The sequence below is a fragment of the Sarcophilus harrisii genome, chromosome 3 (assembly GCF_902635505.1).
Source record: "Sarcophilus harrisii chromosome 3, mSarHar1.11, whole genome shotgun sequence".
Taxonomy (NCBI): domain Eukaryota; kingdom Metazoa; phylum Chordata; class Mammalia; order Dasyuromorphia; family Dasyuridae; genus Sarcophilus; species Sarcophilus harrisii.
In genome coordinates, this window is record NC_045428.1 from 586,362,229 (window position 1) to 586,434,317 (window position 72,089).

Below are 72,089 nucleotides of genomic sequence, written 5' to 3' on the forward strand. Positions count from 1 at the left end.
TTGGGCTCTCTGCAGCCCCTCCCTGGGCGCCCTCTCTCACAATTGCCCATGGCTGGCTCGCTCTCTCTGTGCACATAACAGCAAATCCACAGAACAGCCTTCTGCTGTCTCCTCCATCTCCCACTCCCTTCACTTACTCGGGACATTTCAACCCTATAGGAACTGCGAGCTCTTGTAGTGGCAAGAGTGCCAGATTGGGGCCCGAGAGCCTGGGTTCAGGTCCTGACTGCCACCTCCCTTCTTATTTTGCTTACAAATCACCACCTTCTCTGGTCCTCTCTCCCAACCCCCCCAACTCCCCCTCCCCCCCACTTTCCATTCTGCTACCTCTTCGATCTGCCCTGAATGTGGGTCCCATATGCCTTGACTCAGTCTCCTGGCTTCCTTCAAGGCTCAGCTCAAACCATATCTGCAGGAGGACTTTGCTGGTCCCCCCAGCTTCCCTTCCCCAGCCCAGCCCCTGGAACCTTGTATCTAGTAAGTGACCATTTGTATCCAGGTCTCCCAAGCTAGAACATAAGCTCCTTGAGGACAGAAATTAGTTTTCTTTTTCCTGGTATATTGTTACTGCTTAGTAAATTGTTATTGATTGACGACATGAGTCTTGATAGTTAATTTCTCTGGATCAGTTTTCCTTTTTTTCTTCCTTTCTCCTTCCCTCCCTCCCTCTTTTCCTTCCTTCCTCCCTTCTTTTCTTTTCCTTCCTTTTTTGCTTTCTTTTTTTCTTCCTTCCCTTCCCTGTTTTCTTCATTTTTTCCTTCTTTCTTCCTTCTCTTTCCTTCCTCTCTTCCTCCCTTCTTCCTTTCCTTCCTTTCTTGCTTCCTTCCTTCCTTCTTTCTCTCTCCTTTCCTTTCCTGTCCTTTCCTCTCTCCCTTTCTACCTTCTTTCTCTCTCTCTTCTTTCCTTCCTTTGTTTTCTTTCCTTCCTTCCTTCCTTCCTCTTCTTTCCTTCTTTCCTCCTTCTCTCCCTCCCTCTTTCCCTCCTTTGCTCCCTCCTCTCTCTCTGTCTCTCTGTGTCTGTCTCCCTGTGTCTGTCTCTCTCTCTCTGTCTCCTTCTCTCTCTCTCTCTCTTTCTCAATTACAGTTAAGGGATCACACAACTAGTACGCTTTAACAAGTGTCTGAGGCTGAGTTTGAACTCAGGTCCTCCTGATTCCAGGGCTGGCCCTCCTGATTCCAGGGCTGGCCCTCCATCCACTGCAAAATATAGCTGTCTTTGGATTTCAGTTTCCTTATCTAAAAAGTCCCCTCTAGCTCTGTACCAGATCATAAGACCTGTCCACATTATTTTCCTTCAGCAGAATATAAACTCTTTAACTCACATCAGATTATTTGCTGTCTTGGGGAAGGGGGAAGTAAGAGAGGAAGGAAGAAAAATTTGGAACTCAAGAGTTTGCAAAAGTGAATGTTGAAAACTGTCTTGCCATGTGGTTGGGAAAATAATATTAAATTTTTAAAAAAAGAATATAAGCTCTTTGAGGTCAGGGACTTTCCCCTTGTTTTTCTTTGTAACCCTGTGTCACAACAACAGTTCTTTAATAAATGTTCATTGAGTTTAATTTTAATTTCCATATGATTCATCTAAACCGGATCAGTCCTTCCCTTCTCTCGTCCATCCTGGGCACAGCTACCAGAATGATTTTTTTAAAAAATCTTTTGTTAGGCAATTAGGGTTGTTTGACTTGCCCTGGGTCACACAGCTAAGAAGTATTAAGTAACTGAGGTCAGATTTGAATTTAGGTTCCCCTGACTCCAGGCCCAATGCTCTATCTACTCTGCCATCTAGCTGTCCTAACAGAATGATCTTTCCAAAGCACAACTTTAACTCTAGGACTCTTGGTGCTATGGCTCCCTATTGCTCCACGTTAAAGTGCAATCTCTTTAATCTGGCTACATCCCATCCTTATAGACTTCTTTGACATCACCCCTTGTCCCAGTGATATTCTTTAAACCTGGCCTTCCCCCTCTTTCTTTTCCAAGGTTGTTCCCTCATTCCCAGAAGACCCCTTCCTTATCTTCACCTCTCAGCATCCTTCCTTCCAAATAAGCTCATGTGCCATCTCCTAGAACAAACTTTTCCTGATTTCTCCCCAGTTATTAGTACTCACTCTTCTTCCCCCTCAAATCAGCATACATGTCACATACACATCTGTAACCTGTGCACTTTGGATCTTTGCAAAATTGAGGTTGCTTTTTTCTTTTGTCTTCAATACCCCTGGTACTAGCATAAACCCTTGCATGTAGTAGGTGCTTAATCAGTGCTGTAGGTCTGTATAATCTCCCCCAGTGGAGAGAATAGGGCTCGATACACAGGAGTCCTAATAAATGTTTGTTATGTTTAAGGGCCTCTGAAGTTATAGAATGTCTTGGGGGGAGGGAGAAGACTCTCATGGTCATTTGAACCAGTGTCTATTTGAAGCCTGAACTCCCATTCCATTCTCTGGAAAAGTATTCTGCTTAAATACCTCAAGAGACCTGTGGTCTGTGGCAGAGTGCCCTGGAAAGGGGCAGCTTTTAGCAAGGTTTATGTCCACTGTGTGCTACCAGCAACACACAGTAGGACCTTCATTTATGCATGCTGGTTGATGGCTTGTCAGAGGTCATACACTGGGCTCAGTTCCAAGCCAAGGGTCCCGGCTTCTGGTGCAGTCGGGAACCTAGAGACCCAGAGAGTTCTGGGGGGCGGGAGGGAAGGGAAGTGGGGGGGGGAGGGAAGAGACCAGCACAAGTCTGGGATTTCCAGGCTTCTCTGGGTCTTTACCGCTTTTCCAGCCAGCGCTGCCTTATCCTTTCTAGGCCGCGTCCCTGGCACTGAGGCGAGACAGGAAAGGAAACCCCCCAGAAGGGACAGAGTTGTTCCCTGCTGTTCCCAGGCAGGGGAAAGGAGGGGGGCACTTGGAACTTGCTGCAGAGTGCAGGGCCTTGAGCTAAAGGTGTACGGGGGAGGGGGAGGAGAAGCCGTCTCAGAAGCGCGCTCTCTGGCCGCCCTTCCTCCTGCCTACAGAAGGGGAGAGGAGGCGGAAGGCCTGGGGCTCCTGGCTTGGCAGGAGCAGGTCTGGGAACCGGATGTCCTTTTTGCCGGGTGAAAAAGGAAACAGACCAACTGGGGCTCTGGGGAGTTGCAGCAGACCTCCATAGGGGGTGGGGGTGGGGGCAGGGACTCTGACTGGCCAGAGTGGCTGCAGGGGAGGGGGGGGCGGTACTGTTCTCCTCCCTCCCCTTCCCTTTGACAAAGCCAAGCTGGGCTTACATTTGGAACTTTTTCCAGAGCTTTGGAATAAATCCATCTGTCTTTCTCCTGGGCAGAGACCTGAATCACTGATAATCTGGCTGACCCCTGGAGAGGATAAACAAGATCCCTCCTTTCTGAGGACCTCAAAGAGAGAGGGGGGGAGGGGAGGCCGCTTCCTTCCTTCTGGCGGGAGGGGATGGAGAGACAGAGACCTTGCTGACCCCTCCCGGAAGCAGGCGATCGCCCCTCCCGGCCCCCAGCTGCTTCTTTAACAATTGATTGGCGAGAGAAGGGAGTCTGAATCTAGGGCAGCTGCCTTCCAGGAGGGAACTCTGGGCCGGCCAGACATCTAGTGTATACAAAGAGCACTGGATTGGGGATGAGAGGACCTGGGTTCAAATCCCACCCCATAGGGACTTATCAGGTAACCATGGGCAAGTCCTTAATATCTCTGGGCCTCAGTTTCCACATATGTAAAATCATAGAGTTAGAATAAACGGCCTCAAAGGGCCCTCCCTCTTCTGAATCTGAGATCCTATGAATAGGAGGCAAGAAGAGACAGGTTTGGATGAAGTCTTGATTCTGCCACCAGCTTGTCATTTGACTCGGAAGAGGTCATTTTCCTTGGCTGTTTGTGCAATTAAACAAGCATTTATTAAGCTACAACTAAGGTCAAGGCATGGGGCCAGGCACTGGGGAGACAAAAGGTAAACCGCTCCCTGCCTTTGGGGAGGAGGCAACATTTAAACAAACAAATATAGTGGATGTTGCTCTTCCAACATGATTCATAAAACAATATGTATTAAAAATTAAAAAAAATATGATGTAAAAACAAAGAGATGAGGTTTATGTTTGAGGAAGAAACCAGAAGCCCATTAGCAGCATCTGTACAGATATATACGTTATGTGCCTGTATGTGATTCTGATGGATCAGCTCTAAAGGTTGTCCGTATGACTGCATTTGAGGGAACTGGGCCTCCCAAATGCCCTTTCAGCTTGAAATCCCTGAGCCTATTGAATTTGTTAAGGGAGATGACAAACCACAGGACTTGGAGGCAAGAAGACCTGAGTTTAAATCGGACTTCAGACACTGGGCAAGTCACATCATCGCTGTCTGCCTCAGTTTTCTTATCTGTAAAATGGGAATAAAAGCACTTACTTCCCAGGGTTGTCGTGAGGATCAAATGAGATAAATATTAAAATGCTACCTAAAAGTTAGCAATTATTGTTATCTTCTCCTCCCCCTCCTTCATCTTCATCATCAAAGAACCCTAAGTACTCAGAGGTATTCGAAAAGGCTTCGTCTAGGAGGTGGCAGCTGAGCATTGAAGAAAATGATAGGCTAGGACCTCGGACAAGACTTTGAGATCGCTTTCTCCCTCCCCCCCCCCCCTTCTGGCAAGTTCCTTGGGGTCCCTTCCAGCTCCAAAGTCAACGACAAAGTCACTTTCATAGATCGTGGACAGAACGTTGGGACAGATACAGGACTAAGTATGTCATTGAACGGTGCAGCCCAGCGTTCACGTAACTCAGGCCAAATGTCTCCCTCCCGGGGCGGAATTCGGAGGGCTCTTTCCGAGGCCCCTCTGGGACCTGTTGCTCGTTTTCGGACAAAATGGAAGGAACCTGTCTCTCCCTCGAGGGATGAAAACCATGAACAGCTTCTTGTTGGATTCTGAGACCCAGGAGATCTCCAGGGGGCAGAGAGCCCGTTCCTAGCCCCGGGAGAGCCAGACCCGGAGCCCGCGGAGCTTCTCGCGCGCCCACGTCGGAAATCTGGGGCTCCGGGAAAGGGGACTTACTGAGCACCCTGAGCCAGGCCAGTCCGGGAGCCGGACCTCGGAAGGGGCCCCTCCACACCCACTCAAGGAGCGCAAGTTGGACGGCCGGGAGCACCAGCGCAGGGTGCCGGGGAAGAGGGGTGGGAGAGGGGCGGCGGCCCCAGCCCCGGGCCAGACCCCTCGGGGCGCAGCTTCTCGCAGGCTCCTCCTAGGACCCTCCGCTAACTCCGCCCCGTCGGTCCCTCCCGCCCAGCCCAGGGCGGGGCCGGTCCCCGGTGCATTGGTCCGCCGCCTTGTCAGTTTCCCGCAGGGGGCGGCTCTGCCGGCCGGGAGGGGGCGGGACCCCCGAGGGACCGGACCCCGGAGTCCGGCGGGGCGAGGCCGGGCCGGGACTGCGAGCGGCGCCTGCGGCTGCCGAAGTTTGGCCGGAGCGGGGCAGGGGGCTCCCCATCCCCTAGGGCGGCGCCGGGGCCGGAGCTGCGCGGCATGCCGCGCGGGGGGCACTGAGAGCCGGCCCGGTGGGCCGGAGGCGGGGGCCCGGGGGACCATGGGCTCGGGCGGCTGCTCGCGGCGCCACAAAGGGCTGGTGCAGACGGGCTTCCTGCTGACCGCGGCGCTCGGCCTGCTCGGCGGGCTGCTGCTCTACGGCCACCTGGAGCAGAAGGCGCGGGCGGCCCAGGCGCTGGCCGCCACCTACCGCGGCCAGCAGGAGGCACTGTCGGCGCAGCTGCAGGGTGAGCGAAGGTGGAGGGAACTGGCAGGGGGCTGGAGGACCCCGGGACTGGAAGGGGAGCTGGGGGATCTGGAGGCTGGGAGGGGGCTGGGGCCCCGGGGACTGGGAGCGGACTAGGGGCTGCTGCGGGACCCGGGGACTGAGAGAGAGCTATGAGGCTCAGGGATTGGGAGGAGGCTGTGGGCTGTTGGGGAACCTGGGGACTGGGAGCGGACTAGGGGCTGCTGCGGGACCCGGGGACTGGGAGCGGACTAGGGGCTGCTGCGGGACCCGGGGACTGGGAGGAGGGCTGAGGGACCTGAAGACGGGGAGAGCACTGGGGCCCCGGGGACTGGGAGAGGGCTGGAGGTACCTGGGGACTGAGAGGGAGCTATGAGGCTCAGGGATGGAAGGAGGCTGTGGGCTGTTGGGGAACCTGGCCACTGGGGCGGTGGAATTAGGGCTAAGATTGAGATGACTGTGGGGTTCTGGGAAAGACATTGGACATCGCAGAGGGAAGAAGCTAAGAGATCGGAAGGGAGATCGCGGAAGCAAAAGGCTTAAGAGATAGGGGCCATAAAGTTAAAGCCCCAGAGTTGCTGAGGTCAGCTAGAGAACCAGAGCAAGGGCTGGAGGGGGGGAAGGGGAGGGGCACCGGGGCTGGGGGTTATAGGGCGCCGTGCAGAAGATTGGGGGCTTGGGGGCAGCGAAGAGGCAGGTGACAAATGGAGGTCCAGGAAGATGGGGTTATAGGGAGAAATCGAGGGACTTCGCGGTTACAGCTGTGTGTGTGTGCGCGGAAACCAAGGCGGAGTTGTTTGGGTGGATAGTGAGGGCAGGAGGCTGCCTTCCTGTGCCCCTTTCACCAGCTAAGTTCGCAGAGGGGTCCGGGCTGCCCAGCATTTTGTCAGGCAGGAACTAGAAAGAGGTCTGGCCTCAGGTCCCGTGGCTGAATTCAGAGAGGGACAAAACCCAGAATGGTTGCCCCAAGAACTTTTCCTGTCTGGCTCAATGGGCTGAGGGAGGGATTTGCTAATCTCTGACTCAGCTGTGGCAACCACAATGCCAACACCCCCCCCACTCCCCCCATGTCTCTTCTTCCTGTCTCCTCCAGGGCCTTAGGCAGGCTTGTCTAAGAGTTGGGGGGGGGGGGAGGGAGGGGATGTTGGGAGGAGCTAGTTCTTAGCATCCCTGTCTCTCCCTTCTTTGGTCCTTGAGTTTGTAACCGATTCTATAGAAACAGAAATGCTGAGGTTGTTTGGGAGAGTTTAGACCAGAGGGACTGGACAAGCAGGGCCACGGGGAGGGAGGGCCCTGATGTCTGGGGTCCTTGCCAACTCCATTGGTGTCTGTACTTGGGCCCAGGGAGATCCCGTCATCCCTGGGGACGGAGAGAACCAGGAAGGGGTGAAGAGGGGAAGGGCCATGGGAGGGGCTCCCTGCCAACTGGCATTATTGTTCCCACCCCCCTGGGACTGTTGGGATTTATAAACACTTTTCCCACTCATTTTCACTTTGAAAGATTCATCACACAAAGGTCTTTTGGGTAAAGAACCACAAGGAATTTGCTCAAGAAGGGATTTGGTTAGGGAAACTAAGGCTGGAAGAAAAGGAGATTCTTGTGCACTTCTACTTTCCCCAACCAATTCTTTTATTATTATTATTATTATTGATGAGGTGTTGAATGACTCGCTCAGAATCACACAAATAGTAAGTTTTAAATAAGTGTCTGAGGCCAGATTTGAACTCCAGCCCTCCTGCATTCATGGCTAGTACTCTATCCATTGCCCCTTTCCTAGCCAATTCTACATGGACCAATTTATTAGTTTTGTCCCAGAGTCTCTCCACTGATCCGATCCCCAGAACAGTTTACCTGATGGAGACTCCGGCAGCCCTCCTCTGGCCCCAAAGAGATCCCAGAACAGAGAGCCAGGTGCATAAGAACTAAGGACACTCCTGCTTCTGTTCAGCCTTCTGCTCTTTCTGGAATTGTTGCTTTAGGATCTCCCACCTCCATATCAGTCAACCCCATGTGCCCGGGTCTGTGCCGGGCACTGAATGAACAATCCCAAGACATATTCTCTGCCCCTTGATGGAGCTTCTCGTCTCCCTATTGGGAGAGCTGCACATGCAATGAGAAGAGAGGGACAGCTCTTGATTCTTGGACAAAGCAGCAAAGCTCAGGTGTCCAACGAGTGCTGCCCTTCGAATAGAACCCGAAACGTCTGTGCCGTTATTCCCGCCAGGCTGCCTGGCTCAAGCTTCCTCTGTGAAGAGCCAGCTTTGGAATAGCAGCTGGCACAGAGCACACTGGAATGTTTTCCACCATAGCGGCCTTGTTGCAATAAGTGGGGACTCCTTTGAAGGGCAGCATCATCTGAGATGTGGCTTATTTGGTAAGCAATCGATCTCTGTGGTAGGTGATCTGTAAACTGGTAGTCAGGAGGAGGATGAGTAGAGGGTGGTAAGATCATCCCACTGCCACCCCTGAGGACTGGGCTTTCAGCTGGGCCCAGAATGCCTCACTATCCCTGTCGCTGCACTAGGCACTTGAGATAGGAGGATCTTGGCCAATCCTCTCTCTTCTCAGAGCCTCAGTTTCCTTACCTGTTAGAAAGATTGTAGACAGCATGTCAAAATGAAGAAACTTAGAATAGGAATCAGAGCATATGGTTTGGATGGACCCCTGCTCTGCCTCCTCAGCTGGGTGACCTTGGAACTGGACCCTGTCTGAGCTTGCAAATGAGAGATTTGGGCCAGATTATCTTCCCAATCCCATCATCCCTCCTATGGGAGCCCCCTTCTCTTCTCATTCTTGCTCTACCTCTAAAATCAGTCCAAGTCCTGAATATCTGTGTGCGTATGATGACGGAGGAGGAAGTCCTTGATCTTTTACCACCATCAGTTCTTTGATCACTGGACATAAAATTTCAGGGTTTCTTTTTTATCTGAAGCAATTTTTCTTAAAGTGACTTGGTGGAGATCACATAGCCAGTCAGTGTTGAGATTTAAATTCAGATTCTTGACTCCAGGGTAAGTGCTCTATCCACTGGGCCATCTCGATGCCCCCAAGTTGAGTTTTTCTGAAGGACTTCTCTTAGGTCTCAGAGAGGGAGGTAAAAGTCTGACCTCATAATATCTCTCTCACGAGTTAGTAGAGCCCCCTTACCCACCCCCACTCAGGACTTCCAACGGAGTTGTTTGGGGTCGCTGAGTCCCAGTCTGATCCTGTCCATGTTTTCTTTGGAACTTTCCTCCCTCTTTTCCTTGGCAGGGTTAGTGATCTGGAAGGACAGGAAGGGTGAAGGGCACTGCCTCCAGGTTGTCTGAGAAAGAAAGGGGATTACATGTGCTTGTGTTCTTTCACGAGCATGAAAGTCACTGACATTTTCATGATGCATAAGTTTTCCAAAATGCTCCCCATTTTACAGATAAGGAAATTGAGGTTCCAAGGGATAGGGACCTGTCCAGATCACACCGCTAGAAAGGCAAGATTCTTTATGTGGGAATCAAGAACCGAGTTACCTCAGAAACTCACTAGTTATGTGATCCTCAGCAAACTACTCTGGACCTTAGTCTCCTCCTCCACAAAATGGGAATAATTATAGCGCTTTAACTCCCCATTTAGATGTATGGATCAAGTGAAAAGATATTTGGCAAATGTGTTGCAAAACTTAAAGCAAGCTCGAAATACAAGTTATATTCCTCTTATTGTTATCATCGTCATGATTCCTCATTCCCAAATCCAGTACTGTATCTACACAGTATCATGTGTGTGCTTTATATGAACATATGTATGTTTTCACATGTATTACCATACATAATATCTGTCTATCTATCTATATGTATGTTTTAGTAGGACACAGGATGGAGTGGCAGAGAAACAGGCTGGTTGCCTGATAGACTTGCTTCTTTCTGGGTCTCTGTGCAAAGAATATAGGGAGGATGGAGCCTGGGACAGGAGCCTCTCCTCAAATTCTCTCTTCTTCTCCCTCTTCCCTTCTCTCTTTCTTTCTCCCTCCTTCCTTCCCTCCTTTTCTGTCTCTTTGTCTCTCCATTTCCCCCTTTCCCTTTCCCTTTCTCTCTTTTCTGTCATCTGTCCTGTCTCTCCCTCTCTTTCTCCCTCCTTCCTTCCATCCTTCCTTCTCTCTCCCTCTCTCTTTCAATCTTTTTCCCTTCCTTTTCCCTTCTCTGTTTCTATTTCTCTCTCTCTCTCTCTCTCTCTCTCTCTCTCTCTCACACACACACACACACACACACACACTTCTCTCTCTGTCTCTTTGTGTTGTGTGTGTGTGGCAGAATTATCAGGTTTAAAGCTAGAAAGTACTTTGGGGATCATAGAGAGTCCAACAGCCTCATTTTATAAAGGAGTAAGCTGGGGCCCTGAGATGTAAGGAATTCCTCCAAGGTCCCGTGGCCATCAGTAACATAGCCGAAACTCGGATCCAAATTGCCTCATCGCAAAGCCGGTGTTCCTTTCTCCTCCCCAGGCCTTGCAAATGAGAATGTTTTTCTGCTCATGCCCTTGGGAGTCTGGGAAAGAACAGGTGACCAGAGCAGGCTGCCCAAGCCATCTGGGGTTCTTGGCTGGGGCCCACAGCCCTTGTAAAGAGAGGCCTGGGCTCCCACAGACAGCTCTGTGTGAGGGGGTACATCCTCCTTGTCCTAGATTCTCTGAAGCCACTTATTTATGACGGATGCTGTGTCCTCCTTCTGAAAAGGAGGCTGTTTGGGAGGCCAGCTGCCCCATCTGTCCTTCCTGGATGGCCCCTAGCCTTACATCCACTCCTTCCCAGCACCAGCTGTGGGAACTTCCCTTAGGAAAGGGGGTTTAACTATCTCTGGGGTAGCCTTCCCTGTTGGTCCCTCCCTTTGCCCCAGGTTAGGGACAAGACCTCACTCTCCGAACCTCCGGAGAAGGGAGGGAGCCCACGCCAGGGTTCCAGCCAGAACTAAGAGCTGGAAGGAGCCCCAGAGCTTTATCTAGTCCAGCCCCCTCATTTTCCAGATGAAGAAACTGAGTGATTTCGCCAAAACAACCCATGCAGGAAGGAATTCAAACCAGCGTCCTCTGCCTCCACACACAGAGCTCTTTCTTCCAGCTCACTGAGGCTGCCTCGGTGGCCAGAGCTGTCTGTCTGGTCTGTTTTGGGAAGAAAATCCATGTCAGCCTTTCTGCTTCATCTCCCGACTCCACTGAGGCTGCAGAGTTCTTCCTCAGATTCCCGGCCCTTGTGTCCTCCCCCTTTTTAAAGGCTCAGAGTCATAACGTGGGATTCCCCCCCGGGGTCCAGGACTGGATCCTAGCCCCAGAAGGCAGGCGGTGGCGGCAGAGCAAGGGGCCAGGGCCATGGCTATCCTATCCAGCCTTTTCCTCCTTCAGCTGAAGGTCAGGAAGCTCTGGCCAGGGGCCACTCAGTGAGGCTGGAGTAGGCTGGGGCCTGGGGTTTTTTTTCCCAGTGGAAGTTTAGGGAGTATTCTATGTCTGCCTCCTCTGTGGGCCCTAGGGATTCCCTTGGCTGGGGATGGGGTAGGTAGAGGGCCAGCCATGATGAGAAACAAGCTGCGCTCTGTCTCTGCTGGAAGTCAGGGTCTGGAGAGAGGAGGGAGAAGCTGACCAATGGGCCTAGGAGGCAGTGCCAGGCCTCATGGGGGGGAGTGGGGGGGAACTGTAATTTTCCAGATTCAGAGGTTTCCAAGCGAGAACAGAAGCTTTTCAGGAGTTGGCAATGTCTGATTTCAGAGTGTGTTTGTGGCCGGTGACTTGGCGTGGGGAGGAAAACCAAGGCGGGTCGGGGGGAGGGGGTAAGGGAGGGAAGGGGTGAAGAGGAGGAAGTGGCCTGCGAATCTCTGGGATGTGCGTTTTCTCTCCCAGAATGCTTAGCTCGCTCTCCCGCCCTCCATATCCCAAACTAACCCCCCCTAGAAAATTGTGAGCTATGAAAGAGTATATACCAGGGAGCCGGAGCAAGTTCTCATCTCAAAAATGAGCACTTTTCTTTCTTTTCTCTTGTTCCTCTTCACCTGGGTCCTTGACCCCAGCCCTTCTCTGAGAGTTGTAACAGCCCCCCTCCCCGACCTTGTCCCCACAGTGGTATATGAACATCGGTCCCGCCTCGAGCGGTCCCTGCAGAAAGAACGGGGGGAGCACAAGAAGACCAAGGAAGGTAAGGAGCTTGCAGGGATCCTGGGACTTCGCCCAGGGACTCTGAACGTTCAGGGAGCCGAGGCTGGCCTTGCCCCCAGCCTCCTAATGTGATCGTGGGATGGGATGGGAGAGGAGGGGATGGGTCTGTTGTCCATTTCCTTCCTGATGATTTCTGGGCTTCTGACTATTCCCAGGCTAGAAGCTGTGAATTTCCATCTCCCTCTGGGGAGGGATCATGGTGACTCTGTCTGGGGTGATTCCTGAAACTAGAGCGGGGGGAAAGGAAGGGAAGAGACTGTCTTGGCAGTGGGGGGAGGGGGTGCATGCCAAGGCCCTCTCCTCTCCAGATTTCCTAGTGTACAAACTGGAGGCGCAGGAAGCTCTCAACAAGGAAAAGGTCAGTGGGGCTGAGTGGGGCTGAGTGGGGGGGGGGCCTCCTGTACTCTCAGAGAGACCCCACCCCTGCTGGGCTGTAGCTGGGGAGTGGGGAATCTCTGGGGTCAGGATAAGGGGGAGTACCCGCCAGCCAAACAGAACACAGAGGAAATATGAAGTGTGTCTGATGGGCTTCCCAGCCAGGGACTGATGGTGTTGAAAAGCAGGGATTAATAAACTAGAGTATTGAAAATAACACTAGTTCTCTTCTTTTCCATATGGTGAGTTGGGAGAAGGGGTAATACTGGCAGTACCCGGATTGGGAATTGGGATCCCTGGCTTCTACTCCTGATTTTGCCACCAGCTTTCTGTGTGACTTTGGAGAAATCATTCTACCTCCTTTCCTAAGCAGGGATTTCTCCCATAGAATTAGGGGTGAAGGGAATCTGGAATTGATGAGCTTTCAGATACTTAAAACGCTAATATTCTGTGTTCTGAGGCCTCAGAATGTAGCTACCTCCTGGCCTTCAAAGACGTTCTTTAAGGAACAGATAAGAACGATTTGTAATTAGCACGATTTATATGTGAGTGGGGGCTTCCATCATGCTGGAGAAGAAACAGAGAGGTGGTGGATGACCTCAGGTTAAGTCCGAGGACCATCGGGGCCGGGCATGCTGGGAGTTCCGGTGACTGGTCAGCAGTCTGTAGACCTTTAGTGAGTGAGTTAATGCCCCACCCAGACATCCATGGGGTAGACTCTACAGGCACTATCGACCATGTTTATGTGTCCTGGACCCCCAAACTCCCTCATTAAGGCTAGGGGCCTTCATCAAGTATGTGTGTAGATAGATATAGATATATAGGGCCCCCCAAAATATATATGTATTTTTTCCTATCAAAGTTCACAGACTTTCCGATCTCTTGGGTGTCCATGGACCCCCAGGTTTAAAGCTCCAGGTGTATAGAGATTTGTTCCCCCCTACTTACCACTGTGTGTAATGAAATGTCTCGTCTCTCTTCATGAACCCGGGACCTGGGCTGCAGCAAGACTCGATGAACCGCTATGGTGCCCTAAGCTCTCAGCACAGGATCCTCAAGGCAAGGAAACCAGGGAGGAAGGGAAGGGGCCAGAGGAGGGGCAGCTTCTTTCCCAGTATCAGGATCCTCTCTTTCCCCACTGCCCTCTGGGACCTCAGCCTTCCTCTGTCCCCTGTGTGCCCAAAGGCTTGGGGATGGGCAGTGCCTGGTGTTGGGATCGCTGGTTCTGAGATGGCCCCTCATCCAGCCCGGCAGGGATACACTTGGGGAAGGATGGGTACAGGTGGCACCTGGCTGGGCCGGTGGCTTTCTGTAAAAGGATGGCAGAGCTGAGGAAATGAGGTAGGGCTGGGGGCTTGGCTTAGCCCCAGGGGACAGAGCAGGGCCTACGTTGCTGTTTTGTGCTCTGTTCTCCTTCTGAGGAGCCTGAAGGAGTTGGCCCTGGGGTAGAAGAAAGCCCAGGATGGGGTGAGTGGAGCTGGTTCTGAGCCTGATGCTGAGAGGCCCTGTTCCTTTCTCAGAACCAACATGAGGATGTGAAGAAGCAGCTGCTGGACCTGCAGCTGCAGCACAGCGGGCTGAGGCTGGAACATCGGAAAGCCCTGGAGAGCCACGGGCAGCGCTATGCCCAGCTTCAGCGAGAGAAGGACAGCGAGGTGGCCAATCTGCAGGGTGAGACCCAGGGAGTGGGAAGTTGGAGCCCCTAGTCCTGGAGAGCCCCGGGCTGAGGGGGAGGCAGGGCCTTTCCCCTTAGGGAACACTCAGAATCAGGAGGAAGTAGCCTGGCCCAGCCTACACAGAACATTTGGTCTGAAGGGAAGACCTGCTCTCCTCAGTGGGAAATTGCTGCTGTTCAGAGGGCAGAGGCTGCCCTGTTTGCTGTCCTAGCCAGAGGGGGGTTTAAGGCAGGAGACAAGACACACATCCCCAGGAAACATAGCATTATCTCAAACCAGACATTATCAGGTACTAATTCCTGGAGCATCCAGGCAGCCATCCGGACCCATAGCCTCTGGTGAGCCCCGAGCCTTGCCTCATGCCCTTTGGGTTCCACAGCTTCTCGGGAGTCAGCAGAGGGATGCAGGGGAGGCTCCCTTCTCTAGTCCACTCAGATCTTGACTTTCCTCCCACACAGACACAGTCTATAAACTTCGAGAGGAGAGCAAGCTCCTGAGAAAGGCTCATCAGGACATTCACACTCAGCTTCGGAACGCCCAGGTGAGGGGGGACCAGGTGTGTCCCCCATCCCACGTGCCAGAGGAGGTCACAGCCCAGCAGGGAGAGGGCTGGTTTTGGAGGCCAAACCCCTGCATTAAAATTATACCTCTTTCTGTTACCTTCTATCTGTGTGACTCTGGGCAAGACACAACTTCTGTTTCCTCAGTTTCCTCAGCTGTAAAGGTGTATAACAGCACCTACCTCCTAAGGTTCTTGTGAAGATCAAATGAAATACTATTTGTAAAGTGCTTAGCACAGTCCTTGGCCCATAGTGGGTGCTTTAACAAACGCTTGTTCTGTTTCCCCCTCTCTTTCTTTCCAAGGTCCCTAAATCTCTGGTCTTTTGACCCTTCAATAAGGTCAGAGAAGGGCTGGTTGTTTGAGTGGTGAGGACATAGGCGGGTTAACCCTTTCAGTCCTACTCTGCTCTCTGTTCTAGTCCCAGATGGAGGAGTTTCGACAGCTCAAGGAAGCCTTGCAGAAGATGCCCAGCTTTCAGGAGCCTGCAGCCAGCCTGCAGCAGCAGCAAGAGGTCCTCCAGGCCCCAAGGCAGCAGGCTCAGCTCAGGAAGCCTCAGGTAGGGTCTCTCTGAACTCCTGAGGGTGGGGGTAGCATAATATGAGGGAAAAAGCACAGTCTAGAACTGAGCACTCTAGTACTAAAGATGCCTTGGGCCTTGATTTATTCAGCCATAAAAGGGGTCCTCTCAGGGGCCCCCAGGGACCATTACATTTTGTTGGTTTACTGGGAGCCTAATCCTGAGTCTGGTATTCCCCAAGGCAACCTCCTTTCTCCCTCCACTTTGGGACAGCTCTAATTGTTAGGACTTTTTCCAGACATTAAGCCAAAATTTGCCTTTTTGCAACTTCCACCCATTGGTCCTGGACTGTCCTCTGAGTCTGTGCAGAAGGTAACCACTCATTCTTCCACATGACAACTTTTCAAGGATCTGTCGTCCTGACGTGAGTCATCTCTTCTCCACTAGAAGAAACTAACCCAATTCCTTCTCCCCAAATTCCTTCCTTTTGACAAACTCCAAGACCTACTTATTAAAAACACTAGGGAATATAGGATATTAGTTTTAATATAATAAATGTCATCCATCTAAAACTAAGAACAATCATTATATATGATGAAGAAAAGTTAGAAATCTTTCCAGTGAGATCAGGTATAAAGCAAGGGTGCCCATTATTGCCCCTACCATGTAACATATTTCTATTTATAACTATAAGCTATAGATATCTATACCAATAAATTATAGCAATAAGAAAAGAAAGATAATTTGAGGAAATAATGATAGGCAAAGAAAAAATAAAATAATCACTTTTGCTTATGACATAATAATTTAATCAGAAAACCTTAAAGAATCAACCAAAAATTTAATCAAAACAATACATTAAACAAGTTGCAGTACATAAAATCTGTGTAAATCATCAGCATTCTTGCATATTATCAATCCAGTTCCTTCTGCAGATTCTCTTAAAGTATGAACTCAAGGCATCCTGTGTGATCTTCAACTTCATGTACATCAGTTATCCTGAATGAAGCTCAGTTTTCTCATTTGTAAAATAAGAGGGTTAGTTGGACTTGGGAACTTATAGAGTTTCTTCCAGCTCTAGATATATGGTCTTGTATTCATCCTGGTCCCCCTATCTGGGACACTTGCTCTCCAGCTGTCAGTAGCTTTTCTTAAGTATGAAACCCCAAACTAAACAAAGTAGTCCAAATGTGTTTGGATCCAAACAATAGTGAATATTGCCCACTTATTCCTTTTGGGGAGTCCTTTGTCTAGAAGTGGTAGTTGAAGTCAGGGGCTGTAGCAAGAAGAGAGAGCCCAAAGGAGACTTATGATAAACAGCCATATGAAGGGGTCCTTCAAAGAAGGAGGAACTTCCAAAGAAGAAAGAGAAAGCTCTGACACTTCATCATGCCTTATTTAACTGCAGTCTCTCTGAGGGCAGGGACTAGTTTGCTTTTTTCAACCTTTGTATACCCAGCTGCTAATTCAGTGCCTGATGCATAGTAGAAGCCGGGGAAATAAATTGCTTGTTGATGATTGGAGTGATATTGAAGAGGATTTTTGGTAGGGAGGAGGTGGTTAACAGTGTCAAACCCTACAGGAAATTTAGGAAGGATGAGAGCTGAAGAGCCATTGGATGGAGGGCAATATGGGGTGAAAGTGAAGACACCACTTGGAAGGGGTTGAGGAGAATAAAGGTGATAGAGGTACAGGACTGAGGAGCCATTTTATCAGTAAAGTCAGGGAGAGAGAAGCATTGGTAGTTGGTGAGTTAGCAGGGTCAACAGAAGAGATTTTTTGGGAAGGGGGTAAGGGAAAGAAGGTGTATGAGAGAGAGACTGAGAAAGAAATGAAGGAGAGACAGAGACAGATATGCTGAGAAATACATAGAGAGGGAAAGAGGGAAGGGAAAGGAATGATTAAGTACCTACTATGTGCCAAGCTAATGAGACGATGAGAACAAATGAGATATTTATTAAGTGATTAGCAGGGTGCCTGGCACATAGTTGGTGCTTAATAAATGCTTGTCCCCATCTGCTTTCCTTTCCTCTTACTCACTGGGGAATACAAAGAAGTTCTAGGCACAGATTCTGCTCTTGGACCCCTGGTGATCCTCTCTACCCTCTCACCCCCTGGGAGATTTGTATATATTTTGTGTGTGATCTGCTTTGCGTTCCTATGGTTCTTTCTTGGGAAGATCCCAAAGGGAGGGACTCTTGGGTTTGGGCCTTGTATTCCCCAGTCAAGTGCCTAGCACTGTTCCAGGCACATTATGGGCACTTACTGAATGAATGACTGGAGTAAAAAGCTAGATCATCTGTATTTGGGAGATGTTAACATGAGAGAAGAGAAGGTTTGTTCCTTTGGGGGACGTGATAAGGAGCTTTTCAGAGTAGAAATCTCTCTTAGCCAGGAAGGCCCAGCTAAGGATATGGACCAGGATCTTGTAGTGGACAAAATCAGTTCGATTTTGCAGCTTCTTACTGTAACATGCAGCTGCTGCAGGAAATAGGGTGGAGAAAGTAGAGCTGACGTCATAGTCCTGAATCCTGAGAGCCAGTGGAGGGGTATCTCAGCTGAACCCCTGCCCGCTCCCCTGCCTCTCTCCTGCAGGTGTTCATTGCCACAGGCTCCAGAGTAGCCCTAAACCCCCAAGAGCCAGAGCCGGCCCCCCGGTGGAACCCTCAGACTGCCGACGCCCCGGGGACACGGGCCCTGCCCCCGGCGGGGCCACCTTTCCCAGACCTGACGTTGCCTTCTTCTGGGCCTCCCACCTGGCCTCAGAAACCCATCGACAGCCATGTTCTCCGTTTCACCAGAACCGTTAACGGCCTTCCAGAGAAGCCCCTAGTACGCCTCTCCCCACCCCCTGCGTGTTCTGGGTGGTTCCCCCACTTGTGGATGTGACTGCCAGGGGCGGAAGTCATTTAGACAATCACTTCTCACCAGCTGTTTCCTCTTCTTCCTCCCCAAGGCTGGAGGTGTTTTGTCCCATGGAGGGAAGGGGAGGTCCCAGTGGGTGGAGTTAAAGGAGCTAGAACTCTGTAGAATGACCCCTGCTTTCTTGGAACTTCTAGATCATTTTGAAATGGGTAGTTTCTTGCCGGGTTCCTGGCCCTAAGTCAGTCCAACTTTGTCTCCTGAATCCCAGGAATCAGCTACCCAGAGTTCCAGGCTAGCCATAAATTATACTGCTAGAAATTCATTAACTTCGCCCCTTCCCTGCCTTAGCAGGGAACTCCTCATCCCAAAGTTTCCCCCATGTCCTCCTTCATCAGCTGATAACATCCACTGTACCCTGGGGATCAGAATGGAAGCTGCTCAGTGAATACAGAAGAGACTTTGGGGGAAGGGGGGGATCTTTGGCCAGGGATGCTGAGCTGCCTCCCTCTGCCCACAGGTTCAGCAGGTAGTGGTGGTGGCAGCCCCTGTCTCTGCCTCCCCTGAGAGACCCGGCCCACGGGGTCGTCCCCCTCAGCAGCGGCCTCCCACAGACCTGGAGAGAGAGCCCCAGGCCCTCCCAGCCCCTGGTAGCCCACAGGTACAGATGCAGAGGTGGGTGTCTGGGCCGGGGTCAGAGGTGGGGGGAAGAAGAGGGAAATGGGGCCGAAGGGATGAGCTTCTCCCCCCCCCCCAGCTGCCTTTGATGTTCCTGACCCCTGGCAATTGGGAACTCCTTCCTGTGCCAAGCTCAGGATCTCTGCCATCTTTTACAGAGGAGTTAGGTGTTAGCTATAGTGTCTGAACAGCCTGGTCCTACGGTGTTGGAATGATTTCCAAAAGATCCATATAAGGCAGAACTGGGGGTTCTTTCCAGGAGAAAATGTTGAAACTTATTTTTTCCTATTATATAGTAAATATACTTAGGTCCAATATGTTTATCACACATGGCAATTTTTAAATATGTGTTGGCTTAAATTTGTTCTTGTTTTGTTCTCCAGTTCCAAGGCCTAGATTTGAAACCAGAAAACCTAGATTTGAATCTGGGGGCCTTTTCTCATCTTGAAAATGAAGGTGATGACTCAAAGGTCACAACCAGCTCCAAAACCCTAACATTCCCCCCCCCCATTGCCTAGCTGGGCTATATTTCAGAGCTCTTGTATCAGTATTTTTAGTATTTTTTTTTTTGCTAAGGCATTTGGGGTTAAGTGACTTACCCAGGGTCACACAGCTAGAATGTGGTAAGTGTTTGAGGCCAGATTTGAACTCAGGTCCTCCTGACTTCAGGGCTGGGGCTCTATCCACTGCACCACCTAGCTGCCCTTAGAAGTTTTAATCATTATATATCAAGGGTGTCACATATCCAGCAAATACTTGGGAAATGCTGCTGGTGAAACTCGAGCATGATGGAGATAGTGATGGATGGAGAGGGAGTCAGAGAAACCCGAGGTCAGGCGCCTTTTAGGAACTCCACGATCATGAGGAAATCACTCATTCTCTCTGAACTTCAGTAAGAGAGAGAATAATACAGTTCAGTTCCCGCCTCACTGGATTTCTGTAGGAAGCCAATGAGATCATGCCCGTGGACTGCTTTCCGAACTTCGCAGTACTAGAATAGGTCCGTTATTAGTAGCTCTCTAACTGTGGAAACCTCCCTGAGACCTAGCCCAATCCCCATTTCCATCCCCCAGCTGGCAAGATATCGTCAACAAAGTGAATGCCCAAGAGAAGAATCAACAGCTTCCTTCAAGCAGCCAGCCCCAGGGGAAGGACCAGTCTCTTTCACCTGCCAACCCGGGAGAAGGGGGAGAGCGCCCAGCACCCAACAAAGAAGAGCCCCAAAGAGCAAGAGCCGATGAGGAGGAGCTGGAGATGGGTAAGTGTGCCAGGCCCAGACCTCATCTGGCAAAGGGTACAGAAAGGGCTGGGAACCTGGGTTCTAATTCTGACCTTCTCCCTTATTTAAGTCTGGGAAATTTTGCACAAATCACCCTCCTCTGCCCCGGTAGGCTTTGATTTCCTTATCTACAAAATGAGAGTTTTCGACCAGATGGATCTCCAAGGGCCCCTTCCAGCTCCGTTCAATGAATCAGTGACCCTGGTGTTCAGGTTCTCTGGGGCCAGATGGCCTTGTTTCCTCCCCTTGGTGAAATGGAATGAGTGCTGACAGTTCTGTTCTGAGCCCTTTGCCGATGGGGACACATTGTCACTGGTTGGGGGACATACCCTGTTATGTATTGGGATACATCGTTACACATTATTAGGCAAGTCAGGAGACACATTGTTACATGCCAGGAAATGTTTCAAAATATAAATAGTGTTTTTTTTTCCAGTTACATGTAATGATAGTTTTCAACATTCATCTTTGTAAGATTTGGAGTTCCAAATTTTCCCCCCCTCCCTCCTTTTTCTCCCTCCCCAAGACAGCAATCTGAGATAAGTCATACATGTACAATCAGGTTAAACATGTTGTGTTGCTGTGTACAATGTCCAAGAGATATATTGTTATCAGTTGGGACACAGTGTGACAAACCAGGGGATACATCGTCACAAGCCAGTGGATACGCTGTTACAGGTCAGGGGACGCATGTTATAAGCCAGTGGGGAAAGCAGAAGGCTCTTCAGGCTTGTTCTTCCCATAATTCTCTTTCTTGAGGAAGCCATAGGCGATCACAGGAAGCAGCACTGAGGTTACTTTTATTGGAATTCCCTGAGTAGACTAACTTTCACTTCAGATCTTCAAGCACTTATTAAGCTCCTGCTGTGTGCTAGGCACTAGGGATACAAAGACGAATGTGAAATAGCTCCCAACCTCTAAGAGCTTCCATTCTGCTAGAGGGAGGAACGGGTACCTGGAAAACCAGCAGCAAAGTATAGAAAGAGCATCCATTCTACTAGCAGGGGTCCTCAAACTACAGCCGGCGGGCCAGATGCGGCAGCTGAGGACATTTATCCCCCTCTCCCAGGGCTATGAAGTTTCTTTATTTAAAGGCCTACAAAACAAAGTTTTTGTTTTTACTGTAGTCCGGCCCTCCAACAGTCTGAGGGACAGTGAACTGGCCCCCTATTTTAAAAGTTTGAGGATCCCTATAGAGGGGAAAAATGGGTATAGATAAGCAGCAGCAAACTATAAAAAGAATAATTTGGGGGGATTAGAAACCACCAACGGGGGAGCTCAGGTAAGGCTCTGCTCCTGGGATCTGAAGGTGAGGAGAGAGGGCATTCTACATCCTAGAGATGGGGAATAGGTTAAAGTCAAAGGTGCATAAGTGGAAGATTGAAATTCACGTACAAGAGATACCAAGTGGGCCATTGTGTTGACTTAAGCAGAGAGTGCAAGGAGTCTGGAGTAGAAAGGTTCCATGGGACCTTTTAAAAATACCAGCTGTGTGTATGTCAGGCAGGGGATAGAAAACAGGGCTTGGAGCCAGGAAGATCTGAATTCAAATCCTACCTCAGGTTTCTTTTCCTTTTATTAGTTTTTGACATTTTTTTAAAAAAAATAACTTTTTTATTTTTCCAAATACATTCAAAGATAGTTTTCAACATTCATCATAGAAAAATCTTGCGTTCCCTATTTTTCTCCCTCTCTCTCTCTCCCTTTCCCCTCCTCTAGACAGCAAGTCATTCAATATAAGTAACAAGTGCAATTCTTCTAAACATATTTCTGTATCTGTCATGCTATTTAAGAAAAATCAGATCAAAAGAAAGAAAAAACCAGGAAAAAACAAGTAAACAAACAACAATAAAGTGAAAATCCTATGTTTTGATCCACAATCAGTCTCTGGTTCTGTTGCTAGATGCAAATGGCACTTTCTATTGAGTCTATTAGAATTGCCTTGAATCACGCCATTGTTAAAAAGGGCCAAGTCCATCAGAATTGATCACATAATCTTGTTGTTGTTGTGTACAGTGTTCTCTTGGTTCTGCTCATTTCACTCAGCATCAATTCATGCAAATCGTGTAAATCAACCTGCTCATCATTTCTTACAGAGCAATATTCTGTAACATTTCCTCCGCCATAATTTATTCAGCCATTCCCCAACTGATGAGCAACCACTCATTTTCCAGTTTCTAGTCACTACAAAGAGGGCTGCCACAAACATTTTTACACATGTGAGTCCTTTTCCCTTTTATATAATCTCTTTAGAATACAGACCCAGTAGAAACACCGCTGGGTCAAAGGGTATACACAGTTTGAAAGCCCTTTTGGCATAGTTCCAAATTGCTCTTCAGAATGGTTGGATCACAACTCCACCAATAATGTATGTGTCCCACTTTTCCTATATCCCCTCGAATATATTCATCATTTTTTCCTGTCATTTTAGCCAATCTGATAGGTGGGAGATGGTACCTCAGAGTTATCTTAATTTACATTTCTCTAGTCAATAGTGATTTAGAGCATTTTTTCCATATGACTAGAAATGACTTTAATTTCTTCATCTCAAAATTGTTCATTTGAAATTTATGAGATTTTGATTTCCATTTTTTTCTTCCTCTTTTCACCCCTCCCCAAAATGTTTATATATGTTTAACCTATCTCAGATTGATTATCATGTTGGGGAGGGGTGAAAAGAGAGAGAAAAAATGGATATCCAAGTCATTCAACTGATAATCAATTTGAGATAGGTTATACATGTTCAAGTTCGATACTTCTTAGCTATGTGACCCTGGGCAAATCACTTAGCTTGCCCACCTTACATGCATAAATATATGTTTATACATTTTATAGTTCTTTTGCACAGAGCACTATATAAATGCTTGATAATTATATCAAGGACTTTGCTAGGTACCAGCTGGTAAAGATAAAGAGTTTCTGCCCTCAGGGAGCTTACATTTTCTCAGAGGAGGTTATATACAGAATAAAATAGAAGCAGCTAGGTGGTGCAGTAAATAGGGCACCAGCCCTGAAGTCAGGATGACCTGAGTTTAAATCTGGTCTCAGACACAACACTTTTTTAGCTGTGTGATCCTGGGCAAGTCATTTAACCCCAATTTAACCCCAATGGGCCATCCCAGGCCCATTTAAAAATTCACATTTGTTAAAAGTTTGGAGTCCTGAACTGATGATATTCTTCCTAGCTGGGCCATAATGGGTGACTGGGGGAAGTGACATTATCCTCGCCCATCCTCTGACTCCCTTTCTGGGCAGTGAATGGGGCAGACCGGAGCCTTTGGCTAGATGCCATCTAGTTAAGTTAGTCCGGCTGATCCTTCTGTCCTCCCTCCCCCAGATGCTGGGATGATCGAGCGGGAGGAGAACATACGGCCCAGGAAAGAGTCCGGGGCCCAGGCCCCAGTGGTGAGTGTGGGGTCCCAGGGGCCTGAGGACCTGGAGGGTCCGAAACTGCCATCTACAGGCTTTAGCCCCCTCCTTGCTTCTCTCTCCAGGGGCCCGATGCCCTTGCAGATCCTGCACAAGACCCGAACAACCAGGGTGAGGATGAGTTTGAAGAGGCAGAGGTGGAACGGCCAAGATTGGAAGCGGGAGCCCCAAGGCTCCAGCAAGCTCAGGAGCCCCAGGAACAAGGGCCAGAGGAGCAGGGCCAGGTGATGAATGAGGTGAAGCTGGGATCAAGGGTGGGTGGGCACCGGCTGCTCTGACCCAGAGTCTGAGCCTCTTAGAAACCCCATCTGGTGACATTTGCCCCTTGGTTTGGGACACAGGCAGGAGCAGGACCCCACAGGCCTGGCACAGAGCTACTGAATGACTATCAGGATGAACAGGAACTGGTAAGGTCTGGGGGAATGAGGGCATTGAGGGATCATTCCGGGCGTTGGTCTGGGGGCTCCCAGTTATGGCGGTGGGCTGGAGATGCTCCCCACTCCTTGGTCTTTCTCCACAGCCAGAGGTCTGAAGGTCACAACTAGTGCCTAGGAGAAAGCCACGAGTCTTTCTTTTTAGCTTCGTAAAGAATGGAAACCAGAATTTCTTTCTCACTGTGTGTTAAGTCCCATGCTCTGTTGGGCTACAAACACAAGCATAAGATCCTAATTCTAGAGCTGGAAGGAACCTTAGGGTTCCTGTAGTCTGACCCTCTCCCATTACAGAGAAACCCAGTAGCCCACCTGGCTAGTAGGGAGCTCATCTGTAACGGGGGGGTTGGACAAGATGGCCTCTGAGCGCTGAGTTGCCCTAGATCTTGGAGTCTGGGATTCCAAGCAGCAGAGCCAGGATTTGAACCCAAGAGCTCTCCCTACTTTCCTTGCTCTTTCTGCCAGCCCCACTGATGGCTATTGTCTATGTATCCCTCCTCTCCCCTAGGATGAGAACCCTGACCTGGAGCTGGCACCTGAAACCAAGAATCATCCAGAGGCCCCGGGCCGGAAAGACAATTACTACTGACCCTGCCCCTCGTTCTCCCAAAGCCCTCTGCTTCATGTCCTCCCGAAGAAAGTCTAGGCTTCTGCCCCAGCACAGCTGCAGGGATTATTCTGTATTTCTTACTTAGTTCTCCAAGGACAGTTGGGCTGTGTGGGTCAAATGGCCCTTAAGGAAAGCCTCTCAACTAGGAAAGAGATCCTCGTGGGTCTGGGAATCACTCTCGGCTCTCCGGCCCTCAGACATCAGGTCTCTGCCCCATTAGCCACCCGCCACATCCTACAAGTTCCTAATGTTGGGATTGCTCAGGACCTCCAAGTTAAAAGCTTCTTCCAGAAGTCAGATAGGGCCGTGGTGCCCTGACTCTGGCCCCTTTTGAAGATGAGGGAGGCTGTTGAGGGGAGGATGACGACTTTAATTTCCAACTGATCAGTCTTGTCTCGGGAGACAGAGGAAACATGAGGGAAGAGATTTCTTCCCTCTGCCAGCCAAGCTCTTTGAAGCCGCAGCTGGGATGGACAGTGCCCTACAGGGCCGAGTCTGAGTTCTGGGACTCAGACAAATCCAGAACTCCAATGGGTGCTGGAGTGAGAGCCTGAGAATCGAGCCCTGGTTCAGTGCCAGGGAATAAAAGGGGGAACCAAGATGGCTCCTGAATGTTTCCCCATTTTCCTTCCCTGGGGTCTTCCTCTTCAGTCACTTTCTGGGGATTGGTGCCTAAAGGATAGGACTGTCATTCTATCCTACCCCAGGGGCCCAGGCAGGACAGAGAGAGGCAGACCCTGGGGGGAGGTGGTAATCGGCCTTTAGCTATGGCCCATGGCCAGAAGGGAAGGGGATCAGGCTCCGGATGGAGGCTCAGCCCTGGCATTCTGAGGAGACGTGGTCCAGAGTTTTCTGTGCGTAATGTACAGGCAGCCTTAATAACCATTTTGTACACACAGAAAATAAAGTTTTGAGTTAAAGTCATTGTCTTTAAGTGATGATCTGAGAGAAGGGGATAGGGGACCCCGAGCTGTGGGCACAAATGCCATACTTGGTCTCCCCCATCACTAAGAGGTGCAGAATTGTTTCTTGGAAAAGGAAAATGAGAATTGTCTTTCTTAGCTACCCATAGTGGGGGGGGGGTAGGGATGAGGAAGTGGGGTTTCCATATAAATGAACTCTCTGCTTTTTTCATTCCTTCCCTTCAGAGAATGGGGCAAAAATTCAAGGTCAGACAGGTAGTAGTTGAGTGGGATGGTGTGTCCCTTTAGTTGCAGTGATACCCCTTGCCAAAGCAGGCAAGTGGGGTGGGACCCAAGAACCAGTGTGGAATCAAGAAGTCCCCAGTTGAGATTTCATCTCTAGTGTTTGTGTGACCTTGGGCAAATAAATTCCCCAAGCCTCAGTTTCCCCATCAGGAGAGGGTAGACTAGAGGTTTTCCAAGGGTCCTTTTAACTTGAGATCTCAAACCCAATGATTATCCCCAAGGTTCTTCTCTGATGTGAAGTGTGGAAGTGACTGCCCCTAGGATCTTTCTGGAATAAAAGTGGGACTCATTTCCCTGTGAGCTCCCAGTAAGACCGAAGACATTTATATAGAGAAAACCCTTTGTCCCTTTCCATAATCCCCAATGTAAACTGAGGTCATTTCACCCTTTAGGCACTTTACTGGAGGAGAAAGCCAGGGGGCTCTAAAACTAAGATGTCTGACCTCCTGGGATTGATTGACCAGATTGACCCTCGGACTCGATTTTCCTGCTAAGGTCCTCTTCTCCAAACTGTACAAATCTAATAAACTAATCTGCTCTTGCCTGTGAAGACTCCCTAAAGAGTCCAAGGGCACAGGGGGAGACAGAGGGCATGTGGGCCAATAAGAGGAGCTCATATTCCACCTCCCCACCCCAATCTCTGCTAGTCTCTTGCTTTGGGAAACAAGTGCATCAGCAGCTCTTGATGGCTTCCTTTTCAGGGACTTTTAGGGCCCCACCCCAAAGCTCTGCAGAATCCACATGGGACAGTGCTGCAGATGGGAGGGGGCTCAACCATCATGGATGAGAGCCAAATCTGAGAGATTCATAGGGGAGCTGCCTCTAGAGCGCTGGAAGAACTTTTCAGGTGCCTCTCAGCAGTGGCTAGCTACTTCATTCATTCATTCATACTTACTTCATTCATTCATCTAGTGTTCCCTTAAGTAGCAACTTTAGACCCAATACCTAACTTTAGGTCCTGTGGAGGACACCGATAATCCTCTTGTGGTAAAGTTCTGCTCAACAAATTGTAGTCAATAAGCATTTATTAAGTGCCCACTGAGTGTGAGAAACTGTGCTATGGACTAGGTATACAAAGGAAGAAACCCTGCCCTCAGAGAGCTTACATTCTATGACGGAGATGGAACATGCATCCAGATGAGAGAGATGAATGCTCTGGGACGATTCTGGGGGGAAAGAGCTCCAAGAACCGGGGGTGTTCCTAAAGCCATGAAGGGAGGATGATCACAGCTTAATAAAAGGGAACAACAAGAATCACACTCTGGAGTTAACAAAGGCAAGACATGATGAAGAAGCTAGTTCTAAGAGGGAGTCTGGAAAAGATCTCTAGACTTGGGGTGAAAAGGGCTGAATCTGGCTCTGTTTCTTACTATGTGACCTCAGACGTGTTACCTTGGGTGGACCCTCAGTTTTGCCTATCTGTAAAATTAAATTGCACTGCCTCTCATTCTGATATCCTAGGATCTCATAACTATGGATTCAGATGGGAATCATATTACAGAAGGGTTAGAGCAGTCAAGGAAGACTTCTCCGAGGAGGAGAAAGGTCCTGAAAGAACCCATCTGGGCCATCCAAGTTGGCTGGCTGGTCCCTCCCCAGCACAGAATGGTTTAATTCCTGTTTTGAGGGGATGGCTGCTGGCTCACTCACCCCATCTTCCCTTATATCCCCAATCTTTGGGAAGTTTTTCTTATTAAAGAAAATGCAGCATAATGGAAACCCAGCTCCACCAACAAATCCGGGCGCCGGCAATGCAAAGCTAACAAGACAATCCCTGCCCTCAAAGGGTTTTCCCTTCTCGGGGATGAGATATTGTTTTATATACGTATTTAAGAAAATGCAAAAGAATTTGAAGACAGAAAGAGAACTGACATCTGGGGAGATGGGAATAGCCTTCATGGAGGAAGTGGCACTTGACCTGGGGGGGATGAGTGCTAAATGTTAGAAATAGCAATGGAAATGCTTGAGGAGGGGGCCCCTTGAGACGGCAGGACAAACTTGGGCATCCCATTGGGCCCAAAATGTCCTTTTTGGAGGGGAATCCCGTGAGGCAGGGTGGTATAGTGGATAGAGAGCTCCAGTTCAGGAAGACTGTGATTAGCTGGAGATCACACAGCCAGTATGGATCAGTGTCACTCATGTCTTCCTTAGCCTGAGGACTGCTGGAGGCCAGCTTTGTCATATTACTCTACTTCTGCCTCTCTGGGGAATAATAATCCAACTACAAAATCTTAATGTTAGTCATAAACGAGTGGAACTGGAAGAGATCTTGGGAGCTTGATCTGTCTCAAAGGATCCCCTCCTTTTACGGATGAGGTTCTGAAAAGGTCATGCCCAGGGTCACTTAGGCAATGTCTGTGCTCATGGACTCAGGGTCAGGAAAACTTGGGTTCAAATACTGTCTCCGATACTTCCCAGGGGTGTGATCTTGGACAAATCAGTTCATCTCTCTGTGCCTCAGTTTCCTCATCTGTCAAATGGGGATGAAGCAACTCGCCCTCTCTGAATCACAGAAGTGACAAAATAGTGTGTATAAACCTGTTTAATTGGCTTTAAAGCCCAGCCCCCGTGACCAGGTCACTTTCTTTCTCCAAAGCCTGCCTTAGTGCAGGTGATCTTCAGATCTGAGATGCACTCCCTCCTCCTCTCCAATTCTTAGAAGTCCTAGTTTCCCTCGAGGTTCAACTCAACATAGCCCTGGACAAGAGGTTTCTCTCCCACCCAACTGCAGCTAGTCTTCCCCAACTTCCCTTCCTCCTTTATGTTCTGTATCCGTTTCCGTTTGTACATGTTATTTCTCCTTATTAAGTGCCCCAGGTTACTTACTCCCAGAGGGCAAGATTCCATAAAAGCCCTTTAGACAATTCTCTGCTTCAACAAGTATTCATTAAGCCCCTATGTCCAAGGCACTGTGCTAAGCTTAGGGGATATAAAGAAAGGTAAGGAAGGGGGAAAAGTCTTTGCTCTTATGGATTTAACAAGCTAATAGGGCGGAGGGAAGGGGATATTCAAATAATTATGGAGAGACAAGCCAAAGACAAGATAAATTGGAGCTAACCTCTGGGGGGAGTCATTAGCATCAAGAGAGATGGAGAAAGGGAGAGGGAATTTCTTCACTTTTTATAAACAAAAAAAAGCACAAGTCCAGTCCCTAGGCCTGGCCTCAGGACTCAGTACCTGGTAGGCCCTTAAATAAATATTTTCAGATTTATATAGTCAGTTATTCTCCATCATTTTTTTTTTTTTTTTTAACCAAAGGAAAGCACGCTTAAGGACCCTCCCTACAATTGGACCTTTCCAAGGAGGGAGGGGAGAGACAGACAGACTGAATGAAAGACACAAAGAGAGAATGAGAGAGACACAGAGATTAACAGAGACAGAGAGAGACAAACAGAAACAGAGAGATAGACACAGAGAATGAGAGAGACAGAAATAGACACACACACAGAGAGAAACAGAGACAGATTGAGAGCGCTCTTAGACAGGGGAGACCTGCAGCACCCTCCGGAGCCGTCCCTGTCCAAGTCTTTCTCTTTTCCCTCTCCTCCAGGGGCAGGGCGACGATGAGGCTAGGGTTAATGTAGGCTCCGCCCCCACCGCGGCGGCGCGGCTCGGGATCCCGCACTGGGCGCTGGCGGGGGCGGGGAAGGCCGGCGATCGGAAAGGAGAGAAGAAAAGGGGAGACTAAGGAAGGGAGAGGAGACTAGCGGAAGGGGGAGAAGAAGAGAGGGGAAGGGGGAAGGGGAGGGGAAGGAAGTAGGGAGGAGGGAAGGGTGGGGAGGGGGCGTTCGACGGGCTCAGCGGTCTGCCCGCCCGCCTAGCCAAAGCGCCTGCCTCCCAGGCTCTGGCGGTGGCGACGGGGGGGCGGAGACGCGGGGAGGAGGGAGCCGGCTGGCCGCCGCAGCCGCAACGAGCCGAGCGGAGCACGGGGAGAGCGAGAGCACCACTCCGCTGCGGATGCAGGACCGCGGGAGCCGGGGCGCAGACTGAGCCGAGCCCCCCCACCCCACCCCCCCCCGTCCTCCCGCCTGGGAGATGCCCGGGGGTCGCGGAAGCTGCTGCTGCTGCTGCGGACTTCGGCCCGGGGACCGGCGTTGCAGCGGCTGCCCAAGCCCCAGCGCCGGCCGTCGCTGTCACTACTGCCGCCACCGCCACCCTCGTGACCTTGGGCCAGGGCGCGAGGCGCCGCCGCCCCGGGGGTCCCCCGCCCCGCGCTGAGCCCCAGCCGCGATGAGCGCGCCCCGCCAGCCGGTGCCTTGGCCCTGGCTGCGGCGGCGGCGGCGACTGCTGCCGCTGCTACTGCTGCTGCTGCTGGCTCCGCGCCCCCGCGTCCACGGCGACCCCGTGCCCCCGGTGCCCCCGCCGCCCAGCCCGGAGCCCGAGGCGGAACCCGGGCCGGACCCCCCGTGGTGCCCCTACAAGGTGCTGAGCGAGGGCCAGGAGGCCGGCACCGGCCGCCTGTGCTTCCGCAGCCCGGAGCCCGATTTCCGCTGCCAGCAGCGCCTGTGCAAGGCGTACCGCTCGGCGGGGCGCACGCTGGTGGCCAACGTGCTCCGCAACAGCAGCGTTCTGCTGCAGTGGCGCCCGCCGCCCGCCGCGCCGGCTCGCGAGCTGCGCGGCTTCGCGCTCAACTGCTCCTGGGACGGCAGCTACACCCGCTTCCAGTGCGACCGCGTGCAGCTCGGCGCCTCTTGTCGCGACTACCTGGTCCCCGACGTGCACGACAGCGTGCGCTACCGCCTGTGCCTGCAGCCGCTGCTGCGCCGGCCGCGGCGGGAGCCCTCCCCCCCGGGCGCCCCGCCGGCCCCGACGCCGCCGCCGCCGCCGCCCGCCGAGTGCGTGGAGTTCGCGGCCGAGCCGGCCGGCATGAGGGATATCGTCATCGCCATGACGGCCGTCGGGGGCTCCATCTGCGTCATGCTGGTGATCATCTGCCTACTGGTGGCCTACATCACGGAGAACCTCATGCACCCCGCCTTCGGGCGCCCCAGGGGCCGGAGGCAGCCCTGAAGGTCCGGCCGCTGGGGACGGCGAGCCCCGGCCCAGACAGCCTGCTGGGCGGGTGGGCAGAGACTGTGATTGTCCTTGGCCCCCGAAGTGGGCGGGGAAGGGGATATTGGAACCCTGTGCTCTTCCTCGGACTTAGCCCTGAGGGGCCCTCCTCTGGACTGGGCTGGGTGATGTGGGAAGGGGATTCTCGGAGCTGGGCAGGGAAAGCCTGAGGCCCAGAAAGCATTCTGGTTTCGGGGAGGGGAGATGCATTTGTTTAAACCCAAATCAGACCCCCTTCCTTCCCTCTGATCCCACTAGTCACCTCCCACCTGTCTACCCTATCTCTGACCCTGCATCCTCCACTCCAGTTCCCAGAACTGGGCCAGTGCTTTGGCAAGTGGAAGGTAGAGTGCCGTGGGACCTGGAAGGGCTAGAGGGCAGGCTGAAGGGGCAAGACCCACCCTTCCTCCCCACCCCAAGCCCCAGGTGACACCCGACTGAGGGATCCGGGCTGAACTGGGGTTCAGGGTATTTTGGAAAAAACCAATCCTTTCCCGGCTGGTCCTTCCTTTCCTATCAGTATTCAGTGATTTTGCCTAAATTTCAAGCCTGAACTGCAGCTTCCAGGGCTGTATTTGGGATCAAAGGAAACCTGGCCCACAGAGGGAGGAGGAGGAGGTCCCCCAACGGTTCCCTGGTTTTTTGCCAAATTAGAGGCCAAATAAGGAGATTTCGGTTCCGTCCTATGTGTGAGTAGGGGGCCCGGGTTCTTAGGCTAGTCAGCACCAGCACACAGCCCTCCAGTCAGCCCTTGAGACTAGATGCGTGTGTTTATTCCCTCTGAGGCCATCTCCTCCTCTCCCCTCTCCTTTCCCAACTCACAAACACATTAGAAATATCCACTCCCCAACTGCTGCGAATCCCTGCCCATTCCCATTTCCCCCTTCTCAAATGGTGACTTGTCCGAAGTCTCTTTGCATCACCTCATCCACACCCTCCCACACGCCAGGCTGGGCAGTACCTCAGGAGGCCCCTTGGTTAGCCTTTGAGAATCACCGCCCCAAATTCATTCAAATTTTTAAAATTAAAGTTGTGCCATCTGTGGGGGGAAAAAAAACCATTGCCTAAGGGTGGGCTCAGGGAGCCCAATTACATTTCATAAGGAAAGGATTCCCCTCCTGCCTTCTGTGCTAAATCGATTGTGGATCAATTTTGCCTAGAGATTGGAAGGCCTGTTGAGGGACCCTCCCCAAAGTTCACCATCTTTGAGCCAGGACTGGCTCCCTGCACCTAAAATTGCTTCCCAGGGATAATAAGGAGCAGCTGAGAGGTTGGTCTAGAGTGTGTTCCAGGACTGAGAAGGGCAGATGCTTCCTCCCCTCCGGTGAACTTTGGGGAGAAGGGTTTTGAGCAGAAAGCTGCCCCGCAACCCACCCAACTGGTTATTGCTTACGCCCATTCTAAAAGATGAGCCCAAGAGCCAGGGAGCAGGAAGGAGAGGCTCACACCAAGTGCCTGTGTGAACCAACTTCTTGTTTGCTGGGGAGAAAGCAGGCCTAAAGAGTGGGAGGATGGACCGAAGGGCTTCTTTGGAGGGGAAGAAGTGGGGGACCAGAAGAGGCTTTTTCTGTTTCCTCATCTGAACCACCATCTCCCTTGCAGCCTCCTGGATGAGTCTAGTGACTTATCTCCCTAACCCCAGCCTAGTCCCTGGGGCGCTTCAGGAGGTGATTCAGCCCGGCCTTCACCCAGTCCTCCTGCATCCACCCCAGCCTGTAGCGAGCTTGGGCTCTTAGCTGCATCACTCCAATACCTACTATCTCGTGCCTTAGGGTGGAAAGTTTACCCCGTGGAGACCCGCCCATTCGTCCATGTTAGGAGCTGTGTCCATCCATGCTAGGAGCTGTGTTCACCTGTGTTAAGGAGCCAGTTAACCCTGATGGCCTTTGCTTTGGAGCTGTAGAGTCTGGTTCGAATCCCTTGCCTGCTACTGGCCGTGTGACTGGGCCAGTCACTTCATGTTTGGAGGATTCTGTTCCTTCTCTATACACTGAGAAGAATTGGGGAAGGTGACTCCACCTCTGAGGCTATAGAGATATGATCTAGCTGGCTTTGGCTTCCTGGGACTGGCAGGTTATGCTGTGTGTGTGTGTGTGTGTGTGTGTGTGTGTGTGTGTCTGGTTGCTGCACGTTCCTCCTTTCTCACCTCCCTTTTCCCCACACAGATCTTACCTGGTAGGATTGCCAGTATTTCCTTGTTGTCCTATTTCCCCAAACACATAATAACTACACTGTGGTCCTCCCTGTTCTGGCTTCTCCCCTCCCCCCATTCCAAAATATGGTGGTCAGCCTTCTGGGCTAAAGTTCCTCCTGGATCCATTTTCCCCAGAGGTTTGAGGGCCTGTGGAGAGAGACAGATGGCTTCATCCTGTGTAGCTTTGTGTTTTTCCCTTGCTGTGAGAATCTTGTTACTGGTATTTCTCAGCTAAGGATTGGGGCTGGTTGCTAGGGAGGGAGCCCACAGCTCTCCTGGGGCAAGGCCAACTGATCATCTGGGCAGTACAGGGGTACTTGAGATCCAGAGAACAGAGAGGAGGAAAAGCTCTGGGGATTCAGGGGAAGAGCCAGTTCCCTCATCACTACAGCTTAGGAGAAGCTTTAAATGACTCTACAGCAGTGGCCAGCCGCCACTGGCTGGATTTAAGGACTCCATTCATTCGGAGGTTCAGTTAGCAGGCTGCAAGTGGACGTTGAGACCCCAAACACTGGGGACCGGTCCAAGAAGCTACCTGGGCCCTCGAGGATCAGGAACTTGGGTTAACCAGGGGTGTCCACTTTCCCAACAGTTGCTTCTAGGCCCAAGAGGGACCTAGGAGGCTATGGGGTTTAGAGAATTGGAAGGAAAACATCAGAGACTAATTCTTTTGTCTTTAGGGAGGCAGTATGTATGGCAGGGGAGGTATAGGGATTCTGACTTCTTCCCCATAATCCCTCTGCATCGTTGATAAGCCTTGGCCCTGGACTCAACTTTGGGGGGAAGTTTTTCACTACTCTCTGCTTCCAAGTGTCTCGTACAACTGCTTGGTATAAGCATCAAGGCTCAAGAGGGATTGGCCACCAGGTTATAAGTCATTGTTGACTGGCCTGTCTAATCCCATTCCCTCTTTCCTCCATTGAGACAGAAGGAGGAAGGCTGAAGACTTCAGCATCCTCTCCACCTAGATATTCACTCCCTCTCTCTTCCTTGCTGACTTGCTCTGCCACCCCAGAAGTGGCTACATCATATATCTGTGTAATGTTTGTTACTGGAAATGAACTTTGTTTTCCTGTCTGGATCGATGGAAGGAAATACTGTTGTGTAAATATTGGGGATGGGGTACTTATTTATTAGGGGATGGCATATTTGGGTTGGTTTGGGAAGACAACTCAGCCCAAGAGAGTTTCCCCCCTTTTCCCCTGGCTCCTTCTTAGATGTTCTGTGCCTCAGCTTCCCCATCTGTGAAATGGAACTGCCTACCCTGACGGGCTGTTGTTATTGGGGAGTGTGAACAAGGATAGCTCCTTTTCTCCCCAACCTTGCTCCCCCAAGAAGCTATGCCTGCCCATCAGTCACCCTGGTATTGGGGTTTACCCCCACTTTTGCTTTGTACTGTGTCCATGTGTCCACTGTCTAGTGTCCATGTGTAACTGCAGCCCTCTGACAGAAGAGTGGTTGGGGGGGGGGAGAAAATATGACTTCTTGGGTGTGGTCTCCCTTCTCTGTGGACAGTGAGGTCTCTGGAGGTTTGCTGGGAGGGGGAGAGGAGGTTAGAGGCCCACCGCTCCCGTCCATATTGAGCCAGCCTGCAAATAAACTCGTGTTCTCAGCTCTGAGTGTCGGTTCTAGGTGCATGTATGTTGTTCTGCGCCCTCCCCGTCCCGCCTCGCCTGCCAGCCCAATAGGTCCATTCAGGGAAGGGATCGAGGCCCCTGGGGATCCAGGCTGAAAGCTGGGTTGGGTGCAGGGCCGAGCAGTTCTGCTTGGTGGCAGTGAGGGGGGCTGGGGGAGGACAGACAGCTCAGCGCCTGCTGCAGCTAGAAATAAACCAAACGTCTCTCTAATGACCCATATGAGCATACTGCAGAAGGAAAGGCGGCAATTAAAGGCTCCCAGAATGGAAGGGAGAGGTGGGTCCCCGGCACCCCACCTGGCCTTCCCACAAAGCTGCAAAGCCAAGCCTGGGGCAGGTCAGGGACAGCCCAGAAATGTGCCAGGCAGGCTGGAGCCCTGTCCTTGGTGCTGAAAGCGGTCAGAGCGTGCTAGGGCTTTCAGGCATGCTTTATCCTTGCCAACCTCAGCCCCTGAGTAGGTGAGGTCAGTTCTTTTTCTTCTCATTATAGCAAATGGGAACAGGTGGGGTCCAGGCCAGAACCATAATAGCAATTTTGGCACTTGGGACAAAAAGCACCGAATATGGGCTCAAATTAACTTTTAATTCCAATGCAGCTGAAGGGACCAAAGGAGACCCTGGGACACTGTCCCATGAAGGAACACCTTAAGAAATGAGTAACGAAAGCTGGCTTGGATTGCTGCTGTAGTGGGAAAGAAGCCCAACATCTGGTCGCTTTACTTTTTAACCATTTTCTTGTCAATGAACTAATTCACTAGAGAAAGAATATTATAGGTGCTCTTAGTGCCTGGATCCAAGCTCTGATAATTCTAACATTTGTCAGCCTCTAAGCCCCTAGAAAAGATGGGCTGATCTCGGGAGTTGAAATTTGTTCCCCAACAGAATAGGGAAATTGGGAAGGGAATATGATCAATGCTGGTCGGGATTAACACGGATCATCCTTGACTAATAAACATGACATTAGTCATGAGGACTTGGGGTTCAAATTTCACATCTATCTTTTACCACTCATTGATCTAGCCTGTCATAACCCTTTTTTGAGCCTCAATTTCTTTTCACAAAGTAAAGGCGATCTCCATTGCCCTTTCCTCTCTCTAAAATATTTCCTTCTTTCAGGTCTTGTCCTGCTCTGTCAGATTTCCTCTCACCTTTAATTAGGACAGCCCTGCAGAAGGAAAAAAAAAAAAGCATAGTACAGATGGGAGAAAGCAAGAATTTTAATTACCTATGGTCTGGGCTCCTATATTTACTAGCTGTGTGATCAAGGATAAGTTCTTTACTAAGTGTAGGTTGGACTAAATTATAAGGTCCCTTCAAGCCCTAAATGTCATTTTCTACAGTCCTGTGATAAGAGGGCAGAGACGCAAGAAAGCTGTAAATATGAATAAGAGGGAGAGAGTTTTAATGAAGCAGAATTCAGGGATAAGAAAAAAATGGGCAGAGAAATGAACAGCTTCTTTGTTCCAAAAACTCATAGGATTAAAGTTTCAGAGCTAGAAAGGACCTGAGAGATCATTAAATCCAAGCCCCCACCCCATTTGAGAGAATCAGTAGCAACCATTAAGACTTGTAGAAAGATGAATCCATCCCAGGACCCAAACACAGGTGCCATGATGGGGTCAAGCTGGGCTCTACCCCCTGTTACACTGTGGCTCTCTCTTCTCCTTTTTTTCCTGATCCTTCAGCTTAAGGGCCCAGCCAGGCAGGGGAATTACTCATCCCTGGCAAGTGGCACATAAATTACAAGGGTTGGAGGGAGGAAGGAGAGCAGAAGAAAGACTGACATTTTCAGGGCAGTCTGGCTTTCTGCCCAGATGATTAGGGAATGGTCCAAAATCAGCAGATGTGGCTGAGGATGGGGATGGGGGATGGGCTGAGGTGGGCCTGCCTTAGTTTCAATATCACCTAGTCCCAGGGTAAAGAAAGGAGGAGGAGAGAGAGTAGAAAAGCACAGGATAGGCATTAAATAAATGTTTAAACGAATTAAGCAGGCACCAACAAACCAATATACAAATATTCGTTAGGTACCTACTATGTACCAGGAAGGGTGCTAGACACCAAAAGTGGACAGGCAAATAAAAAACTATGAAGCGCTGGGGATACAAAGGAAAGCAAAAATAGCCTCTGAAGAAAGGTACGGTAATGTCAGTTTCTGTCCTCAAAAATTTTACATCCTATCAGGGGTAACAAACAGAATAATAGGAGCTAATATTTATGGAGCATTTTACTGTTTGCAAGACACCTTAGCTTTATTCTCATTTTATCTTTAAAACAGCCCTGTGGGATAGTGGTGTTATTGTCCCCACTTTATACATGAAGAAACTGAGGCTGAGTTATTGAGACTTGATCATGATCAGATAGTTAGGAAGTGTCTAAGGTAGGATTTGAACCCACATATTCCTGACTTCAAATTTGGAAATTCTTTCCAGTACACTACATTGCTTCAATGTATATGTAGATATACAGGTACATTACTTTTTTTTTTTTTAATAGCCTTTTATTTACAGGATATATGCATGGGTAACTTTACATCATCAACAATTGCCAAACCTCCCGCTCCACTTTTTCACCTCTTACCCCCTACTCCCTCCCCCAGATGGCAGGATAACCAGTAGATGTTAAGTACATTAAAATATAAATTAGATACACAATAAGTATACATGACCAAAACGCCATCTTGCTGTACAAAAAGAATCAGACTCTGAAATATTGGTACATTACTTTCTTGGTCATTTTTCACTCATGTCTGACTCTTCATTTGGGGTTTTCTTGGTAAAGATATTAGAGTGATTTGCCATGTCTTTCTCCAGATTATTTTACAGGTGAAGAAACTGAGGCAAATAGGGCTAAGTAATTTGCCTAGACCTGACTCCAGGCACAGCAGTTTATGTACTATAGTGCATAGTATTGCAGTGGTGTGCTGATAAATGTTTAACAGCTGGGGAGTGGGAGTGGGTGGGTAGGCAAAATGGTTGCAGGACACACTTTTGAATTTAATCTTCCTCTTAAATTTTTTTAATCACTTTTTTTTAGGCTACATAATCAACAAAACAATAAATCAAGCTGAGATTTGTAGTAAGCTGATTTCTGGAGCATTGGCAATTTAACAATGGGCTCTCCAAATGCATAGGAACAGGCTCCAGCCCAGACTAGATAGAGGATAGATATAAGGCAGAAAGTGACACTTGGAAGAAAACTAAGGATTCTCCAACCATTCCTTCTTAAACTCCATTTTCCTTGAGCATATTTAACCTGGACTGAAACTGGTAGAAGGTAAGGGCATTCCTCCCACTATCTCCACTGACTTACAGGACAAATTACACACTTTTTTTGTCCCTTTCCCTCCTTCCTTCCCTCCCTCTTTCTCTCTCTCTCTCTCTTTCTTCCCCCCCCCCGTCTTTCCCTCCCCCCCTCTCTCTCCCCTCTCTCTCCCTCTATATATGTACACATATATTATATAAAAAAATATACTATACATATACACACATACACTATATAATGTATAGCTATCCTTTTTAACTTTTAAAATGTTACAAAATACTATTATTATGTATGAGCTACTGTTCCTCTTTCCTCCCTTAATACATATTTTATTTTTCCCCAATTACATGTTAAATTTTTTTTATTTGTTTTTTTTATTTTTAAAAGTTCTCAATTCTTTCCCTCCTTTCCTCCCTTTCCCTTTCCCCGAGTTGGTAAGCAATCAGATATAGCTTATACATGAGCAATCATGTAAAACATTTCCATATTAGTCATTTTGTATAATAAGACTTGAATAAAAGAAAAAGAAAGTGAAAATCGCATGCTTCGATGTCAGTTCTTTCTCAGGACGCAGGTAATATACCCCATCTTTAGTCTTTTGGGATTGTCTTAGATCATCGTATTACTAAAAACAGCTAAATCATTCACAGTTGATCAATGTTACTGTTACTGTGAACAACTTTCTCCTGGTTCTGCTCACTTTACTTTGCATCAGTTTATGTGAGTCTTTCTAACTTTTTTCTAAAATCACCTTGCTTGACATTTCTTACAGTATAATAATATTCCATCACAATCATATATTAACTCTTATTTAGCCAATTCCCAATTGATGGACATCTTTTGATTTCCAATTTTGACCACAACCAAAAGTACTTATCCTCTTTTGATCTGAGTTAAACAAAACAATATTTCTTACATCCAATTACTTCTCAACATTCACATAAACACTACTTAGTTCCGGCTAGTAAAACTAATCAATACATTGAAAAACCTGATGATCTGTTACAATAGCCTTTTAATTGGTCTCCCTGCTTTGTCTCTTTCCCCCTCTGATCTGTTGTCCACATAGCTGCCAAAAGAATTTTCTTTAAGGTTTGCCTAGCTCATTTCCTTATTTAGTATATTACAATGGTCCTCTAATCATGTCCAAGCATAAAACATAAAATGTTCTTGTTCTGACTTTTCAAATCCCTCCCTACTTGGTCCTTATGGAGAGAGACCATGTTTTTACCTCTTTTTTTTTTCTTTTGTATCCCAAGTGCTTAGTAGGGACATAGGATGTGTTCAAGGAAGACTAGTACCTCTGGAATGAGGGCTGATGAACTCTTTTCAGGATTTCTTTCACCTTCAATGTCCACATGATCCACCTAACTCTCAGCTCTGGGTTCAAGAAGCTGTAGTAGGTGCAGCAGCCACTCCCAGCAGAGGGTTGAGGGTAACCAAGGGGTCTCAAACCCTATGGTCTCTACCCCAAGCATGTGAAGACTTCCCCTAGTGGAATGGTCAGAGGAGAACAATTTGTTCCAACGGTCAAGTAGGCAGGCGTAACATGCATTGTGGAGTGCTGAGAATTTGGTCAAAGATGCATCTTGAACCAGCACTAGTCATCTTGGCTCTGTCCAGCTATTGGACAGCGATGACTCTGGAAAAGAAAGTGAAATGGGACAGCTTTGTTTAACTCTCCCTTACTTAAATCCAAAGAGCAAACAAATCAGAAGGTATCCCCGGTACCATTTTACCATTTCTACCTCTCTCAAAGGTCTGTGACTTCAGGCAAATGATGGAGCAGCAAGTGAGCATGCACTGGGAGATGTAATCACAGCCCTGCACACAGGCAGCCCAGGCTATTATCTTACTAGAAGCAGCAGTGGGATTCAGCAGGCCCGGATGCCTAAGAAGCCTTTTAAGGATTGCATTGCTCATCTCCTCGTGGGAAGAAGGGGCTAGAAAAGGTCCTAAAAATTGTCTGCTTAACTAATCCTGGCTTGATTACTGCAGCATGCAGAGAATCCCACCCTGTGGTGGAGAGACCAAAAAATGTGCAAAAACTTTTGCAAGGCTGATTCTACTCGGCACTGAGTACACGCAATGAGTATATACTTATAGACAACATAAAATCCAGGAGGCCTGAAAGATGAACAGCTTCTGTTGCTCTGAGAGCTCAGCAGGTCACATGTAAATAGTAACCCTGAGTAAAACAAGGCTGGCAAATAAAGGCCAGCTTACCAAAGTAGGAGCTGGATACATGTTTTTTTTCTGGAGTAGCTGCAGGGAAGGAAAGCACTATAAAGCTAGATTTTTTTGAAAGTTTTTTTTTTTGAGTTTTTGCAGTCAAAACTAGTCTAGTTAACAAGTTTGCATGTCTACCAAAAGGGGTGAGTAACAAGCTCATAACGATGAGATTGCCACTTCAGGAAAATGCCATTCAATCATCATCAGTGTCTATGCTCCCACCATGACAAACCCTGACGAGGTCAAAGAAGAATTTTATGAAGACCTGGACATCTTTATCATCGATGTGCCAAAAAAGTACAAGCTTATACCTCTGAGTGACTTTAATGGTAGAGTGGGTTTGGACGACCAGACATGGCAGGGAAGAACGGAGTTGGAAACAATCATAGCAATGGTCAATCACTGCTGAATACTTGTGCTTCTCATGAACTTTTCATCACCAACACTGTCTTCTGTTTACCTAAATGCAATAAAATTTCGCGGATGTACCTTTGTAGCAAACATTGGCATTTAATAGATAATGTAATATATATAAGGAGAAGATATAATATAATACAACACAACATAACATAACATAATAAAATAAAAATAAGGAGAAGAAATGGACAGGATGTGAAAATGATGAAAGCAATGTGTGGCACAAAGTAACGGATTGAGCAGAGATTGATTCTCTCCAAGCTCAGTATTCACATTAAAGAAAACCAGAGGCTCTGGGTTATCAGAAGATTTTAATGTCAATAGATTAGAACACTTCTCTGAGTAAGAAAACTTTGTTGTAACTTGGAGGAAAAGTTGAGCCAATACGCAGTTGGTAACAGTGGAGTAGAAAGGGAGCAGGCCACTTTCAGAAATTCGGTACACAGCACTGCATTTGCTCATCTAGGTCAGAACACTCACAAACACTGACTGGCTTGACAAAGATGATGAAGAAATTCAGAAGCTGCTAAATGGAAAAACAAGAACTTTGACGGGTGTATCAGCAAGAGAGTTCATCTCTAAGAAAACAGCATTTAATTCTGTCAAAAATGAAGTACAAATAAAGCTTAGAGAGATGCAAGATTCTTGGTTCAGTAAGAGGGCAGATGAAATGCAGTTTTATGCTGATAGTAACGATCCAAAGAGTCTTTATAATTCCCTGAAGGCTGTTTATGGGCCAAAGATCTATGGTGCATTTTAACTACTCAGTGCTGGTGGAGCCACATTGATTACTGATAAGGACATGATCCTAAAGACATGGGCTGAACATTTCCATAGTGTTTTTAACAGCCCATCATCCATCAGTGCTGAAGCCACTGACATTACCTCAGATTGAAATCAATCCCTCCCTAGCTGAAGTTCCAAATGAAGAGGTTTTGAATGCCATCAGGCTCCTTTCATGTGGCAGACTTCCTGGACGTGATTCTATTCTGGCTGAGATTTATCTAGATGGGGGTGAGTGGGTGATCCATTGCTCATTTGAAAAGTGACTGAAATTTTCTGTCTAGGAGTTCAAGGATGCCTCCATTGTTCATCTCTATAAAGGTAAAGGGAATAGAGTGTCCTGTAGAGTGTGTGTCTCTCTTTTAAGCATTGTTAGCAAGAGTCTTGCTAACAGAATACTCCTTAACAGGCTGATTCTTCACCTGAAAGATGCTCATGTATCTACCTGAGAGCCAGGATGGTTTCAGAAAGGGCCAAGGAATAGTCAATATTGTGGTTGCTTTTCAACAACCCCAGAAGAAATACCCGGAGCAGAATGCAAGTCTGTACAGTTTGTTGATTTCACCAAAGTCTTTGATACTGTCAGTTAAGAGGGCTTATGGAAAATTTTTATCAAAGTTTAGTTGCCCAGAGAAGTACATCAAAATAATATGCCATTTTATTTTCTTTCTCATTTTTTTTCCTTTTTCATCTGATTTTTTTTTGTGCAGCATGATAATTGTGATAATATGCATAGGAGAATTGTACATATTTAATATATCTTGGATTACTTGCTGTCTGAAGGTGAAAGGAAGGAGAAAAAATTTGGAACACAAGGTTTTGCTAGGGCAAGTGTTAAAAATTATCCATGCATATATTTTGAGAAAAAAAAGCTTTAAATATTTATTATCAAAGGATTATAAATTTATAGTTGGAAGGGATCTCAGGTTATCTAGTCTAACCTCTTCATTTGACATACAGAGAAAATAAAATCCAGAGATTTTAAGTGACTTGTGTTTCCCTGGTAATAATGATGATGTTAATATTAATAATGACAATAATAATTGCATTTGTAATTATAACAATAATAATTACATTTATATAGTTCTTTAGGTTTCCAAGGTACTTAATGTTATTTCCTTTGATCTGATCAACTCTGAGAGGTAGATGATAGTATAATCCTATCTTAAATATGAGGAAACCAAGGCAGGCAAGAGGTAAAGTGACTTGCTGGGAGTACCATAGTTACCAAGGCTACTTTTGAAATTAGCTCTTTCTGACTCTAGGTCAAGTGCTCTAGTTTGCATAATGGGGACTCTGACTCCCAGGTCTTTAAACTCAAACCCAGAGCTCTTTCCATTACATTACACTGTCAACTTATAATGCATATGTCATTGAAGTTTTGAATTTTCCAACTCAAAAAAAAACCATACCAATTTCATGAGGCTTGCCCAAGTTTTGGACAATGGACAATGCTTTCGAGTTTCCCGGTTACCAATGGAGTGAAATAAGGTAATGCACTTGTTCCCATGCTTTTTAGCATGAATTTTTTTTTTAGCAATATTGTCAAATGCTTTCAGTGAGGATGAACACAGCATCAAGCTCAGCTACTAATTGATAGTAGATTCTTCAACTTGAAAAGGTACAAGCCAAGACTTGTTTATTGCAGAATTTTTTTGTTTGCAGATTGTGCCCTCAATGCAGCCCCTGAAGCAGAGATGCAACAGTGTCAATCAGTTCTCTGCTGCTTGTGCTATTTTTGGCCTAATAATTAACACTTAGAAAACACAGGTCCCTCATCAGCCAGCACCACACCATCTGTATGGGGAGCCATCAGTTACAGAAATGGAGAAATTTGGAATTCTGTGGATAAGTTCGCTTACCTTGGCAATATACTTTCCAGGGATGTACACATTGATAATGATGTTGCTACATGCTTTGCCAGAGCTGGTTCAGTGTTGGGAGGTTCTGAAGGAAAAGTGTGGGAGAGAAGAGGATTAGGCTATCTACCAAACTGAAGGTCGATGGAGTTATTGTGTCGATCTCATTGTCGTATGCTTGTGAAACCTGGCCGGCCTATCTGCCGTGCCAGGAAATGGAATCACTTCCATTGGAACTGTGTTGGGAAGATCCCCTGGCAAGTTAAGGTACCAGACACTGAGGGCCTTTCTCGAGCTGAACTACCAAGCATTTAAATTTTACTGCAGAGAGGGAAACTCCGATGGACTAAATTTGAATGTCAAATTCAAATTCGATAAAAAGACTGTTTTATGGAGAACTCACACAGGGCTACCCCTCTCGTGGTGATCAAAATAAAACAATACAAGAACACTCTCAAGATCTCTCTTAACAACTTTTTTTTTATTACATGACATGGCACAGGACTGCCCAGAATGACGTGCCCTCCTCAGAAAAGGTGCTGCGCTCTATGAGCAAAGCAGAATTGAATTATCCCAGAAGAAGTAGGAGATGTGCAAAGTTAGACAATCCACTCCAAATGTTCATATAGACTATTTGTGCCCGACCAGCAGCAGAGTCTGATCAGCTACAGTCAGAAACACTGTGACTTGACTATTAACATGGTGATATCATTTTGGTCCTCTTGGAGAATGAAGGACAACAATCAATCAGTCAGTGCTTAGAACAAAGCCTGGCATAGAGTAGGAACTTATAAATACTTACTGGCTGGCTGACTGATTTTTATGCACACAGTACAAACAGCTATAACAAGTCCTGTTATGAGGCTGCGAGGTGACAACAGATAAAGCATCGAAGTTGGAGGCAGGGAGATCTGAATTCAAATCCTGCCTAGATACTTAACTATGTGTTCCTGGACAAGCTGTCTGATCTCTCTTTGTCTCAATCTACTTATCTGCAAAATAAGAATAAGGATAGCCTTTACTTTCCAAGATTGTTTTGACAGTCAAATAAAGTAATAGATGGAAAGTGCTTTGTAAACCTTAAAGCTCTACATATCTGATCGCTATTATTATTAAATCATAAAATGCTTATATATTTTTCCTCCTCCTTGTCAAAGACATATGTTTCATGGATGTCTGCATAAATCCTTGTACTGTCTTTCTCCATCTTTGGTCCAGTCTTAATTACATGCCTAACTATTCACAATATCACCACTAATTGCATCTCCCCCAACCTTCATCTTTAGATATTGAGCATACCTTCATTCATTTCAAAGCCGCCCCAGATCACAAAATTCCTCCAGAGTCACAAAACTGTGTGTTCCTCCTCCTCTTCCTGTCTCAGTTTCCTTCTCTGTAAAATGTGGGTAATGGACTCGGCCTCTGAAGTCCTTTCCAGCTCTGGTTCTATGATCTTGATTGTTTTTTGAACAGTGGTCTGCAAATCGGTCTTGAGGAAACTTGAAATATCTGGTTTTCTGGGTCATTATGGCTGACTCCAGTGCAATTTTAAGTCATTAAAGCTTATTAACTTAAATAATGCTACTTAATACGTTTTGCATGGCTACACATGTATAACATCAAATTGCTTGCTTTCTCAATAAGGAGGGTGGTAGGAGGGAGAGAATTTGGAACTTGATTTTACAAATGAATGTCGAAAATTGTTTTTATATGCAATTGAAGAAAAATAAAATACTAACTAAAAAAAAGAAAAATAGTGCGATTTAAGCTGTTAAAGCTTAAAACTGCATCAAGGTTTTGGGAAAACTTTGTATAAATAATAATAACCAATATTTATATAGGAGGCAATAAGGTAGATAAGAGTGCTGGACTTTTGAGTCAGGAGCCATAGCTTCCTAGAAGCTCTGATTGGCCCTTTCAAATACTCATCTGTTGATGTCATCCAGTGCCATGTTTGTGAAATTCCCATGACTGAGAAGGCTAATCTAATAGCTCCTGGTGATGGGTCCTGGGCAGGCTTGGTTGGTATTAGCCATTGGCCAGAATGAATTATAGAAAATCACAAAACCAATGGCATATCATAGGATATGAGGCAAGCCCTTGAATAGAGCAAACCCATTTAGTTTATTTACCCAATATACAGCTCTTTTATGGTTCTAGTGATGCATGTGAATTTTAAAAGTTTTGGTTCTGGTCATCCACTCTATCAGCAAACACTGGGGCAAAGGTGGCTCTGCTTGAGGCATTTGTGTCTCTGGACCCCTCCTGGAGACTCTGAAATGGGGAGCTGGGACAGTGATGGGGAGCCTAGGAATGAGTTACAACTGAGTTCTCTAGCAATTTCAGATGGGGAAACTGAAATGAAGGCCAGGCATGAATTATCTGTTCTGATACAAGTGTCCTTGAAAATGAGAGAGACAGAGACAGAGACAGAGAGACAGAAACAGGAAGAAAGACAGAGACACAGAATCGGAGAGAAGCACAAAGAGACAGAGACTCAGAGAGACAGAAACAGAGAGAGAAAGCCAGAGACACAGAGCCAGAGAGAGACAAAGAGACAGACAAAGTACAGAGAGAGACACAGAGACAGAGACTGACAGAGACCAACAGAGAAAGAAACAGAGATTCCTAGAGAGAAATTAAGATGATAAGGAAACTCTTGACCTCTGAAAGGATGGACTAGGCAGCATCAGTTCCCAATGTTCCCATTATCAACAACAATTCAGAGTTAAAAGGTACCATCTAGTTCAATTCCCTCATTTTTGAGATGAGGAAATTGAAGTCCAGAGAGGTTACATGACTGCCCAAGGACACATGGGTGGGAGCAATTAGAGATGAGATCTGAACCTAGTCTTCCTGAATCCAAAACCCACTATTCTTTCCCTTAAATCAGTGGTTCTCAATGTTTTTTTGTTCTGGAAGTTCCTTTCAACAACAACAATGTGTTGTGAGCTTCCAGGGTAATTTAATATTCTATCCAAAATGGCCTTTTAGATTTAGTCATTAAGTACTTTCCATGACTTCATAACTTTCCATAACTTTTGCCCACAAAACTCCATTAAAATGTATGTTATATAATTGTGATTAAAAAATACAAAATTTTATTCTACTTCCAATTATGAAAACACTAAATATGAAATCATAAAACTCTAGTCATAAAATAACTATCAATATTTTATGTGGAACATTCTGTAAGAATTAAAAGTAATCTAGCAAGACCTCATATGCATATTATTAGCTGCAAGACTTCATATTAAATTTCCTTATTTAAAAATTTTTTTTAATATACATGGCAGTTTTAATGAAATGAGTTACAACTTGGAAGATGTTCAACATATTATAATAATCACACGTAAACTAAATTTCCACGTTGGACTTTTTTATTTGAACAAAGGTTTGCAATATTTGGCTCAGCACCAGACAAACACAGATCTTAAATTGGGTTTGAGTTTATTTATGTATTTTGATTTAACACAAGAATAACATGAAAATGCTTGTTCTCATGACTAAGTTGTAGGAGATGGTGGGAGAATTTTATAAGCCCTCACGATGAGATATGGAAATTAAATTCTTTTTTATTTTTAGCTACCTAACCAATCGAGGAAAACGAATAGCTCTTTACAACATAAAATATTTACTTTTCTACAGACTGATAAGCAATTTATTAAATTACAAATGTACCCAAAATTCAGCTTCCTAGATAGGTTCATTTTAAAACAATGTTTATATGTAAATTAAGCTCTGGAAAGGAAGAATCTCTTCACAAATGACTTTCTTCTTTTCTACCTTGGGATACTAGTTACATTCTCACAGAAATTCTACTCTTGCGAACTCTTTCATTTGAAAATTCACCAGTTAGAAGAATAACAACATAAGCAGAAGATAAGTTTAAATAGGAAAACAGCATCCATACTACAAGGAGGGGCAACAGCAAAATGTGTGTGATTGTCCATGATGGTTTTAAGATGGTTTGTAATGTGCAAAGCTAGAAACCACGATTTTCACACAGCCTGACATATGTGCTGAATGAAAGCAAATGTTCATAACATGTTGATCAAATTCTTACACAGCTGATGAGACAGGATCAGAGGGTAACAGGCAGGACCGAGGGAGCTACTCGGATACAATGTGTAGAATATAAATAAAGGTATGTAAGTGAGTGGGACCATCTGTTAGCAATCAGGAATGTTGATCCCTTGCGGAGATTGGAAAAGCAATTTGATGAAAGATTGAGAAACTGCAAGGACATGTTTCTTTCAGTTACAAGTGATCAGAATTTGATGTAATCTCTGCAAGAACATCCAAATCATCATGCTCATGATCTCTGCAGAGGAAAACTTATATTGCTTCAAATGTGCACATGCTTGTTCTCACAGAGAAAAACTCTATTTGTAACATAATTGGGCAATTATTGCTGCTTAAGGGACCACTAAAGAATTTTTAGTGTGGACCATCACGGTGAACCCAGTGGGAGTCATTGTGCTACATAATGCTGCCTCATAGAATAATTGATATTTAGTGCCTTCGGTGTTACAATTTGTGTGATATTTACATATATATCTCATCTGAGGGAAGTGCTATTTTAGCCTTATTTTACAAATGAGGAAATTGAGACAGACAGAAAACAAATGACTTGCCAGGGTCACACAAGATTAATGGCAAGATTCAAGTCTAGATTTCTTCTACTTCCAAATTGCGGGCCCTTTACACTCTGTGGTACTGTTCCATGTGTCTCTATACCAAACTGCCTCTCCTAAGCTTTTCAAAAAGCCCTTCAGAAGTGGATTTCTTCGACAAAGAGAAGATCTAATTCAGTTCCAATTAATCAATGATGGACAGAAGCAGCTACACCCAGAGAAGGAACACTTGGAAATGAGTGTGAACTGTTTGCATTTTTGTTTTCCTTCCCAGGTTATTTTTACCTTCTGAATCCAACTCTTCCTGTGCAACAAGAGAACTATTTGGTTCTGCACACATAGATTGTATCTAGGATATACTGTGACCTATTTAACATGTATAGGACTGCTTGCCATCTGAGGGAGGGGGTGGAGGGAAGGAGGGGAAAAGTCGGAACAGAAGTGAGTGCAAGGGATAATGTAAAAAAAAAAAAAAAATTATCCAGGCATGGGTTCTGTCAATAAAAAGTTATAATAATAATTTTAAAAAGCCCTTCAGAATCACCCAGTGTATGAGATCCTGGCTCTAATCTTTTGGCTCCTCTGGGACTTGAGGAGCTGTTTCCCCTACTGCCCACCAGTAGGGCATGTTCCATGCAGATGTAGAGAGTTAAAGACATATGATGGAGTTGCCTATACCCCAGCATGACAGGGTTCTTCCAAAACTGTTCACGCAATAATAGAAGTTTAGCGTTAGTTGTCAAGAGGTTGTCTCCTTCTGGAAGGGATCCCAGAACAACCCCGGATACTGTCTTTATTTAAAATAAAGTATCTCCCATGGCTATCTGGAGGATTCTTACTTTCCCCCAAGAGTCTTCTTCCCCCTAAGCTTCTCCTTAAGCTCCCAGCTCCTCCCTGCACACCTTATGCTGACTTGCTAAATGCATTCATTCTCTACTCACTTTGCATAATGTTCCAGTCTTGAACCTTTTACTAAATGCCTTCTCCCATTCCCGGAGTCTCTCTCTCTCCCTCTTTCAGCATATCATTTTATCCTGTTCACTGAACCTTTATCCCTCCCTTACTCAGAACCCTTTCCTCATTGAATCCTATCCACCTTCCACCCACTTCATTGACATCCTGCTCCCTTCATGGAACCCTCCTCCCTCACTCGCTTAGCACACTATCTCTTTCACTCAACCTTTATCCCCCTCACTGATCCCCCTTTCCTCTTTGTATTTCCATCTTTTTCACTGAATGGGCCGTGTGCTCTCCTGAACCTCTTCCATTAGCACTCTGTTCCATTCACTGAGTCACCATTGCCCTCGTAGAACATTCCCTCACAAAGCCTTCGTCCCCTCAGTGAGCATCTGGCTTTCTCGGAGCTGTCCAATCCCAGGTTCACCACAACAGCTTTCCCCTTTCTTATTTTTAGAGACTTCTGCCAGGTCCAGAAATGACTGGGTGCCTTTGTCCTTACTGTCCTAGTCGGGGAAGGATGCGAGGCCCTGGCAGAGAGCCCTCATTATGACAAAGAAGAATGGACCATAACGTCTTCGGTCTCCTTCTGAATGTCAGAATCTAGACCTCAAATAAGCTCTGCCAAGGAAGCATGGGAGCTGCCAGAACCCTTACAGACCAATTCTGGGTCCCTCTTCTTATATTTAAGAATCTGGTCTTAGGGCAGCTAGGTGGTGTAATGGATAGAGCACCAGCCCTGAAGTCAGGAGGACCTGGGTTCAAATCTAGATTCAGACACTTAACTCTTCCTGGCTGTGTGATCCTGGGCAAGTCACTAAACCCCAAAATGCCTTAGCCAAAAAAAAAAAAAATATATATGTTCTTTTAGTTACCTGAATAAAGGTCACTGTTTGCTCCCTTTCTGCTTCCCTTCCCCAATATCCTAACCAATGTAACCAGTTAATAATGATTAACTATTCAACACAAGTAGTTATAGCAACAGAAGAGGACAGATTGGTGATTTCATTGCTCGAGGGAATTCCTCGATAGAGAATATTTTTTGTTCCAATGCAAATCAGCCTCTTCTTCATAATTTAGAAAGTTGCCATGAAGGATTGTGGGAAAACTGAGATACTGATGCATTGTTGGTGAAGTCATGAACTGGTCCAGTCATTCCAGAGAGCAATTTGGAATCGTGCCCAAAAGGTTATAAGAGTGTGTATACCCTTTGATCCAAAAGTATCACTATTTGATCCGTATTCCAAAGAGATCACAAAAAAAGAGAAAAGGACCCACATGTGCAAAAAATGTTTGTAGCGGCTCTTTTTATGGTGGCAAAGAATTGGAAAATGAGTGGATGCTCATCAATTAGGGAATGGCTGAAAAAGTTATGGTATATGATTGTAATGGGATACTATCATGCTATAAAAATAACGACCAATTGTAGTGGAAAGGAACTGGAAATTGAGTGGATGCCTGTCAACTAGGGAAGGGCTGAATCAATTGTGGTGTATGAATGGCGTAATAAGAAATGCTGAGCAGGCTGATTTCAAAAAAGCTTGGAAAGACTTACATGAACCGATACTGAGTGAAGTAAACAGAAACCAGGGGAACCTTGTAACAGTAATAGCAAGATTATGTGATGATCGAATTGATGGACTTGGTTCTTGTCAAAGATACAGTGACATAAAAACAATTCCGATAGACTTGGGATAGAAAATGGCATCCACATCCAGAAAGAGAACTATGGAGACTGAATGTGTATCTAAATATACTATTTTCAACTTTTTGGGGGTTTATTTGTTTGCTTTCTCTTTCTTGTGGTTTTCCCTTTTTGTTCTTATTTTTCTTTCACAACATAACTAATACAGAAATACATTTGAAATGATTGTATATGCATAGCCTATGTCAGATGCTTGGAGGGAGGGAGGAGGGAAGGGAAGGAGAGAGAAAAAAGGAAAAAAAAACACAAAATTTTATAAAAATGAATTTACAAAACTATCTTTATATAATACTATTGAGAAAAAAGGCTATTAAGTTAAAAAAAAAAAATGGAAAGAAAGTTGCTCAGATAATTGGGAAATTCCCAGACTTGCTCAGGGTTGTAGTGTTCTCTCTAAAATGTAATGTTCTCTGAGGTTTTCTTGGGGTCTCTGGGAACAGCCTTCATTTCAGTTCAGTAATCACCACAAGTGCAGCCAGATGTTAAAGTCCAAATCCTTTATTGTCTCCTTCAAAGTCCTATCTCCTTCACTTGGGGCTCGGCTAGTTTTCTGGAGGCCTTCTGGAGTCTTGATTTCAGTAGCAAAGCGAAGGAGGAGAGCCTGCCACCATGGTGGTGTGAGATGGGATGAATCTATCTGAGTCCAAGGGCTTGTGCTCCAGCCTTCAGCCTCCTGCCTTCTGTCCACTTGTCTTTGAATCTCTCTGGCTGAGGCTTCTAGCTCATAAGCTTCACACTGAGTACAAACCAATCATTCTATCACTAGGAAACCATTATTTGTTGTAGGATTAAATCAATCCTAAATTAGATTTAACCACTGTCTCTTCAATTCCACTTAGTACCTTGTTTCAAGTTCTGGCCCATAACATCTCCTTGTAGGATTAAATCAATCATACTGAACCATGCTAAATGAGATAACTATTGTCTCTGTCAATTCCACTGACTTAATACCTTGTAAGAATCCTTTGTTTCAAGTTCAGAGTTCTGGCCCATAACACAGGGTCACACAGATATTTAATGTCAGAAAAAAAACTTGATCCCTGGTCTTCGGAGCTTTAAGGCTGACTCAGTATCTCCTATTCCACATGGCCTCTGCTAGCAATATAGTCACATTTCAAATCCCATCCCTGATACTTTTTTCTAGCAGCTACATAAAACTTGAAAGTTTGCAAAGTACTTCAGAAATATTTCATTTGATCTTCACAACTACCTTAAGAGAGTGGTTATTATTACCATCATTTTATAGGTGAGGAACCTGAGTCAGGTAGAGATGAAGTGACTTGCTCAATTAGTAAGTGGCTGAGGTAGCATTTGAATTCAGGTCTTCTTGATTCCAGGTCCAGGGCTCTTTGCATCATAGTGTCACTTAGTGGCTACTTACTGCCTGTATGACTTTGGGCAAGTCATGTTAACATTCTGGACTTCAGTTTCCTTATCTATAAAGGGTTTGGAGAAGATCTCCAGTGTTTCAGCTCCAAAGTTTAGATTCAACAAATACTAATAGCTAATATTTATATAGCTCTTAAAGATTTACAAAGTGCTTTACATATAATGTCTCATTTGCTCCTCACAACAACGCTATGAGGCAGATGTAGTCATTATCTTCATTTTATAAATAATGAAAGTAAGGTTCAAAGAAATTAAATGACCTGCCCAAGTTCCCACAGCTAGTAAGGGTCTGAAGCAAGATATGTACTTAGGTCTTTCTGATGCCAAATTCAATACTCTAGCATTATCTCAACATTTATTAGATACTAGATTTGTTTTTATTTATGATAGGTTCTTTGTTAGTTTTGGAGAGGTAGCATGACCCCTGGTCATTCTAGTTTTTTTCCCCTGAGGCAATTGGAGTTAAGTGACTTGCCCAGAGTTACACAGCTAGAAATATTATGTGTCTGGGGTAGGATTTGAACTCAAGTCCTCCTGACTTTAGCACCAGTTCTCTGTCTACTGAGCCATCTAACTGCCCCCTCCCCATTCTGCTTTTAAAGGTAAGAAGGTCTGGGTTCAAATTCTTCCCTTGACACAATAATAAGCATGTTATAAGGTACAGGTCATAGACTCTCATCACACTACAAGCAGTTGCCTTAAAAAAATAAAGTTACAGGGTGGCCATACTATCTAGGCCCTTTGAACAGCAAGCTGGGGAGTTGATATTCTATCCTAGAGGGAAGTGGGAGCCACTGAATATTTTTTGTGAAGTCATGATGTGGTCAGATCTGCGTTTTTGGAATATTAATATACATACATACATATGTGTGCGTATTACTGTTGTGTGAAGGATTGACTGGAGACGGGGGAGAGTAGAAATTAAGAAACCAAATAATGAGGAAGTTATTACATGTAATGGGCTGAGGTTTGAGTTGATGCACTGAGGTCCCAAGTATGTGAGGCTAAATAGTAATTGGGCTATACTCTATTAATATACATGATTGGATAAAGAATGGTCCCTGCCCACTCCGTGCAAGTCCTGATGTGTTGTATAGGAAATGACGATTTTGGTGGGTGGAGGCAGAGAGGGAGACAGGAAGAGAAGCTGGGGGAGATTGGGCCTGGGTTCGAGACTCCGAGCTGCTGGTTGTGTGGCTGCTGGTCGAGCTAGCTTCTTGACTCAGCTGCACACATTGCTATCGCCGATTCTCTTCCACCTCCGATCCTTCTTCACTGAGAATAAAGACTGACGGTTTTCCCCTAACCTGAATTCCTGAATCCTGTTGATCTAAAAATACACGATCTTCACAATTACAATCAGGAATAAAAGGATTTGATTGAAAGTAGGAGCAGAGAGAGAAGGAAGAGCAAATGATGGTTCTGAGACTAGAAACCTGGGTCACTAGGAAGATGTGCTGGAAGCAGTTCTTCCCAGCTTGTGACAGTTGATTGTTAAGTGTAAGCATTTACATCTTGGAAATCAAGACTTATTACAAATGATTGCAGCTTAATTGATTGATTGCAGCTTAATCTAGACTTAAGAAGATGATGGAGAAAAGTTTTAGTAATACTTAATAAACTAAATAATCAGTTCTGACTATACTTACAGCCTATCCCCAGCATATGCTGTTCTCCTTCACAGACCTGCCTCAACCTTCCTGGGTCTCTGAGTGTACTGAACTACACCACACACACACACACACACACACACACACACACAGACACACACATTATTAGGCATTGAAATCCACATAGATTTAAAAGGCAATCAAAAGCCTTTATTATTAAAGATGAAAGACAGCTACTACTGTCCAGCCAAAAGTATAAAAGAGGCAGCAGCGGCTTTCCTAACAGGGTGGGTTTCTTCTCCTCAAGCACAGTCCCTGGGCCCCTGGGCCCTTTGAGGACAACTTTCCCCAAAATCACATCCCTTACTACCTACAGACAAGAATAGAAAGGGAAGAAGAGAGAGAGAATGAACCTTTCATTTTTAAAAATTTTTTAATCCCAAATATGACTAAGATCCATCCTAAGCTTTAAGTGGAAAAACAAAAAGGAAGCAAGTTTCTAATTTAATTTAGTATCTGACATAATGAGGGTCACCCCTAAGCTGGTTGTTTAACACTAGGATACCTCATGGAGGGATGCTCTCAACACAATTAGGGAGGAGTGATAAGGGAAAGATTGGAGAGAGGGAGTTTTATTTTGGACTTATTATTATTGAGTTTATTATTATTATTATTATAAATTATTATCAAGTCTGAGATGTATACGAGAGAGAACCCCCTGTCTAGGAAGTCCCTATAACAATGAAATTGCATTTAAGGCTTTAAAAAATATTCTAGAGTCAGGTTAGACCAAAAAATACCAAAGCCAAAATGGTCCCAACCATTCCTTGGGGGATGTTGTATGAGTTATGTAAAAATAAACAAATGAATTTAAACCAAACTCTGTATGTGTGTGTGTGAGAGGGAGAGAGACAGACACATACACAAACACATACACAGAGACTCAGAGAGAGAAAGAGAGTAGAGACACCGAGAGACAGAGACAGAGACAGGAAGTAGAAACAGAGACAGTAAGACACACAGAGACCCAGAGAGAGACAGAGAGTAAAGACACAGAGAGACAGAGACAGAGACAGACAGACAGACAGAGAGTAGAGACACAGAGAGGCAGAGAGACAGATAGGAAGTAGAAACAGAGACAGAAAGACAGAGAGAGATAGTGGCAGAGAGACGGAGAGAGGAGACAGAAAGAAGACAGACAAAAACATTCAGAGGCCTGAATTGGCCCAGCTGTTGACAGCTGGCAGATGAGGAAATCAGGATACTCCTGGAATCATTCTCAGCAACAGCTTCTGGCTCGTTGGATGGTTAGGACACTGTTGCCCTCTGGTGGACAATGTGAGTCCTAGTGGGCCCCTTCAGAAGGCAAAGTTAACCTAACTACCCAGGGATGGAAAAACACACTTTGAACATGTTGAGGGGCTTCTTGGGCAACTGCCATTGCAAATACGGTTGTATAGCAGAATTTACATATGAAGTATTCAACAGGCTGAAATAATGTATAGAAGATAAAGAAGATAGAACTTCTTTGGGATAAATAAAAAGTCCCATTTTGGGAACAAAAATATAACAGTTTACAAACACAGGGTTTTTCAGAAGTAAATGTTGAAAACTATTTTTAAATATATTTGGAAAAATAAGAAGATATTTTAAAAAGCAGTTTATCCAACTACCCGACGGGGAAGACGTGACCAGAACAGAGAATAAGTGAGAAAGATTTAGGGGTTCTTTTGACCTCAAATGAAATATGAGCTACAGAAGAATGCTACTGGACTCTGCCCTTGTCAATCAGCTGGAAAGCTCTGCTGGTTCAGAGTCACATAATTGTTGGCTTCTCTTTGATCTGGGATTCCTGCTTTGGTTGTTCCTCTGCAGGCTGGGTTAGAACTAAGTCTCTGCTTCTGGTCTGAGCCCCACCACTGCTGCTGTCAGCTGCTGAAATACTTTTCTGTTACACTGCCCAGATGCTCCTTAATTGGGAATTCTGCCTCTGTCATGGGCTCCCTTCTCAGTCTGCCCTGAATCTGGGACATGGGACTGGCTGGTGTCACAAGGCTGTCACATAAAAAAATGGGACTGTTATCTCGGACTGTAAGAACAAAAGTCCAGAGTCCAGAAAGGTCATAATCCGTATGGAGCAGAATGGAAACTAGTCATTTTAGTACCAGAGGAGTGGCTACCTCAAAGCAAGCAGCAACAATGAGGAGAGACCTCTTTCGGTTCAGCTTTGTAAACCATGACGTAAAAATAATCCTTTCAGTACAATGTAGTTCAGTGGAAAGAGGGCTGAATTTGGATTAGGAGAACATGGGTCTGATTGACCATTTTTTGATGTTGGAGATATCCCTTCCCCTCTCAGGGTATTAGTTTCCTCATCTGTCAAATGAAAGGGAGTCTCAGTTATCCCTCACTCTCAGTCATATGAGTTTTCCCTGATACATCCTTTCCCCTGATACATTTCTTTGATCACATCCTTACCTTCCTTTCCCTTCACGATAAGTCCTTCTTTGTAATGTCTTGCAGCCTGTTCCCAACCACTGTGAGCCTCGCCATCACCCTCTGGTTAAGTTTCATTTCAATTCTTTAAGAATTATAGGGCTCCAGGTTATTTTTACCTTCTTTCTAAAGCTGATTTTTCTTGTGTAGCAAGACAACTGTATAAATACATACACATATATTGTACTTAACATATACTTTAACATACTTAACATGTAAGGGACTACCTGCCATCTAAGAGGGGAGGGTGGAGGGAAGGAGGGGAAAATTTGGAACAGAAGGTTTTGCAAGAGTCAGTGTTGAAAAATTACCCATGCATATGTTTTGTCAATAAAAAGCTATAATTAAAAATTAATATAAAAAATTATAGGGCTCTATGACTCAAAGTTGTTATTTAATCCCAATGGAAGAATATTGGTGTTAAAAGATGGACCTTGAGGAAGCAGTACAGTTGAACTCTTGGTGGGAATATCTTGATATTATAGGAAAATATTATATATATTAAATATATATTATAGGGAAATCAAGAAAAAAATCACAGTCATTTGTGCAACCCAGCACAACATGGGGATACAGACTAAGGTAAGTGGGATGGGAGGTGGGTTTGGAGGCAGAAGCATTCCACAAAGAGCACTCTAATGCCCAGGGAAAGGTTATATACTAAAGCAAGAAAAGTCCTAGGGGTACCATGTGCAGGGTCCAGGAACAGGTGCCAACTGGCATCTTTGGTGCCCACCACTCAGTCACGTGCAGGAGAGACCAAGAAGAGAACTTATGACAGAAGAAGTTCCAATTAAAGAGCATCTGGGCAGTGTACTAGAAAAGTATTTCAGAAGCTGACAGCAGCAGTGGTGGGGATCAGACCCAGAAGCAGAGACTTAGTTCTAATCCAACTTGCAGAGGAAAAGCCAAAGCAGAAATCCCAGACCAAAGAGGAGCCAATAATTCTGTAATCTGAACCAGCAGAGCTTTCCAGTTGACTGATAAGGGCAGAGTCCCGTAGCATTCTGCTATAGCTCAGACCCATACCAAGGGCAGGAACTTGCAGAGCTCAGACAGGGCAGTCACAATCAGATTTTTCCCTTGATCAGATAATTTTGGGAGCACTGAAAGCTTGCTCATCTCTACCATATCCCTAATAACCTGCAATAACCCAATATTCCAAGAGAGCAGTAACAGGACCTTCTAGAAATGTAGCAGAGCCTATCCCTACAGGAAGTAGATTGGAAGAATGAGGGAAAAAAATCCCACCATAATAAGCTGTTATTATAGTGTTTGGAAAACTTGACACAAATGTAGTAGGGAACGATAAACACAGCTTTGGCCTGAACCAAATGCTTAGAAGATGTTTCAATAGTGTTAAAAATGTTTTTTTAATAAATGAAATGAGAGCACTTTTTAAAAATAGGGAAAAAAGAGAGAGTTATAGAAGAAAAATTAAAAAGGGAATTGGCTGTTTATTAAATCTGCCTCAGCAACACATTCCTTGAAAATCATAAAAGAACAAATAAAACCTGATGAGTCCATTGGGCAACAAGAAATGTTAAAATGAAAACCTTTACTTATCATTTTTGTAGAGGTGGGAGATCCACAGGTGTTATGAATTGCAGATTTTTGAGTTTTTTTTCAATGTAAAGACAAGTGGTAATTTTTTTTCTCTTGAAAAAATACTATTTGTCATACAGGATAGCTCTCTGCCAGGGGGAGGAGGAGGAATACTCCAAATAATTGTGGTGATGCAAAAAAAAAAAAAAAAAATACAGAAAATAACAACAAAATTTATTCAAAATATTAAAGTCAAGTGATTGAAAACATAAAAGAAAATACAAGATGTTCTTCAGCAAAAACAAATGACTTGGAAAACAGATTGGGAATGGTTCTATAACCTGTAAATGGCTGGAGCCAAACAAAGCAGTCTGGAGACAAGAGAATCGGGAATCAAACAAATTTAATTTCAAAGTGAGGGTAACAGCTTGCAAACAAATATCGGGGACCCCACCCCGGTGGGGGGACCTGAAGTAGTGTAGTGAGATCTCAGTACTTCTAACTGATGGTGGCTGAGCTGTGGCCATGATAATGAGGAGGAAGAGCAACACTGAAACCAGTTTGATTTATAGCAGGACTTAATGACCAGAACACGTATACTACAGGTGCTTGTCCAAGCACCTGACACTGGTGTAAAATAATTCTGGTTGAGACCATTCAGAGAGTGAATGCAAACAGTTGTTGTTAAGCCAAGCTCAAGGCACAGTCTGTTTGCTGGGCCTTAGTGCTAGAGAACAAGGTATGTCCTAATACCTTCACAAAATTATTGCACTTCTTGAAAGCTATGAACTAAATAGAGCTGAGACAAACTATTTTAAGAAATCTTGAAAGAAAACCACCGAGATCTAATCAATTGGAAAAATATCAAGTGCTCATGTTTAAGCTGAGCTAATATAATAAAAATAACAATACTAAATTAACCTACTTATTCAGTGCCATGCCAATCAAACTCCCAAGAAATTATATTACAGAGCAAGAAAAAATAATAACAAAGTTCATCTGGAAGAACAAAAGGTCAAGAATTTCAAGGGAATTCATGAAAAATGAAAATGAAGGTGGTCTAGTTGTACCAGGCCTAAAACTATAGTATAAAACAGCGGTCATCAAAACCATTTGGTACTGGCTAAGAAATAGACTAGTTGATCAGTGCAGTAGATTTGATTCACAGGACAAAATAGTCAATCACTATAGCAATATAATTTTGACAAACCCAAAGACCCAGCTTTGGGGATAAGAACTCACTATTTGGCAAAAATTGATGGGGAAATATGAAATTAGTATGGCAGAAATTAGGCATTGACCCATACCTAATACTGTATACCAAGATAAGATTGGAATGGATTCATGATTTAGACATAAAGAGTGATATTATAAGCAAATTAGAAGAAAGAAGGTTAGTCTACCTCTCAGATCTGTGGAGAAGGAAGGAATTTGTGGCCAAAGAACTGGAATACATTATGGAATACAAAATGGATAATTTTGATTATATTAACTTAAAAAGTTTTTGTACAAACAAAACCAATGTAGACAAGATTAGAAGGGAAGCAATAAACTGGGAAACAATTTTTACATTCAAGGGCTCTGGTAAAAGTCTCATTTCTAAAATATAGAGAGAATTGACTCAAATTTATAAAAACTCAAACCAATCTCCAGCTGATAAATGGCCAAAGGATATGAACAGACAATTTTCAGAGCAAGAATTTTAAACTATTTCTAATTATATGAAAAGGGGCTCTAAATCATTATTGATCAGAGAAATGCAAATTAAGACAACTCTGAGATACCACTATACACCTGTCAAATTGGTTAAGATGACAGGAAAAGATAATGATGAATGTTGGAGGGGATGTGGGAAAATTGGGACATTGATACATTGTTGGTCCCTTCTTATTGTGATCTTCTGATGAAAATGGCCTAGTTTCTCCAGTTTCATAATCCTTCTTGCCTGAAAAGTCCTTTTCTTCAGTAAACAACTCAACCTTACACGGTCCTGCCTCACTAAAATCCAATTCACATCATCCTCCTGAAGTCATTGGTCCCTTTCAGAACAGAGGACAAACAATAATATTCATGAATCCCAGCAAAAGGGGTCAGACGTCAGGGACTTCTGTTTGGCTCAGGCTGGCTTTGTTTCCAAGGAAAGCTTCTAGGGTGACTCAGCTCAACCTAATCTACACCATCTTAAGGATGAGAATGAACGCTATTAAAGAATTCTGATATTGCTAGGATGATTAGGAAATAGTGGCAATTAATATTACCTTTGGTATTAACAATTTTCTGTCATTCTCCACTTTGATTCTGAGAGAGCAGGGTCTTTTCAATGAATCATTAGCTGGCAGGACATTCAATAATAAGAGAAAGGGGAGATAAATTGATCCATGCATTGACTTATTGGGGGCAATCCGTAGCAAGTAAGAAGACCTTACACAGAACAAAGGCACATGGGGAAGAAGGAAAAACAGAAAGGTAGTTCACACTCACTGTCCATTTAATCAGACTTATCTTCAGGTTTAGAAACCTATAAAGTTGTCTGGTTTCTGAGAACATTTCCTAATACTGTCACTGGTCCTCTGGAAATCTCTCTTTTTAGGCATTCTGGAATGGATGTCGTTTCAGAACAGCTTCTGGCAGATTTGCATTGGTTCACATCCCATTTTCTGTTAAGATTTCTTAAAAAATAGATCTTACTACAATTCAATTTTGAAGGGAGAATTTAAAAAAAGAATCTGTGAGGATCTGATCTGTAGGATGAGCCCTTTTAGCTATGATTTTTGGTATCTGCCAATATAGTTATGTAGGTTAAGGCTAAAAGTCTTCTTTTAAATTTCCATAGACTCTACCATCACTTAACTTCTGGTTCATCTATTCATTCTTCACCTTAGATTCGGGGGATCTAAGGCAGGGAAGGAAATTCAATTTATCATCTGTATTTGCCTTGTTATATAGGTTAGGAAACTATCAGTTTCAAATACAAACTGAAAAATCAAAAAATTCTGAACCCAATTTTTATTCTGAACCCAAGATCAGATACATATCTGATCTTGTATGTTTATTTCTGGAAAAAGTTTTTACCATCAAAATTTTATTTACTCTAATTATTTCCTTTTAGTTGCTTATTTTCCTTTCGGAAGAATGAGATTATGCTAAGGAAATAATAACAACATTTTTCATAAGAAGATGATTTCTAATACACAACTGAATTCTCTTAAAAGTTGCCAAATCAATTTCAATTGTAACAAAGGTTCTGGGATGGGACGTATAAATACATTCAGTATTAAGATTTTTGTAGTGGCAAGGAAAGTGAGTGAATGCCTATTAGTTGGTAAATGGTTGAATAAGTTATGGTATATGAACATAATGGAATATTATTATTCTATGAGAAATGATCCAGCAGGCTGATTTCAGACAGGCCGGGAGAGACTTACATTCACTGATGCTAAGAGAACTGAGCAGAATCAAGAGAACATTGTACACAGCAACAACAAGATTATATGATGATCAACTGTGAGGGACATAGCTTTTTTCAACAATGTGGAATCACCAGATTTAGGCCAGTTCCAATAGATTTATGATGGAGAGAGCCATCTGCATCCAGAGAGAGGACTATGGGAAACTGAATGAGGATCATAACAATAAAGGTATTTTCACCTTTTTTTGTTGTTGCTTACTTGCTTTTTTCTTTTCTTTTTGATTGATTTTTCTTGTTTAGCATGATAATTGTGGAAATATGCTTAGAAGAATTACACATGTTTAACTTAGGTTACTTGCTATCTAGGGAAGGGGGTTGGGAGAAAGGGAGGGAGAAAAATTTGGAATGCAAAATTGTGCGAGGTTGAATATTGAAAACTATCTTTGCATGTATTTTGAAAATAAAAAGCTATTATTAAAAAAACTGCATATCCAATAAATTGGTAATAATAATAAAAATAGTAAAATAATAATACAATGAAATAAAAATAATTATAATTTATAATAATAATAAATAATAAAACATGTTGGTACTTCAAGACATGCCTGATACCCAGGTAGTAATTCTAAATTAAATAATAAACCCAAATAAAACTGCTTTTTTTTTTTCATTTGAGTAGTATAAGTTATTCCATAAATTATTCTCCTCTAAGGAAATTGCACCCAAATTATTTTCTTCAAAGCAAAACTGAAGATGTTTCCATTTAAGCTTAATAATAAATAGAAGTAATTAATTGGTCCCACAAACTTTGTATCAATATCCATTTGAATTTTGAAACACATAAGTCCATTATTTATACACATACATACATATATTTATACAAATATATCTATATACACATATATATTTATACAAATTTACACACACACAAACTAGTAACAGGCAAATGACAAGGCCAAATACTCATCTACTTAGTTGTTTAGAATATAGAAAGGACTAAAATTCTAAATATTTCAACTCTTAAACCTGTAACTTACTATAGTAGTTCAGATGGGCTCCAAATGAAGATTCACTAATATGCTTATACTGATCACCTGTCATAATTGTAGACATTTTCCATAAAAGAAGGATAAAGGACATAGCTTTGTAAGGAAAAAACGCTTCCTTAATTTCATGTCAGTCCAAGGCAAGAGTCATATAGGTAGCATAGCCAGGCTTAAAGTATCCAAAGAGGAAATTTCATACTGGGAAATTGAGTCAGGAAAATTGGACCGCAGGCCATGCTAAGAGTCATTCTCCCAGTCTTCCCCACAAGAACTCCATCTGCTTTTTATGCATGTCAAACCCATAGGATTTTTGGCATCATGGATCATTGGTCCCATACCATTTCTTGATCATCATCTTGGAATCAAACTTAGTTATAATCCCATGAATCTTAAACTGCAAGTTCTAATAATTAAAGCTTTGGATGGTTTCAGTTATTAAGGGTCACATAGTTAACAAGTATTGATTATAGTCTGAGATTGAAAAGAGTAAGAGATTCATTATCATCCCCCCCCACACACACACACAATCCCACACATAACTTATCTTGCCCTGGTTAGAAAGATTTATTATGAAAAAAGGAAGCAGAAATGTGAATACAGCAACCTAAGGGTCAGAATGACTATAAGCAATCAAATATATGGAACCAAGTGGGCAGAAGTTTTTTTTATTTCATATGGGAAAATGAATTAAGAGAGTCCAATCTTAGTCTTTTCAAGATTGCCCTTCCAACCTTATTCCCAGAGACAGAAATCTATTGGCCTTAGATCTCCAATATCACTCACATTGAACTAATGATATTTTTCTTTCTTTCTTTTTTTTTTAAAAAAGATCTTGACCTTTTAATTTATTTGTATTATTTAAAGTTCATTATCTCTCTTTTTTTAAAAGATTCACTCTTGCAAAACCTTGTATTCCTATTTTTTCTCCTCTCTCCTCCTTTCCCCCTTCTCCTGGACAGCAAACCATACAATATAGGTTAAATATGTATAATTCTTCTAAACATATTTCTATATTTATCATGCTACACAAGGAAATATCATATCAAAACCCATTTCTGGTTAAGTTATCCAATTCAGTTGAATGAATCTCTGGTTAGTTTGCACAGACAATCATTCTGTACAAATTTAAGTGGAATTTACATTAAACTGATCTATAGGCTTTTCCATTCTTATTAGGGATGTTAGGTATTTATACCTCAGCAGCTCTTTTAATTTAATTAATGTAATTGATTAATTTAATTAATTTAAGCATTTATACCATGTCCACAGCAGATTTGACATGTGATCATTTTAAAAGTTTGAGAGACATAGTTTCTGAGTAATCTAATCATTTTGTTAATAAAACCAACAGATTATAAATAAAAGAATGGTCATTTGGGTCTCTCTTAGATCAGATAATCATGACAAATGGACTCAGAGTTTATATGCCCTTCCAATGAGGGGTTGATGTCCCTCTTGAACAGAGAAAATATCTTTATACCAGACTACTCCCAGCCTTGAGCTATCTAGATAAAAGGATTTATCTTCATCCAAGCTTCAATAGAACACAATGGGCTTCCCCACCTTAAATTAAATTCCTTGTAAGGTTGGTGGTGGGCGGGTCTGACCAAAATGAGAAGGGTTAAAATAATCTCATTAACAATAATGTCCTACTAGAGACTGAACTTTTTAAGAAGAGAGCTCTGAATCTCCCCAAGAAATTAGTTATTAATAATCATTTCTTTAACAGATAAAAAAATCAACTTTTCCCCAATATTATAAAACAAATAAAATATTCTTTATTATTATATATTATCATTATTATAGCTTTATTTACATCTTGTATATCTTGTGTGTGTGTGTGTGTGTGTGTGTGTGTATATATATCTTATATACATGGGTAATTTTTCAGCATTGACAATTGCAAAACCTTTTGTTCCAATTTTTCCCCTCCTTCCCCCCACCTCTTCCCCCAGATGGCAGGTTGACCAATACATGTTAAATATGTTAAAGTATATGTTAAATACAAGTATACATGTCCATACAGTTATTTTGCTGTTCAAAAAAAATCGGACTCTGAAATATTGTACAATTAACCTGTAAAGGAAATAAAAAATGCAGGCGGACAAAAATAGAGGGATTGGGAATTCTATGTAGTAGTTCATACTCACTTCCAGAGTTCTTTCTCTGGGTGTAGCTGGTTCAGTTCATTACTGCTCCATTGGAACTGATTTGGTTGAGCTCATTGCTGAGGAGGGCCATGTCCATTAGAATTGATCATGATGTAGTATCGTTGTTGAAGTATATAATGATCTCTTGGCCCTGCTCGTTTCACTCAGCATCAGTTTGTGTAAATCTCTCCAGGCCTTTCTGAAATCATCCTGCTGGTCATTTCTTACAGAACAGTAATATTCCATAATATTCATATACCACAATTTATTCAGCCATTCTCCAATTGATGGGCATCCACGCCTTTTCGTTTCTGGCCACTACAAAGAGGGCTGCCACAAACATTTTTCACATGTGGGTCCCTTTCTCTTCTTTAAAAATCTCTTTGGGATATAAGCCCAGTAGTAACACTGCTGGATCAAAGGGTATGCACAGTCTGATAACTTTCTGAGCATAGTTCCAAATTGCTCTCCAGAATGGTTGGATGTATTCACAATTCCACCAATAATATATCAGTGTCCCACTTTTCCCACATCCCCTCCATCATTGAAATAAAATATTCTTTACACTGAAAGCATCATAGTTCAAATTAAGAAAATCTTTTTTTTTAAACTATGTTGATGTCACCAAATTTCACAACATGGAATAATACTAAGAAATCATATGAAGTTTTACTAGTTTGAATGCATACTTTATAATCAGGTTAACTTAATTGTGCTGAGCTAAAATATTATAAAATTCTTGGTGGATTGGTAGTTTTTGGCTCAGGGCAAAAAGGATTTAAGAAGTGTGGTCTGATGGTGATAGGGTATAGTCCATTTTCTTCAGGCAGAAATCTTTGAGTATTCACAAGAGTTAATTAAATAACTTTTTGTTTATATAATATAAGGAAACTGTTCGGATCTTATATGATGAAGATCACAATAACCAATATTTTAACCATAAGCAAAATTTATATATAGTGATAAATTTACAATATGGGTCTTCTACAAATCATGCTGAAGGAATCTTTTCCATTATAATGCCTAGTTTTCAAATAAAATCAAATCACCAAGCTTTATTTTGAACATGGAGCTAGAATTTGAAGTCTTAGAGTATTAACACCTTACTCAATTGTCAATCTGCCAGTAAAAGATCATCACTCAATGTTATTTTAAATTGTTTGCAGATCTAGTAAGATTTTAGGACTTTTCCTTTCACAGATGAGGAAATTTTAAGGGGTCCTTATTATACCAGCTTTACAGAAAACCATTCATTTTTACTATCTTCTATATTTCTAAAAAAATTTTTTAAACATTTTTATATCAATCTTTTTACAATTAAACTATAACCCAAAAGAATCAGAGTGCACTTTTCTAATAATAGTTCTAATACAATGAACTATCAAATTAATGTTAGGCATTATCCTTAAACACCTTACAAATCATATAACTGAGGTAACTTGGTTTAAAACCCACACTGAGAAGTTTTCTGAGCAATATAATAAATTCTAGAAGGGACATATTTCACTTAAAATAAGATCAGGATAAATTCAATTGCACTTGGATCTATTTCCCCAAAGGGCCTCATACAGAATTTCAATTATTTATTATTATATTTTATACAAGGGCAATTTATTTCATGTTATCAGGTTCACTATTTCCAGTTTATCTACCACTCAAGATTTTTAAAGTGACAGGAATCTACCTCAATTGTCACACTAAGGCACACTATTATTTATTAAATTTTTCTTAACCTCTATAACTTCCCCTATTAGCTCTCTCTCAATCTCTCTACTTGAACAAAGTCAAACTTCTTCATGCCCTCTCAACCATGCTTCATTTTTTAAATATCCTTCATAACTTTAGCAATATTGTTATTCATCTCTCTCGAGTTATAATTAATTTCAACCCAGGTGATTTTGTTCATTAATTTACCTATCACAATTATAATGTATTTTTGATTAGCTACAATTCAGGTATTCTCCAGGAGATCAAAAAACTCCAAACATCTCTCATTCTCCTAAAAAGAAGTTCACTCCTACTCCCAGAAGAAATTTGTGGGACAAATCCTTTTTAAAATAGGAAACCATGAAGGTGATTTTAATAATTAATAATAATAATAATAATATTAAAATAATAATAACTTTTAGGAAGCATGTAATGGTTTATGCTCCTCGTAAAACACAAAAGTGTGGTTCTGGCTTCTCGAAACCCCACTGACAGCTCACAAAAGATTTGACTGCCCACTTTATAATAAAGACCTGTTATATTGCTTCCAGAGATGAATTCGAAGCAATTTTCCACATTAAATCATGTTGACTCTCTTCTCTTTTCTTCTTGCTTACTCTTCACATTTCAGAATCTGGAGAGAGTTAATACTTTGTAATTCATAAGTCAAGAGAGTTGTATTTTTCAATTCTTACTGAAATTTCACAGCTTTCACAATGGTAATACACATTTTATTTATTTTTAAAATTTATAATGGAAAACTTTTTATGTAGGTGAAGTGGAAGAAGTGGACACAGTTTAGATGACTCCAATTTTGTGAACCCAGCATCATAGGTGGATGTAAGCCTTCTTCTCTCCAACAGGACAGATCAGCGTATTGACCTTGGCCACATCAATGTTGTACAGGTTTTTAACTGTCTGCTGGATCTGATATTTGTTGGACTTGATGTCCACAATGAAGATGAGGGTGATATTGTTTTCAGTCTTCTTCATGGGAGACTCAGTGGTCAAGGGAAACAATGATTTCATACTGATCAAGCTTGTTTTGTCAAGGGGGACTTTTCTGAGGGCATTTGGGCTGCCTTGGAAATCTTAGTGTCTTGGATCTCCAGAATATGGAGCATGTTTGGATCTTCTTTTTGTGACTATGGACACCTTTCAACACCACCTTCCTGGCTTTCAAGGTCTTGGACTTGGCTTCTGTCTTGGGGGAGAGGGGAACAATAGTTTCCTTCTTTGGCTTGGGCACCATCTTGGGGAAAAGGTAGTAATACACATTTTAAACATAAATTGATGAAATACTAAAGTGATTGCATTTAAGGATGCTATAAAAATAAAACCTTGATCAAAGTATCTTAAAGGACAAAAATATATTTTTGAATAAGTTTCCCTGATATCAGATATATTACTAGGTGGACAACGAAAATCTCCCCAGATTTAAATTGAACATAATCCACAAACTTTAGTTTTGGGATTCAATGAAATCTTAATGGGTAAACTTTTCCTATTCAGGATCATTTTCTAATTAGAATTTTTAGCCTAAAGATCGGGAAAAGATCTTACCTTTTAGCTGCTTTTGAGTTAAAGCAAAATTTATTTCCATACTCAGTTTCAGTTAATCCGTTAACATTTATTAAGTTTCTACTGGATACTTTATTGGTAGCAAAAGTAGTTACTCAATCTTTAAAATCCATGAAGATATATTTCTACCATGTTTAACATATATTGGACTACTTGCCATCTAGGGGAAAGTGTGAAGGAAGGGGGGAAAACTGGAACACAGGATTTGGCAAGGGCTAATATTGAAGAATTGTCCATGCATATGTTTTGAAAGATAAAAAGCTTTAATAGAAAAAAATAAAATAAAATTGTTGAAGAGATCACTTGGAGAAATAGAGGAGTTAGGATCTTGGGTTTTGCTCTTTCTCCCTCCTTTCCTGTACCTCCTTTTCTTTTCTCTTGTCTCAAAAGACATATTATATCACCCAAGGTATTTGTTATAGAAATGTTTTTAACAAATGGGTAGACTAAACGGATCTAGTCTTACTCATATTTTAGTACTTTCGCATGGCCTATTGTAAAAATAATTAAGAATCTTGCCTTTTTCTTGTACTGTTTCTTGAAACTTCTTTACTGAGACAACTAGATAATGCATATATGGATAGAATATCAGCCTGGAATCAAGAGGCCCGGAGTGCAAATCTGCCCTCAGACACTATGAGCTGTGTGACTCTGAGGAAGTATGTTAGATCATTAATTGGACCCCTATTTTATTCCAATCAGTATTAATCAAGTTGATATGATCCCAAAGGGGTGGGGATTATAAATTCTGATAGTAAGCCTCAGATCTGTGATCTGAAAGTTTTAAGTTCACTTACTTAATCATAGGAAACTAACTGGAGGCCCTCCAACCATTATTGTTTCTTGTTATGGTGACCAAGCTCAGCATGGTGGAGGTGACCCAATTACATGGAAAGTTCCCCAACCATTTTTGTTGCTCTTCGTCCCTTGTCAGACCTGTATTGCCCAACATGAGGATATGACTATGAGCATTTGGTCAATGAGTGGCCCAGCTTTCTGGACTCCAGGCCTATCCTTCTACCAGCCCATTGGCCCATGTAGAGTTTGACATCCACTCATCAGCCCAACTCCATGAGCTTATTCATTAACTTTGGAAGGACCTCCTGGAAAGTCAAGATCAGTCTGTTAAGGTCTGCTCACTAACCTGTTTGTCAACCAGTAGGATTCTGTATTTTGTGTAGACCCTGAAAGAAGGTCAAGGGCAAGGTCTATTCACCAATCAGACTACATTTTTTGCCTGCTTCACCTATGTGGTCTAGATATCAGGCAATACAAATTGTTGTTGTTTAACCTTAGTTTTCAAAGAGAATCAATAACATCAGGAGGGTGTTAGTTAATTGGCTATTAAGTTAATTGGTGATTTAAGACTAGGTAAGAAGTGAAGCAAAAGATGCTTGCTCTCTCTCTCTCTCTCTCTCTGTATATATATATATATATATATATATATATATATATATATATATGTATATATATAATAGAAGTTCTTGATTATCTCACTCAGGTCCTTAACATTGCCTTAGAGACTATTTTGGTTTTCATTTTCTTTTGAGATTCCAATTGGCCTAATCCTTCCTGGAGAAGAAATATTTTAGATTCAGACTCCTTTGAAATTTTGAAAAACTTTAAATACTTTTTTGGAGGGGTGAAAGCCTAGATTTTGCTCCCCTCTTAATAGCTTCTAATAGCCATTGGTTTAAATGAATCTTATTCAGAATATTCCATTTTTCACTCTGCCTTACCAAGGGACATTGTTGAGTACTAATTTTATTTTTTATTAAAATGAACACTACTGGGGAGCAGCTAGTTTGTGTAGTGGATGGAGCACTAGCCCTGAAGTCAGGACCACGTGAATTCACTTAACACTTCTTGGCTGTGTGACACAACTTAACACCAATTGCCTGAGCAAAAAAAAAAAAAAATTTACCCTACTGGGACCAGCAATTTCAGGGATCAGATTTTGTCAGTGATTGCTAGTGTTCCCAAAACTTATTATCCAAACCACACTGTGAAGCCATTTGACTTTCTGCAACCCTTTTTGGGGAGTCATGTAAAGTGGACCCCAAATTGGGTGCCCATAGGTCTTTTTACCATTTTTCAATTAAAAGTTGACTCAACCTAAAATGGGAGTTTGTGTTCAAGCATAATTAGGTTCTTACTAATTCAATGGGGATGAAAGTTAGTGATTGGACTCAAGGGGCCCATGCTGATAACAGCAGCTCACTCCTGGGGGCTATGGGCCATGGAAGATGTAATCTTTGATGAATCCCTCTACTGTTGCTATTTAATGTCAAATCTTTTTTTAAAAATTTTTTTCTAGTTATTCATGTATATTAATTTGTTTAATATACATTTCTTTAAAAATCATGTTGGGAGAGAAAATTAGAAAAATAAAAAAGGGAAAAACCACAAAAGAAAAAAAAACAGAAAAAGTAAACATAGCATGTGTTGATTTACATTCAATCTCCATAGTTCTCTTCCTGGGTGCAGATGGAGTTTTCTATCCAAAATTTATTGGGATAGCCTTGGATCATTGAACTACTAAGAAGAACCAAGTCTTTCATAATTGACAATCATACAGTCTTGCTACTTTGTACAACATATTCCTGGTTCTGCTTATTTTATTCAGCATTAGTTCGTGTAAATCTTTCCAAGCCTTTCTAAAATCAACTTGTTCATCATTTTTTAATAGAACAATAATATTCTATTATTTCCATATACCACAACCTATTCAGCCATTCCCCAATTGATGGGCATTTACTTATTTTCTAATTCAAAAAGAACTGCCACAAATGTCTTTGCACATGTTCCCTCCTTTAATCGTCTTGAAATAAAGCAAACTCATGAGTGGAAGAATAAAGCATCTTTAATTAAGATAACCGAGTAGCAAATCTGTCACGCTGGAATATGTCCCAGGAGTGCAGAGCACAATGGATTTTCCCTCTGGGTTTCCCAGAAACCCATAAAAAGAGTTTTTATGCTTTTAGAAAGAGAGAGAGGAGGTAGCATGAGATAGCAAGGGCCTGGGTCATGAGATACCAGCTATCCTTGGTAATGTGAGCAAAGAAAACAATTTCATTCTAGCTGTTTTGCCTTTAATGTCATGAATCTCAGCAGAAGGGGTAAGAATGCCAGGGGCTGCTATCTGGCTCAAGCTGCCTTTGTTCAAGGAAAGATTGTAGGGTGGGGACTTACAGTGAGGCTCAGCTCAAGGGAATCAAGGCTATCCAAGAATGGGAATGCAAGGACAATTCTGAAATTCTGACATGGCTAGAATGATTAAGAGACAGTGGTAGTAATATTACACTTGAAATTAATAATTTTCTGTTATAGGAATACTTCCAAGGATAGATTTCAGGGAGTCCTTGAACTTAAAGAGGAAAAAAAATTACATCTTTATTTCTACTATTTTCCTTTGTAATTATGATCTTCCTAAAGAGGTCTGGCAATATCAGACACACCTCCACACCATTTTAAAGATCTTCATAACCTATCCTTCCCTTAGCTTTCCCATTCTTCTTATATCTTTTATCTTAAACCACTGAAACCTCCTTGCTGTTCCTCCCATACTACACACAATCTCTGACCCTGGATATTTTCATTGCCTTTTCCCCATGCCTTTAACTTTCTCCATTATCTTTACCTCCTAACTCCATACCTCTCTTCTACAAGGAGTCTTCCCCAATTTCTCTTAATGTTGATGCCTTGCCTGTGTGATCACCTACAATTTATTCTGTCTATATTTTATTATTTTATTTTCTTCTTTAGACTATGAACTTCTTGAGGGGCTGGATTTTTGTTTTTTTTCTATTGTTGTTATAATTATTTCCAGCAGTTAGCACAGTACCTGACACTTAGTACTGACACTTAATGAATAAACTTGATCAGTCCTATGTTTGTATTATTTTATAAATATACAAGTCTGAGAAGGGGTCTATAAGCTTTACTTGAGGAGTCAATGATATAAAAAAAGTTAAGAATTTCAAGTTTAGGGTGATCGGTTTCAATTCAGTCAGTTTCACCTCCCACACTCTTTAGGGGAATTTAACTTAGTTGTGTGGGTAGGAATCAAATAAATGAAGTTATTGTACTAAAGACAAATTCATTGTCTTACTAGTTTCTTTATAAGCCATTGAACTACTGGAGCCTCCAACTCTTTTTAGGACACACACACACACACACACACATATATATGCATCCATACACATAGATGTATACACATATACATACATATAGATAGATACATATTGATAAATAGATGAGGGATAGATAGGGTATACATCGATTTTTCATTTGCATATTTCAATGTCTTTATCTTTTGTTCTCTGCAAAGTGGGAACTTTAGCCAAAGTCACATGGAGAGACTAGCTTTACATTAAGAAGCCTATATGAGAAGATTTAGATATTTGCTTAGATTTATCAGCTGTGTTAAAATAAGAATTCTATGCTTGATCTTAATATTAGTGAAACAACAGACCAAGGGGTTATATAGGGAATTCTCTCTGGAATCATCTCTGGATCTGGTTCAGACCTGAGGGATGCTGACCTCAAATTATTTTTCTTGCTCTTTTAAACCAAGAATCTACTTAGATTTGGCTCAGGTCTAGGAATTTCCCAGAAGTGAGTAGAGAAGTATGAAAGTAGATCATATCTAGACAGCTGTTTCCTGCACACAAAAGAAATAGTTAATATACAAAGAGATTATAAGTACTCCTTGATGAAGACTTAAAACAATAATCCATAATTCCTGAAGTGTTCTCTCAGGAAGCTCTTATGTAAAATAGCAAAATATGGTATGTTTTATATGACTGTTGAACAATGCAGAAATTATAGAAATTAGCTTCCTCTTAAGGGCATAAAAGTTAAAGAGATGATGGATCCATAA

At 43.9% G+C, this 72,089-nt stretch overlaps 2 protein-coding genes across 2 annotated transcripts; both read left to right on the forward strand.

The window, feature by feature from the left end:
- Positions 1–5,343: 5,343 nt before the first annotated feature.
- On the forward strand, positions 5,344–25,258 carry LOC100935211 (Golgi integral membrane protein 4). Its single transcript, XM_031963035.1, is given in 15 exon segments — positions 5,344–5,746; positions 11,820–11,894; positions 12,223–12,272; positions 13,295–13,348; positions 13,810–13,960; positions 14,424–14,506; positions 14,946–15,083; positions 17,640–17,876; positions 18,427–18,495; positions 18,497–18,567; positions 19,658–19,842; positions 23,201–23,268; positions 23,358–23,528; positions 23,634–23,699; positions 24,232–25,258. Coding segments are annotated over 15 exon segments (1,686 nt in total). The 5' UTR covers positions 5,344–5,559; the 3' UTR covers positions 24,313–25,258.
- Positions 25,259–29,302: 4,044 nt separating this feature from the next.
- Positions 29,303–34,406, forward strand: FNDC10 (fibronectin type III domain containing 10). The gene has a single exon (XM_031963037.1). It carries the CDS (start codon positions 29,772–29,774, stop codon positions 30,549–30,551), a length of 780 nt encoding a protein of 259 aa, XP_031818897.1. The 5' UTR covers positions 29,303–29,771; the 3' UTR covers positions 30,552–34,406.
- The last annotated feature ends 37,683 nt before the right edge of the window (positions 34,407–72,089 follow it).

What these genes read in the sequence shown, in the direction of transcription:
- FNDC10 (XM_031963037.1), top strand. Translation starts at nt 29,772, where the DNA reads ATGAGCGCGCCCCGCCAGCCGGTGCCTTGGCCCTGGCTGCGGCGGCGG.